This window comes from Arachis stenosperma, chromosome 7 (genome assembly GCF_014773155.1).
Source record: "Arachis stenosperma cultivar V10309 chromosome 7, arast.V10309.gnm1.PFL2, whole genome shotgun sequence".
NCBI lineage: Eukaryota > Viridiplantae > Streptophyta > Magnoliopsida > Fabales > Fabaceae > Arachis > Arachis stenosperma.
The window spans coordinates 15,096,798-15,168,886 of record NC_080383.1 but is presented as its reverse complement, the minus strand read 5'-3'; the positions used below and the strand labels follow the sequence as shown (position 1 = coordinate 15,168,886).

Below are 72,089 nucleotides of genomic sequence, written 5' to 3'. Positions count from 1 at the left end.
ATCTAAAGTTCCTTAGACTCAAGAAAGTTGAAGGCACTGCATAATTATTTGGTAAATCTTTTGGGGATATGGCTCCATGTATCATACCAACTGCACCAGATAGTAACTCTATATCTGTTGGAACAAGAATGCTCTCACACAAAACGATCTTGCCTTTCACCAAATGTTTATTCAATGAGTCCTTATGACAATACCTAATAAGCACATGGATGCATTTCAAAATAATGAATATTCTAATAAAAAAGAAGATGACAATCCATTAAAGAAAAGTAGTAAAATTTCATTTGTTCATGTACCTGGATATGGAACTGTTATACCCACCAGCAGTGTTTGGTGCATCTCCACCGTAAATTAAAGGGAACATTTTGTTTTTGAGATCAAATGTATTTATTGAAACCCCCTGTCCATATGACATAGTTATTTGTTTTCCAATTTTTTTTTAGAAAATCAATAGAATTATTTTTTCTAATAAAAACTATACAATACAAGGCAATAACATGCAAGATATGTGGCCAACGAATTATAATTCAAATCGCATAGGCGTTCTATCAATCCAAGTCATGTGTCTTAAAACTAATTAGAAAGTGAATAGGTACCTCAAAAGTGATACCATTGGCCAACTGAACCTTTGTAAGAAACTTTCTATCAATAGTGGCGGCAGCCACAGAGAGCAACCAAGGTGAATAATTAGTCATAGAAGAAAGATCAGGACCGAGATTATTGGCAGAGTTAGAAGTCAATATCCCTTTCTTCATTGCATGGAAACTCCCAATGTTAATTGCATCTTCAAAATACGAAAAGGGAAAAGCCACATCTGCACCGACTGAAATAGAGATGACGTCAACGCCGTCATGGATTGCGTCATCAAATGCCGCAAGAACGTTGGCGTCATCACAGCCGTTCGATGACCAACAGACCTTGTAGATGGCGATGCGTGCTGAGGGTGCTCCTCCACGTGCTCTCCCTGATCCTGAAGCGTAGCCTAAGAGGCTTGCAGAGTCAACTAAGTTGCCAGCAATTGTTGATGAAACGTGTGATCCATGGCCGTTTGAATCTCTAGCAGATCTAATGTCATCTTTGGCATAGCTACCTTCGATGTTGTAGGATTTTGCTCCAATGATTTTCCTATTGTGTCAATCAACTCTTTATTTAACCGGTATTTATTCAAAGAAAATACGTGCATTTAGAAAATTAGTAGTTAAATCGGATACTATATTAGTGTTTGTTTTTACTTTTTAGAGACTGAACAAGAGAGATTAAGATTTATTATTGGATTCGCGGGTAGAGATTAAAACTAAAATTTTAGTTTTGAAACGTAAAATTTTAGTCACTTCAGCATTTTCAGAAAGTAAAAATAAAAGAGATTGAATTCTTTTTATTGAAAATTAAAATTTTAATAATATTTTTTTAAATATTTTTATTTTTTTAATCTTAAATTTACTTCTCAATCTTCATATTTATTTTAAACCAAATATGATACTTAGATATAACTTAATCTAGTATATTTTAAACTAAATACAATATAGAGACTTAATTTAATCTTAATCTTTCAGTCTCTATGTATTTATATATAAATACATGTATATAATATATGTACTGTTTAATTTATTTTTAACATGCATTCTAGATGAGTAGTTAATTTAATGATATTTTTTATAGAGTTTAATTTTCATGCACTGACAGTGTAAAATATTTTACACAGTCGTAAAATCATAATCGTTCTCTTCTTAGATGATCATTTACGTGATCAATATAAAATGGAGTTATTTTTACTAATGTGGTGTTATATGATTGAATACACATGTAAACAATTTTACACTAAAAATATATCAAAATTAATTTTTTCTTATAGACACATATATAACATAATCGTTATTCAAAATTGTGTGAATACGGTTATTCTTAAATGGTAATCAATAAAAGAATTTGTTTTGTTCAATCAATTTGTAAGTCATATACTAAAATAATTTTGATATAAATATTCATTAGTGTAAGAGTTATAATTTATGTTTGGCACACTTAAGAATTTTTTTTTATGAATATAATAGTTGAGATGTTTTAATTTGACATATTTAATTGAACACTTAATATAATGCATATTTATAATTTTATATTATCATTATTAATTTTATATAAAGATATATGAATAATAAATCTAAGTAAAAAATAATAAACTACTGGCTACTTTAATTTCTGATCTTTTGTTTATTAGTAATTAGCTTTTGAACTTTATTGAATTATTATCTTAGAAAAAGTAGGCCAATGAAGCTTTGTTTAGATGCAGGACGAAGCTTCTTCATATGACTTAAGAGTGGCTCCCAAAATTATTATAATTTATCTTAGAAAAACAAAAACTTTACTGGTGTGACCCTCAATATGTTAGTTAATAGTTATGTCCTCTTTAAATTATATTATTTAGTTATGGCCCTTCTAAAAAATTAGTCTAGCTTTTAGGTGGCAAGTGAAGGTGAAAAAGAAACTTTAATATGGCATTGTTTTTCGTTAATTGAATTAACTGGCTGCAAAATTAGAGTTTCTAATCCAAAGAATTTGGAGTGGAATTTAGAAATTTGAATGCAAAGATGATTACCTATTACAAGTGAAATTATGACATGATCTCTTCCATTTGTTGGGTGGGAGACCAAATCCTTTGTCACTAAAACTCTCAGACTCTGGCCATATTCCAGAGTCTAATACTCCAACAATAATCTCACTTTCTTTATTTGTTCTTTTCACTTGCTGGGGAAACCCTATAAAATCCCATGATCTTGTTGTGTGAAGCCCATTTTTCTTGTTTGGAAAAACTGACACAACATCCTCCATTTCTATCATTGCAATATCAAAGTAAAACATTAAAATGCTATTTGTAATAATTTGTATGATCAATGGAAATTAATTATCATACCTGCCATCCTTTTTGCCTCCTCTTTTGTTAACTTCATTACAAATCCATTAAAGCTCTTTTTGTAACTATGGAGTATAGCTTCTGATTTAAAATCACTGGATAAATAATGCATATTTGGATGGTCAATTTAATTATAATATGCTTTAAGGATAATGAACAAAAGAATATAGATTGAGTTTTACAGTATTATTCTTACCTAAGATATTATCAATTAAGACTCCTTAATCCAAAACATCTTAGTCAGAGTATAAATTACTCGTTATCTTAACTAATCTCATATTTGTTATTATTAAGTATGGTGAAAACTCATGTGCAGTCGATTTCACGTGAAATAAAGTCGACTTCACGTGAAGTTGATAGCTGAGAGTTATTTGATAAAAATTTAATCAAATAAGTCAAATCATCTAACGGCTCTCAACTATCAACTTCATGTGAAGTCGACTGTACCTGAGTTTCTACTTTAGTATATAGTCCAAGATATTAAAACTTGTGTACTCTAAAGTAGTGAAGTTATTACCCACTGAAATGTATTGCTAGTTGTTGATTCATATAAACATGGCCACTTAATTATCAGGGTATTATCTTGAAAAATGAATTGATGAACAAATAAAAACAAATATAATATCTATCAAACCTGCCGAGAATTTTTTGAGCCATGCTTGTATGAAGAGAAGGTAATGACGTTGGGTCCATACCCTTAGGATGATCACCCATGTAAATAATGTAAGTCTGTAATTAAAATATGATATTAGGGAGGAAATTCTGCACCATAATTATTGTATTACTTTATCTATCTATAAGCTCCATGAACATGTACACTACTAGTATAATAGTTAACAGGAGATAAAAATATGAATATATTTGTTACCTTTCGATCATCTTTGGAATAGGCTTGACCACTAATCATCATAACCCATATAAAGCTGAAAATAACATATGGCCTAAAAAAAGAGATAATCATAGTTGCCATGGCAGAGAAAAAGCTTAAGAGGAGGACTTAGATATATGTGTACATGCCTACAGCTGCTTTACCAAAAGGGTATTTATATATGCTGAAGAAATTAAAGGGGATATTAATTACTCTTTGCCATTCAATTCACGTTGATGTTTAATTATAAAATAATTTGTTGTTAAGAACTACAAACTGTATATTGATTTTGATCTTTTTAGTTGTTGATGATAATGACAGAGATGATTATAAATTAATTTTTTTGTTTAACTAGTAATTCTTTGCTTTCTAATTGCTTCACTTTATTGTGTTGAATTTTTTATTTTTTATTTTTAAAATTTGTCATTAAAATTTAATTAGTATTATAAAATAATATTAGTAATTATCTTTTTAGTTTTGTTTTTATAAAAATTTTATCATTATAAATAAAATAAATAATTAATTTTCTTATGATATACATTAAATATTTATTGACGAAAAAGTGGAAATTATTGGTTAAACTTTTTCATTTAATCATTGTGTTCAAGTATCCCCACCACTAACGAATTAAGCCAATGGCGTTTATCTCTTTTGTATGGTGTCAACATAATTGCAAATTAAATGATAGTCAATTAGAATTTAGAAATCCTTTCTTGTAAAAGTTTGGAGGTATTGCTCTAACTTTAACTTTTCATTTTGTTTTGTTTAAACGAGTTTGTTAGATAAATAATAATTTTTGTAAATAATGTAAATAATGAATTTTAAAATTGATTCAATAAAAAAATATCTTATCTCAAATTATTTTTTAAATTTTAATATCAGGATAATCATTTACACACCTAGTGAATTGAATATTCAGCAATTATATATAAGTAAATCAAATAAAAAGAATAATAATCTAATTAAGAATAATTAACATACTCATTTACATACTTATTGAATTGAATATCTAATATATTTATTATTCATATTATTTAATATTTTCGTTATCTACATATACTTTTCTTTATTTAAATGATATTTGAACTCATCATCTCGTAAGCAAGAATATATTATATTATTATTGATAAAGTCTTTTGAAGTTTTAACGATATTTTGTTATTCATATACCGAAATTTGGGACAGAAATAACAATATTTTCTTATTCATACAGTTAGTTGTTGAAGTGATAAATATTTACGTTAGTTTTATGGTGTCTATAATTTAGTGTTTAAATTTTGTCTATTTTTTTATAATAAGTTTTAAATTTTTAAAAATTATTTATTTTTATATATTTTAAATTAAATATTAATTTTTAACTCTTTTTAGTAAATAGACCCTATATTTTAAGCACTATAATATTTACCAAATATCTAATACTACTTTACTTTAATCATGGTAATATATATATTATAAAAAATAAGATAAAATAAATTTTGTGGAACCCCAATAGTTTCTAAAGTCATTATTTGGTAGAGAATTTTTTTGGTGACTTAAATAAACTAAATAAATAAAATAAAATAAAATAAAAGAACGGCTTAAATAAAGGGACAGTCCTGTTTAAAATTACTTTTAAACTTCTTTTAAGGTGAAGGAAGTTTCACATGAAAAAGTTGTAACTTCATTGCCATCTTTGTCATAGTGTTTGCTACCGTGTTTACATCTTTCATAATCAAATAAAAGTCAACACGCTAATTCTAATGCATGATATCTCTTATTTTGAGCACTAATTGATCAATAAACCCAAAACCATCTTGGTGATTAGTAACAAAATTAAACGCTTCCACACAATTCGTCTCACAAACAATATCTCGTTGACCCACATCACCAAACAATTTCTCTTAAAGAATACTATTACTCTCAATCATTCTCAAACACCTATTTGCCAACTCTCATTACAATCTCTAATAACACAAGCAAAACCAACACTTTCATCCGAACCAGGATAACTAGCATTACAATTAATCTTGAAAGTACCAATGGATGGGGATTCCAAAAACTATTTAGAGTAGAGGAAGAGACATACGTTGTAATTCAAAAATATTCCTAAACTCCTTTTCTAAAGTTAATGCCAGACAAATTACTTTTTTCGGAGGACAAGTTTTATGAAGATTAAATATGTCATTATTTTTTAATCGTCAGATCCACTAAAGTCCCGAAAAGAACTTGAACGGATGCTCTTTACTATGATACAAGAATCTGTTCTTCAAACTCAAAGGATGATTTGAAATATCCAACTTATGTCATACAAACTGAACTTTTGAACAATTCTAAATATATTGTAAAATCGATTTCTGACTAAAAAAAATTTTAAACACATATTCAATGACAACATTCCTCTTCTGAAACGAAAATTAAATTTGCAGAAGGATTAAGCTATCATTTTATCTTCTAAATAAGTTTTATTAACGTAAATATATATTGTGATCGCCACAAAATATTAACGTCTTACGTTAATAAGTGCAATAAATTAAATAACAGAAGACTTAACAAAAATAATTAAGAATAAGTAGTTTCTTTATATGTATATTGACATATTTATTTCTCTTATGATTTGTAAGTTTAGAAATTAATTCACTAATAAATCAATAAAGTCATAAATAAATAACGGAAGTGGGCACTTAAAAATATTTGGAGATTAATTATTTAAAATTTTACTCTGATTTGAAGTAGCACCTTTTAAATCGTTCGCTCTCGCTCCCCAAGACCCCACTCCACTTTGAAGCTAAGGTATTGTTGTTTGGTCTTCCCACTTAATCCTTACGCCCTATTTATTAAGAGGGATGTTCATGGTTGAGACCCTGCTCTAAATAAAGTAATAAACGATAAGTCTATTTTAATTCGATTTGAAAGTAATTTAAGTTGAATTGGATTTACTCGATATAAAATTAGCATATATAAATATGTAAATTTTATAAATAAAAGTTTATTTTTAAAAAATAAATTATATTTTAATATAAAAATAAATTTATATAATATAAAAAATATTAATTAAAATATAAAAATATAATATAATATTACTAATTTTATTTTAAATTAAAATATATATTTTTACTATAAAAAATAACTTTAAACTGAATCGAATGATTCAAAATAATCCGAATTAAACTAAAAAATAAATCGGACAAAAATAATAAATTTAAACTGATAAAATATGTCTTGAATTCATATCGGATAGAATCTTAAACACCTCTAGAAATAATATATTCATATCTTTGTATTTTTTATATTTTTTATTTTTAATATCAATAATGATTGATAAGATAAAAAATAAAAAATAAAATTTTTTATCTTTTATATTCATGTCATAAAAAATAGTATAAATATTATAATTATTTCTCATTTATTTGGGTCCTCACTATGTTTTGTGGCAACTTCTTCTTTTCTTTTGAAGTATTGTCCAATTTGTTTATCTTTTATTTTAGGTTTAATTATTCTGTTAATCTCTATGATTTTGCGAAATTTTTAATTAGGTTTCTATATTTTTTTTTAAATTTGGTCCCTACACCAAATTTTTTTTAATTAGATCCCGTTTGACAGTAATTAATTGATTAAATTAAATAGAGACTCAACTAAAATAAAAAAAATTGGTACAAAAGTTCAAATAAAAAAAAAAAAAACATAGGGACTTAATTAAAAAATTTGGTACAAGAATTCAATTAAAAAAAAGTATAAGAACTTAATTAAAAATGTTATAAAATTATAAGGATGAATAGAGTAATTAAATATTTATTTTATTGGTGGGTGACACTATTGTAAATGCCCATTTTTATTTTTTGTTCAATAGTAGAGGCAAGTATCTTCGTTCATGTTCTGTTTACCCCCTATAATTATGCTCCTTAATCAACAGCTAGCCCTCTCTACCTTGATGTTATAAATGCATGACAAATGATTTTTAAACAAAATTATCAACATGTTTCATATATGTATTTCATATTTTGTAAGAAAGTTAATTAATATATTATATTGAGACATACTTATATGCATTTTTTATATCGTGAAATATAATCTTCATTCAAAATTTAAAATAACATTATCGATATTTAAATACTGCCACTTTTAATCTATATTATTAATTATATAGTAACATACAAAATTAATTTTTGAGTTTAAAATTCATCTATTATAGATTAAGGGATAATTTACTTAAATAAATTAGTTGAATATTAATATTATCAGATTATCCTAAAATTGAATGCACTCTAATTTTATCCTCTCAATATTTATATAAATCGTGACTTTTATACAAATTAAAAGAAAAAACCTGTAAAATCAACACGATTTATAAAATAAAAATACATGCATGAATTGTTGGTTAAAACTTAAAATCAAGTTTTATGCTTTTAGTAAACGAAAGGAAAAATCATGCTTCTATACTATAATTTATGCCAAAATCGCATGGAGACCTAAGCATGGGTTAATTCAACGATTTATGAGCACAGGACATTAAATATGTGTGACCGTGAATAAATATATATATTTAGCTAGTGTTTGTTTCAATGAATATTAAACCAAGCAAGGGATATTAAATATCCAAACACTTAACTAGTGTTTGTTTTAATGAAGTACTATTTTTATATTTTTTAATAATAAAATGATAGATGAAGTATTCTTTTAAATTGATCGAAATTTGTTTTTAAATAAATAAATATATATTTTTTTCATTAGCAAAATTACACCACTATTGACCTGAATTTTCTTATTTCATTGGAGAGTCTCTTTTAAAATTGGTAGATGAGGGGCTCTTTACAGGTGGATGGGATCAGATTTGGGCAGGTCATAACTTAATCAAATTATAATAAAGTGGATGCTATGATGCCTATAATGTGGTGTTTATTTATTAAAACGGGTTAAAAGTTATTATTTTATTTAAAAGATATAAAAATAAATAATTTTTAAAAAATCAAAACTTACTACAAAAAGTAAGTTAAGCAACATTTAAGTAAAAGCTCATAGACACCATAGAATTGGCCTTATAACAAACCAAAAAATTTTTTGTCACGTTAATTAGGCGTTACAGTGTCAACATTGAAGAAATCAGTCCAACTCATTGAGTATAATTTTGTGAACAAATTTAAATAATTATTAATTTTAAGAACTATTTAAAATTGGAGTGCAATTTGAAAGACCAACTTAACTTGAATAATATACTCTTTGAGAATCTAATTTTGTTGAATAAGACTAATAATATTAGATTAAAAAAATAGTTGGACTACACATCAAGCAATTTTTTATTCAAATTCATTCAAGCAGACCCAAAATTAAAAAAAATTCGATCTCATTAAATAAAACGTGTATATACATGCGAAACCCTCTTCCCTCCAAATGTTCCTGTTCGCGATTGAATATGAAACAACGTTCATTGTTTACTGTCGAAATCGCTACTGGAAAATTTTAAATCTCTTTCAAAATCTCTCAAACTTCGTTCGTGTTCTCTGCGAAAACTGCCGCTACTCTAAAATAGCGTCAAGCTTTCGAAAGGAAGAAGAAAAAACAAATAAAAACAAGAATAGAGACTCCACAAGGTATGAGAAAAACTATTATTATTATTATGTTCATTTAATTTCGCGCAAAACTCGCATTTTTCGTAGTTTGACTTAAGGTTCAGTGGATTGAGTTGGTGCGTTTAGTAGATCGACTTATTCTTATTCCATTTTTTTTCCATAACTAGGGCATACGAATGGAAATGTGTTGTTATTTGCTTTCTGTGATATATAACTCGGTTCATTGTAGTTGGTGATTTACATTCACTTGATTGTTAAGTGATCACTTGAATTCATTTGCATACAGAAATATTTTAGAGTTGGTGATTTACAAATGGAATATGTTTATCACGTTTTATTCAAACATGAAAGGAGTTTGGTTCATTGGAGTTGGTGATTTAGATTTACTTAATTGTTAAGTGTTTAGTTGAGTTTTTTTGCATGCAGAAATATTTTTTTTTTGCCGATTGAATGTTTATCACGTTTTATTCAAACATGAATGGAGTTTGGTTCATTAAAGTTGGTGATTTACATTCACTTTATTATTAAGTGTTCAGTTGAGTTCTTTTGCATGCAGAAATATTTTTCTTGTTGATTGAATGTTTATCACGTTTTATTCAAACATGAAAGGAGTTCGGTTAATTGGAATTAGTGATTTAGATTCACTTGATTGTTAAGTGTTTAGTTGAGTTCTTTTGCATGCAGAAATATTTTTCTTGTTGATTGAATATTTATCACGTTTTATTCAAACATGAATGGAGTTCGGTTCATTGGAGTTGGTGATTTATATTCACCTGATTGTTAAGTGTTCACTTGAGTTTATTTGCATGCAGAAAATATTTTTCTTATTGATTGAATATTTATCACGTTTTATTCAATCACTTTTTGTGTCTAATTTTACTTTTTGTATCCTTTTCGGGTATTAATAATATCCAGATGAGGGTTTATGCTGGGGCAGAACCCTTGATGGAGGAAGGAGAGGGAGTTGAAACAGAGTATATCAGGCTCAGCGATCAACGAACAAAATTAACAAAATAAAAGACCAAGTGATTCAGGCATCTGAAGCCAAAAAACTCCTCAAACTATCTGCTGCCCTCTCAAGCCCTTTTTGTAAATTCACATCTGGCGATATAGATACTAAATAGGTTGTAGTTTTTTTGACTCGTTGTAATTAACACTAATTTGTTTAACTTGTTTAAAAAAGCAAATACTTCTTCTTTAATGTATATATGTGAATATTAATGTAAATGTTAATGGAAATCTAATGTTAATGTATATATGTGAATGTTAATAGAAAATCTAATGTTAATGTATATATGTGTTGGAACTGTCTGGGCTGCTATTTTGTTCTACGTTCATAGTGAATGGATTCAGAGTATTTATTAAACATCAAGAACCTCAAAAACACAAATGAACTTAAATTAATACACTAGATGAATTGAAAAACGTGTATATAGTACTATTTCAGAAAGCTAATTTGAAAAAAAATGTTTATATCAATATTCAGTTTCAAAAACACCCAAACATCAAGAGCCCCTCTCTACTGCATACGGTTAGTTGATTATTAATCTCGTCTCTCTTTCGAGTCGTGTTCTTTATTTCGGCAGAAAAATCGGCAAGTTTTGAATAATCTTTGTAGAACTTTCTAGCTTTTATTAGTGTCTTAAAGTCATCCCGACTTTTAGGATAAATTGTTCATCCACAACACACATAGTCTGCGGAATGAACCAAACATATCATTAAAGAGAAGCCATTATATAGTACTAAATGAACAGAACATTGTCAATTATATAAATTCAAATGCAAACAAATATATGCATAATAACTGAACATATTATTAAAGTGAAACCATAGTACTAAATGAACGGAACATTATCCATTATATAAATTCAAATTTGAACAACTGCCTGCATAATGAACTGAATAATACTCTCTTAACGAAACCAATGCAGAATACTAAATGAACCAAACATTGTATATATATAATCAAATTCGAAAGACCTGCATCTAGAATCCAGAGATTGCATTCAATTCAATTCAATTCAGTTCAATCAAAATCAGAACACACCTGCGTCTAGAATTTAGTAATTGCATTTAATTCAATTCAATTCAAAATTGAATAATTTAAACTTTGTCCACTTGATTCGATTCAGAAGAATAATTCAAATCGCTCTCATTCAAAGTTGAATCATTCATTGTTTCGATTCAGATCGAAAAAGAAAACGAAAAAGAATAGAAAGAAGATAAATGTAACTGTAGATCGAAGAAGAAAATGAAGAAAAAAGGCGCGAGCAGAGAAGAATGACAAAACTTATTACGTTGAAGATAAATACAATGTACATTAGTAAAAAAAACGAGAGTAGAGAAGAACTACGAGAGCTTTATGCTGAGCAAAAAAGGTTTACATTAATATGAGAGAGCGTGTATCACAAACAACTTTAGGGGGAGGGAGAGAGGGGAGAGAGAGAAAAAGGCACGTTAAAAAAAATGCTTGAATGACTTGGTTAGAGTTTTTTTATAAATGTAGAACATTATTATTTAAAAAAGTAAGAATCTGAACGTGGGGTGATTCTTTTTGCATAAACACTAATTCGTTTTGTTTGCTATCTGCCTATCTCTGGTCCATTGTTAGTGAATATCTTTGTATTTTTCTATGTGCGTTCTGATTTTTTTTCTTTCTTTTAATTGTGCTAAAAAGATTTTTTTTTTGAAAAAATTAAATAAATAAAAGGATTTGTTTTATCTGATTTAAGAGGAGTACTAGGGAGTTAGTAACTTTTGTGTTTTGTAACCATCAATAGTGTTTTTAATGGTGTGAGACGTGAGAGATCACTCAATTTTTTTTTGATGATTAAATAGTAGCCACAAAATACAAAAGTTGCTGCCCTCTAGACTTTCTCATTAAATTATTATTTAAAATAAATAATTGTATGATTTTTTAAAATATCAAAACCCTTCTCCCGTTATTTGAAACACATTTTCACTCCTCCATTTTTTTTCCCTCATGTAGCTTCAGTCTTTCTAAACATCACTGTCTCCCGTCGTGACAAGAAGCACCAATGTCGTCGTCATCTACTGCCCTCTCACGCAATATCTCTTTCTTCCGTACTTTACGTCGTCGAATTCCCCTCGCCCAAAGCTTAGCCGTCCTTTCCAGTATTGCCAACGACGTTATCGCTATCTCCTATCCTATCACTCGACTCCTCTTTCCGCTGTCGATCATCCCTTAACAACATAATTAATAGTTAGTTTGGTTATTAATTTTTTCTGTTAAAAAATATATCTTTATTTAATTACATTATGAAACATATATTCATATGTAAAATATAATGTAATAAAATAAATCATTTTAGAGTACTTAAAAATATAATTAAAGTTAAGAATATATAAATATAATAGTAAAATTTATACTCTAAACATATTTTTTATCATAAATAAATTATTTTAAAAAAATAATAATACAAGTTTGAAACGATAAAGCCAACCCTTTTTACAAATATTTTTTATACTATTTTTATTCTTTTAATTTTTAATTTATTAGTACTTTATTAATTAATTAATGATTAAACAAATTATTTTTATGAGAAATTATTTTTTATATTATCTAAAAGAAAAGACTAATATGATAGCTTAAAAAATAACGTGAAAATAATATTTTAAATAAAAAATATTTAATAAAATTTTTAAATATAAAAATAAATTGTATAGACATTTAAGAGATAAATATAGGAAAATGATAGGTAGACAATGAAAATACTAAACAATGTGAACAATGGATATATTGGATGTTCATTTCATTAGGTGTGCGGATAGTTATTCTAATATTAAGATTTAGGTAGGTAATTTAGAGGTGTAGTGTGTTTTGATTTGATTGCTGGTTGTTTATGTATGTTGTTCAAGAAAGTTATTGGTTACCTAGAATAACCCATAAATATAAATGAAAAAGTATAGGTAGACAATGAGAATATTAAACAATATGAACAATGTATATGTCGGATGTTCAATTCAAGAGGTATGTAGATGATTATGTTCATTATTTTTAATTAGATAGTTATTTCTTTTTATTCGATTTACTCATGCACTATTAACAATGGCTGGATGTTTCATTCACTAGGTGTGCAGATGATAATCCTAATGTTAAGGTTTAGGGAGTAATTTGAGGGGTGGAGTGTTTTTTTATTTTGTTGGGTCAATTCTAGAATCCATTGTTCACCTTGTTTACAAAGTCTATTAAACCATTCTTCTACCTTAACCCATGACAACAATAAAGAAGTTTCACCGCCCACAAATTTAGTCCAACAGAATTCATAAATTCAATTTTAATTTTAGCCTTTATCATCTTATCTTATCTTTATGTTACCATCATATCTTATTTTTACTTTTCTCTTTCGTAGACAATACTCTATATATATTTAGTTTTACTCTTATAATTCAATCAATCAAAAAATACATAACAAAGTATTCTTTATCTTTGCGTACTCTTTTTGTGAGTAAAGTACCAATCCGGTCCCTGTCCATTTACCAAAATGACAAGACGATCCTTAACCAAAAATCCCTTCCATTACGGTCCCTAACCCTATATTCCGTCTGCCAACCCGGTCCTTCTGTCAGTTTCACGGTGAAAACTCGTCGGAAATTGCTGACGTGTCAGGTGCAAAAATGGACAGGGACCTAGTTGTCTCTAAATTTAAATTGGTTAGGGGTTTATTTGTCCTTATTATTCTTTAAGCAATATTTTTTAATTATTTTTTTATTCATTGTATTAATATTCTTTTTTTAATAAATAAATATAAACTAATTAATAAATTATTCAAATTCTTTTTTTAATAAATAAATACAAACTAATTAATAAATTATTCAAATTTAAAAATATCATGTATTATGAAACCAAATAAATAATTTTTAAATATATAAATAATAAACATTAAAATTCAGTTAATACATTAATAATAATAACCCTATAATATACTATTAATATTATGATCTAGCTAATTTTCACAATAAAGTGAAAACTAATGAACACAATATTGATATATAGTAAACTTTTTTTGACTAATAACAAATTTAATTTTTTATCTCTTTAAACTAAATTAATAATTCTATTTGATATCTTTGCACTAAAATACACTATAAGTAGACTACTAATACTAAATGAAATAAAACATAATAGAATTATTAATTTAGTTTAAAGAGATAAAAAATTAAATTTATTATTAGTCAAAAAAAGTTTACTATATATCAAATATTGTGTTCATTAGTTTTCACTTTATTGTGAAAATTAGCTAGATCATAATATTAATAGTATATCATAGGTTTATTATTATTAATGTATTAACTGAATTTTAATGTTTGTTATTTATATATTTAAAAATTATTTATTTAGTTTCATAATAAATTATATTTTTAAATTTGAATAATTTATTAATTAGTTTGTATTTATTTATTAAAAAAAGAATATTAATACAATGAATAAAAAAATAATTAAAAAATATTGCTTAAAGAATAATAAAGATAAATAAACCCCTAACCAATTTAAATTTAAAGACAATTAGGTCCCTATCCATTTTTGCACCTGACACGTCAGCAATTTCCGACGAGTTTTCGCCGTGAAACTGACAGAAGGACCGGGTTGACAGACGGAGTACAGGGTTAGGGACCGTAGTGGAAGAGATTTTTGGTTAAGGATCGTCTTGTCATTTTGGTAAATGGACAGGGACCGGGTTGGTACTTTACTCCTCTTTTTGTACTCTTTTAATTTTGTTATGGCATCAGAGCTCTTCAATTTTGTTAAAATCATTGTCTACCTAATAAAATTCATATAAAATACATGCCCAAAATAAATAAAGTATTTTTAAAAATTAGAGGATTATATCGAATATCTTTGCAAATAGTCTTTTATATTGAATACAATTAAAAAAGAATCTTTAAGTCTCTTTTCCATTATCGTTGAACTCACTGTTATCATATTCACATAAAATTAAAAAATACTCTATCGCAAAAAAATTTTAGGTATCATCGTTAATAGTGGTATCATCAGAGAATATGATGAAGAATAGCGAATAACTAGCAATGGCGGACGAAACGACGCCATTTGATGCTTGAGAAGCAGAATCAATTCAGTTCCAATCTATAGCCTAGAAAAAAACATATGAGAGGGAAGCTTTGAAATAGTAAAATCGCACCATGACAAAACTCTGTTTAAACTTGCAAAATTAAATGGTAAAATACTGGAGCAAGTACAATATGAGAGGGAGGCTAAAAAAAAAAAGAGAAAAAGACCGTTGAGGGATGAAAAACTTTATTACTTTTGTTAGGGTGTTTAAATTCAAACCGATTTAAATTAAATCACTCATCCAATCCAATTCAAATCAGATCTACTTTTCACAACCGATCTAATCCAATCCAAACCGCACAATGTGTTATAATATTATTATTTTATTATTATGTTTACGATTATACTTATAACATATTCAATTTATTATACATTTTTATATTTTTCATGTATTATTATTTAATACATGTTATATCAGTTTGGAACTACTTGAAACTCATGAATATTGAATATACAAGATTACTTCTCTCTAAATGCTCTGTTCTGCTTCTCTACATTTTGGTTCAGAGCTTTCTAGCCATGGTATCGCCTAACAGTTCATCACCATGGCAATGATCCTATCCAATGCTTCCACTTCCTCCAAATACTTTCTTCTTGTCATCACTAACAAACTTGATGAAAACAATTTCATCACATGGAAACAAACAGAAATAATCACGGTAGAAAGCCATAGTCTGTAGAATCATTTCAAGAAAGACAATATTCCAACTCAATTTGCAGGTGCAACAGATTCTACAAAAGCAACACAAATAGAAACCGAAGCATATAAGGAATGAAAACTTCAAGATAAATCACTCATGACCTGGCTTCTGGCTTCTATCAATACCAGCTTCGAGCATAAGGTAGTTAAATGCAAATTTTTTTACAAAATGTGGGAAAAGATTGAAGATTTTTTTGCAGCTTCATCAAGTGCTCGAGAACAAAGCCTGAAATCTCAATTGAGATCCATTAGATTTACCTCTACTGCAAAAGATTATCTTGCAAGAATCAGACAACTTGTTGATTCTTTGCATGCTATTGAGTCATCATTTTCGGACAACGATCATATACAAACCATTCTTGATGGTCTTCCAAAAGAGTATCAAGTCTACATTGGCTTGGTTATGTCCAAAATGGGTCACATCTCTGTTGTTAAGGCAGCATTGTTTGCCACTACACATATTAAACCTTCTGTAGATATATGGCACAAAAGGCTTGGCCATCCCTCCAATAAAGTTGTAATGCAAGTTCTTAATAAATCACATATTCCTTATTCTCAATCATTTAATGCTTCGCATATCTGTGAATTATGCTCTATGGTTAAGCTTCATCAATTACCATTTTCAGATTCAAATACTACATATGCAAATCCTCTTCAATTAGTTTATGTTGATATTTGGGGTCTGGCACCCATAATTTCTAGAAATGGCTAGATATTATATAAGTTTTGTGGATGCTTACTCTAGATAACATCCATTTCTCTTCTCACTAACAAATCTGAAGCTCTTGCAGCTTTCAAACAGTATAAGTCATTTTTTGAAATTCAAACTAGTTTTAAATTGAAAGCTTTACAGTCTGATCATGGTACTGAGTTCTTATCCACTGCTTTCAAATTCTTTCTTGCCGATAACGGTATTTTCCATCGCATGGCATGTCCCTATATACTCATCAGCAGCAAGGCACGGTGGAACGAAAGTATAGACACCTCACTGAGGTAGGTCTTTCTCTCCTTGCCATTGTTGCTTTGCCATTTCAGTTCGGAGATGATGCTTTTCAAGATGCAGTTTATCTCATTAATTGTTTACCAACTTCTGTACTGCACAATTTATCACCTTATGAAAAACTATTTGCTAAGCAACTAGATTATATGTTTTTGAAAGTATTTGGTTGTCTATGTGTTATCCTATATTAAAACCATACAATAAGCAGAAATTTGATTATAAATCTCACCTGTGCATGTTCCTGGGATATGACAATAATCATAAGGGTTATTTATAAAATCCTATTTTATAATGAATTTTGGATTAAAAAGAGTGAAATTTATTAATTTATTTTGTATTTATTCATTCAAATTGCATGTTTTTGTAAATTTTTTTTAATTGTGTCTAATTGTGAAAAACATATTTTTTATGTTTTAAAATTGCTAAATTTAATTTACTTTTATCTCATTCGATATCTTAATATGTTTGTTTGAGTGATTTGAAGTCTAGAAGGCAAAGATGACTTGAAAATTTTCATGGTTGCATACGCATCTCCTTGGCCATGCGTACGCACGAGCAGCACATAATTTATTTAAGTAAATACGAGACTCGTGATTTCAAGGCCTAATTTTGGCCCAATTCAACTCATTTATAAAGCATTTGAGGAAAGAATATAAGGGAGATCAAGCAAGTAGTGCAGGAAGTAGTATAGTAGTAGGGTAGAATCATGTTCTAAGTCAATTCTTGTTTTAGTATAGTTTTATTTATAATTCCTTGTTCTAGTATCTTAATTTACTTAGTTTTACTTGTTAGCTTTTCAATTTTGCTATTTTTAGTTTATGAATAATTGTTAATTTTTTTTTCTTTAATGTAATTGATGTTTCTCATGTTTATTGTTACTTATTTGAACGGTTGTTATTACTTTCTTGAATTTGGTTAGCTATATAATTTTTACTAATTCTTATAATTTGTCATGTTTTATTTGTATGCATTTCAAGTATTTGTTAAAATGCCTTTCTAAGTTGGGTTTAGAGATAAAGTATTGGACCTGCACCACTAACACACATATTAAACCATACTTGGGCTTTTAACCCAATAAACATTTGTCATCATGATTATATACCAAAATCAATTCTAACTCAACAACAACAACAATACCTTAACATTAGGGGTGTGCATGGTCCGGCCCGATCCGAAGATCCGGCTTGGTTCCGAACACTTTAGAGGTTAATTTGGTGTGGTTTTATCGGGTCTAGGGTTGGATAAGGGTCTAGAAAATAGACTTGTCATTATTTTGGGTCGGGTCCGGGTCATAGCTCGGGTCACCCAAAATCGGTCAGATGGCCCGGTCATCATACACAATTAATATTTTGTTTTATTAGTGATGGATGATGGCTATTATTATGTGGAATTTAAGTATTGTAAACCTTAATATTTTGTGTTATTAGTCATTATATATAAGATTATAAGTTAATATTTTATATTTAAAATGCATAAGACTTTAGACTAATGCATAATCTTGTGTTATTTGTATTGATTTAAATATTTGGTGTTATTAGGTAATATTAGTATTGATTATAGTTATGCTTTAATTTTAGAGAAGAGTTGGTTCTTGTTATATTTTTCTACGTGAATTTTACTATGTCAAATAATGGTTGGAGTCTTGAAAATTTGGATATTTTTATATGCTAACTTACAAGAAGGTATCAAGGTAATATAATGTTAATGGCCCAATTTTCACATGGTTTTTACCCGGTATAATCATGGCCCGAAAGTGTATAGGTTTCATCGGGTTTAGGACCGGGTTCGGGTCTAACAAATAGGCTCGGTATATATTTCGGATCGGGTCTAGGTCACATCAAACCCGATTTCACCCGACCCATGTACACCCCTACTTAACACAATAAAATATAATATACATTATAACAAATAATATAATATAATTAATTACACTGACTATGCATAAAATAAAGAATTACTAGAATGATAGAAAATTAATTATTTAATTATACAAATAAAATTAATTTAACCAAAAATTAACCCATATAAAAGTAAGTTTAACCAATTTCACAAACATTTAACAATATATCTATTTAAAACAGAATAACTTGAATTATATGAAATATATGCATTCAATCTTGAGCATCGTCAATTTACTAAATTCAATTCCAATTCAAAATCAACAGCACAATAACAATATCACATCATCACAGTATTAGAACTCACAAAAGTCTAATAACTTAATCTAATTCTATCTTAACCACGTAAATTCACTAAACAAAAAAATTATTTCTAACTAAATCATAATACTAATTAACAGCTAAACCTAAATTAATCTTAAATTTAACAAAAACAAAAATAGAAATTTATTTACTGAAAAATGCGAAAACAGAAGTGAACGGAAGAATCTTGGTGGTGACCGGCGCTGTTGGTGGCGACTGGCAAAACTGGATGGCAGCGAGAGGGAGAGGGGCTGACGGAGCGACAGAGAAGAAAAGGATTAGAGAGAGAAAGTGAAAGAAGAAAGAGAAGAGAGAGACGGATTGAGGAGGCGGCGGCGGGGCAGACGGAGCAGTGGGGAGGGAGAGGTTTAGAAAGAGGGTGAGAAAAGAAGGGGTAGAGAGAGAGACAAATTCGAAATGAAAGGAAAAAAAATTCGTGCTTTGAATTTAGGACAAAATTACCGTCGAAAAAATTCGACAGTAAACCATTGCGGATCACTAAAACGTAGCGTTTTTATTAAATGAATTTACGGTCGACTTTATCCACCAATAAATTCAATACTAACTTATGTGCCTATTTTTTTTGTTTCCCTATTTTTTTAATCTTCAAATTTGTTAATAAATTAAAGACACTAATTTTTGTAGGTAAATCTTTAGTATTTGTGTCTATACGTACTAACAAACAAAACAAACACAGTATAAGTGAATAAGTGATAGAGAATATTGTGAGAATAAGAAAAAGTGTTTTAGCACATAAATTAAAGTTGAAGTCCACTTACCATGCATTCTTCACATTTTATTCTGCCTAAAAGGTCTAGATTAGATTTTGCAAGGTGTACACACCTATAGTTTACATTTAGATGTATGCCAAAATTTGAACCATCCATATAAGTCCATAGCTAAGAATACTATCATAGATTTAATTAGTCAATAATATTGAGTATTTGACATAAGTCCATATTCCTACCTGTGGAAGTAACATGTATTCATAGCTTGACCAGATTTTTTCTTAGTCAGTGAAATAGAGAAATGTTAATAATCTGTCCTTTGAAGGAATACAAGAGACCCAAATTATTTGTGGGCCAAATCAAAATTATTATCTTAAAGGTTATACATCTGGAAAATGACACTGCAAATTGCCATTAGATTCTAGACTTTATTAGTAGGGCTAATGAAAGATATGTAAAAAAATTCTTCTTTGTGCAAGTTGTTTGAAGTCGACAATAAGAATATAATTATTACACATAAATTTACATACCCATTTTGTTAAAAAATTAAATTTTTAATTAATATTAACCAATAAAATAATAAATAAACAAAGATTAAGGGATGAGTTACGTACTAGTATAAAGGGGAAAAATTAAAAAAAATATATTAACTAATTATTAATTAAATAAATATAATTTTTAATTTATTTTTTTAATTTAAAAAAATAAAAGTTTATCGATATTTATAAATTTGTTTAAAATAAAAAACATCAACTTGCCACGTCATCTGATTATTGCTGATAGAGTAAGAGTTGACAAACCAAGACAACCCCATATATTGGTGCATGGCCAAAATATCTCAATCTTGAATAAGAAGTTTTGTATTATCCTTTTTAAAATAATGCAATTAGTAAATATATAAAAAAATTAATTTTGTGTAAAATATTTTATATAATAGTCTAATTATATCTACCCATTTGAATAATTATGTACATTGTTAATGTAATTTTTTTATTAATGTCACATTATATCATTAAATATATGTATAAACTATTTTACATAGACACCGTATTAAAATTAAATTTATATATAAAAATTAAGGTAATAAAAATGGGGTTGATGAAATTATATAATTTAAACTAAAAATAAATTCTTAAAATAATAAAGATAGAGCAGTGTCACCACTCACCACTGTACCAGCGAACGGATCCATTGAGATTCGGGTTTTAAAAAGAACACTTGAAAATAATCTTTCCCATTATGCATCTAAATTACATTGATTTATTATCACATGAACTTATATAATTTTATTCAAACTAAATATTACTAGCTACTAGCTAGTTAAAACTTTGTGTTAATTTGGGGGTGTCAATTAATAAATATACTTATACGTGTTGTAAAATAAAGGATATATAAAATAAAGATGTATAAATAGAAGACTCTATTATTAATATAATTAGTTCAATAATTATTATATATATATAATAATATTATATGTTGTATTGTGTATATATATACAAAGATAATAAAAAGTATTAAAAATAAAGAGAGAGAGATTTGCATTTGATACTATCTCAATATAATAAAGATGGTTAATATTGCTATTAATATTATATGTAAAGAGTAATAGAAAATAGAATTTAAAATACTTATAAAATAAAAGAAGAGAAAGAATTGTAATAGTAATATAAGGAGAAGGGTATTTGATTGCAACATAAAAGAGAATCGATCTCTTATTATTTGGTTGTGTGTAGTAAGAGAAAAGAAACTAAATACTTTATAATAAGAAAGAGAGAGAGGGAATATATTAGCTTTTTATTGCTGTGTGTTAACAACGGAGGTTAACCTCCTATTTATAAGCATATGGGAGGAATGTTTTTCAACCCATATTAATTTCATTCTCTATTGGTAACATAAAACTGAGTCACTTGCATGGGCATCCATATCCTTTTATCACAACACTCCCCCTTGGATGACCATTCAGGATTATTGCCTCGTTAAAACCTTACTAAAGAAAAACCCAGTGGGAAAAAAAACTTTAGTGAAGGAAAAAGAGTACAATATCCTTTGTGACGGGGACCGCCTCATTAAAAACCTTGTCAAGAAAAACCCAATGGGAAAAAACCTGACCAAGGGAAAAAGAGTACAGTCTCCCCCTCATGCCGACATCATTTAATGTCTCGAAATTGGCACATCCCAATCTCATGTACCAATCTTTCAAAGGAGGATTTTGGGAGTGACTTTGTAAATAAATCTGCCAGATTATCACTTGAGCGGATCTGTTGGATATCAATTGTCCCTTGATTTTGAAGATCATGAGTGAAGAAGAATTTGGGAGAAATATGCTTTGTTCTATCACCTTTGATGTATCCACCTTTAAGTTGAGCAATGCATGCTGTATTATCTTCAAACAGAACAGTTGGAGCTATCTTATGATCAATCAGTCCACATGATAATAGAATATATTGAATCAGACTCCTCAGCCAAAAACACTCGCGACTAGCTTCATGAATCGCCAGTATTTCAGCATGATTAGAGGATGTTGCAGCAATCGTCTGTTTCGTGGACCTCCAAGATATAGATGTACCACCATATGTGAACATGTATCCTGTTTGAGATCTCCCTTTATGTGGATCAGACAAGTATCCGGCATCTGCATAGCCAACTAGTTGTGACTTGGATCCATAGGGATAAAACAATCCCATATCAACCGTTCCATGAAAATATCGAAAAATTTGTTTGATTCCACTCCAATGTCTTCTGGTTGGAGAGGAACTATACCTTGCTAATAAATTCACCGCGAATGATATGTCAGGTCGCGTATTATTAGCAAGATACATTAGCGCTCCAATGGCACTAAGATATGGCACTTCAGGACCAAGGATATCTTCATTTTCTTCTTTAGGACGGAATTGATCCTTTTTCACATCCAAAGATCTTACGATCATTGGTGTACTTAATGGATGTGACTTATCCATATAAAATCTCTTCAAGATCTTTTCTGTGTATGTTGTTTGATGAATAAAGATCCCGTCTTTTATATGCTCGATCTGCAGGCCGAGACAAAATTTAGTCTTTCCAAGATCTTTCATCTCAAACTCTTCTTTCAGAATTTTTATAATTGTTGGAATCTCTTCAGGAGTCCCAATGATATTTAAATCATCAACGTACACAGCAATTATAACGAATCTAGATGCAGATTTCTTTATGAAAACACATGGGCAGATATCATCATTCTTGAATCCGTTTTTGGCCAGATACTCAGTAAGACGATTATACCACATTCGTCCAGATTGCTTTAGACCATATAAAGATCTTTGCAATTTGACTGAGTATAACCCTTGCGAATATTCATTGGATGGTTTAGATATCTTTAATCCTTCAGGGACTTTCATATAGATATCCCGATCTAATGAGCCGTATAAATAGGCTGTTACCACATCCATTAAATGCATATGCAGTTTATGATATGCAGATAAACTGACCAAATAACGCAAAGTTATCGCATCTACTACAGGGGAATACGTTTCTTCATAATCTATACCGGGCCTTTGTGAAAAACCTTGTGCCACAAGTCGGGCTTTATAGCGCACAACTTCATTTTTCTCATTTCGTTTTCTCACAAATACCCACTTATATCCAACAGGTTTTACATCTTCAGGTGTACGGACTACAGGTCCAAAGACTTCACGTTTTGCAAGTGAGTCTAATTCAGCCTTCATGGCTGCTTCCCATTTTGGCCAATCATTTCTTTGTCGACATTCTTCAACTGATCTTGGCTCAAGATCCTTACTTTCATGCATGATATCTAATGCCACATTATATGCAAATATTTCATTGACAATTGTCTTATTTCGGTCCCATTTTTCTCCTGTAAAGACATAATTTGTCGAGATCTCGTCATTTTCACAATTTTCAGGTACCTGAACGTCTTCTGGCGTTATATCAAAATTTTGGACAACTGCAGGTGTCTTTACTGTGTCTTTTTCAACAGGAATATTATTTACCTCTTTTCTCTTTCGAGGATTTTTGTCTTTGGAACCGACAGGCCTGCCACGCTTCTGGCGTGTATTTGCTTTCGTGGCTATTTGTCCTGCTGGGACATCAATTCGAATTGGGGCATTTTCCGCTGGTATATAAGATTTGGTTATCCTCTTTGTATCGGAAAATGCATCAGGCAATTCATTTGCTATTCTTTGCAAATGTATAATCTTTTGAACTTCCAGTTCACATTGCCCTGATCGAGGATCTAAATGCATCAATGATGATGCATTCCAGTTAAGTTCCTTTTCAGGAAGCTTACTCTCTCCCCCTAATGTCGGAAATTTTGATTCATCAAAATGACAATCCGCAAACCGGGCTTTAAACACATCACCAGTTTGTATCTCAAGATACCTCACTATAGAGGGAGAATCATATCCAACATATATCCCCAATTTTCTTTGGGGTCCCATTTTGGTGCGATTAGGTGGTGCAATGGGAACATATATCGCACACCCAAATATTCTTAAATGGGAAACATTTGGCTGCTGGCCAAAAGCTAATTGTATAGGAGAGAATTGATGATAACTCGTTGGCCTCAAACGAATAAGTGCTGCGGCATGTAAAATAGCATGCCCCCAAATCGAGGTTGGGAGATTTGTTCTCATAAGCAAGGGTCTAACAATTAATTGGGGAATAAGTGATTCTGCTAACCCATTTTGTGTGTGAACATAAGCTACTGGATGTTCAACACTTATTCCATTAGCCATACAATAAGCATCAAAAGCTTGGGAAGTAAATTCACCAGCATTATCAAGACGAATTGCTTTAATTGGATTTTCTGGAAATTGTGCTTTTAATCGAATAATTTGAGCCAGTAATCTCGCAAACGGCAGGTTGCGTGAAGATAATAAGCACACATGTGACCATCTCGAAGATGCGTCTATGAGGACCATAAAATATCTAAAAGATCCACATGGTGGATGAATAGGTCCACATATATCACCTTGAATCCTTTCTAGGAATTCAGGGGACTCAAATCCAATCTTTACTGGTGATGGCTTTAAAATTAGCTTTCCCTGAGAACATGCAGCACAACAAAATTCACTAGTTTTAAGAATCTTCTGGTTCTTTAGTGAATGCCCATGAGAGTTTTCAATAATTCTCCTCATCATGGTTGTTCCCGGATGACCCAATCGGTCGTGCCAAGTTATAAATTCATTTGGGCTAGTAAACTGGTTTACAGTGGCATGTGATTCAATTGCACTAATCTTGGTATAATACAACCCAGATGAAAGTGAGGGTAATTTTTCTAATATAACTTTCTTATTTGAATCATGAGTTGTGATATATAAATACTCATGATTTCCCTCATTCATAGTCTCAACATGGTATCCATTTCGGCGAATATCTTTGAAACTCAACAAGTTCCTTAGAGACTTGGTAGATAATAGTGCATTATTTATTATAAATTTTGTTCCTCCAGGAAACAAAATTATAGCTCTTCCGGAGTCTTCAATCACATTGCCTGAGCCAATAATAGTATTAACATATTCCTCTTTTGGCACAAGATGGGTAAAATATATATCACTTTTGAGAATAGTGTGCGAACTTGCACTATCCGCAAGGCATACATCTTCATTACATATCCTTGCCATTTTCTTCAAAAACAAATAATAATAAAATGAGTAGTATGCACAGTTAAATTGAATGCTTGATCAGAATTATTTCTCTAAGGAACACTATACATAAAATAATGTCATATACTAAAATTTTATTTTAAAATTTGACACATTTAATAATTTCAAAATTCATAAACATTAAAATTTCATTATTTATGTACATCATATTTGAAACTTAAATACATAGAAAATAAAACTTAACAATAAGTTCTTTACATTATTTATTTACATAAATACTTCACAATCTCACATATTAAACTATTCCATCATTGATCAAATGACCAATATTTCCTTCGGGATCCTCAAAGAAATCAGATACATCATAATGAGTGGTGGAGTTTTCAGCCTCATTTGAAACAAAATTTGTTTCCTTTCCTTTGTCGTTCTTTTTCAAAGATGCCTGATAAAGATCGACTAGGTGCCTTGGGGTACGACAGGTACGAGACCAATGGCCCTTTCCACCACAACGGAAACACTTCTCCTCTGTTGATTTATTCTGCCCGATATTCTTTTCTTTATCCCACTTCTGGTGAGATCCTCTCTTTTGAACATAATTCTTTTTCCTTCCATAATTTTTCTTGTTATTAAAAGCTTACCATTTACCTCTTCTGGGGTAATGATTTGCCACATTTACTTCAGGAAATGGGGCGGCGCCAGCTGGGCGCGCTTCATGATTTTTCAATAACAACTCATTGTTGCGTTCGGCAACAAGAAGGCAAGAAATTAACTCAGAATATTTTTTAAACCCTTTCTCTCGATACTGCTGCTGCAGGAGCACATTCGAGGCATGGAAGGTTGAGAAAGTTTTCTCCAACATATCATGATCAGTTATTTTTTCCCCACACAATTTCATTCGTGAGGTGATTCGAAACATTGCAGAATTATATTCATTTATAGATTTAAAATCTTGTAAACGCAAATGCGTCCATTCATATCGGGCCTGAGGAAGTATTACCGTTTTCTGATGATTATACCTTTCTTCAAGGTCTTTCCAAAGATCTGCAGGATCTTTTAATGTGAGATATTCATTTTTCAACCCTTCATCAAGATGACGACGAAGGAAAATCATGGCTTTGGCTTTATCCTTCTGGAATGCATTATTTTCAGCCTTAATGGTATCTCCAAGATCCATTGAATCAAGATGGATTTCAGCATCTAATATCCATGATAAATAATTGTTTCCAGATATATCAAGAGCATTGAATTCAAGATGAGAGAGCTTCGACATAATGAAAATATTACCTGAGTCTTTCTAAAGATTTGATCAGAGTCTCGTGCTGATAACGTGTTGTAAAATAAAGGATATATAAAATAAAGATGTATAAATAGAAGACTCTATTATTAATATAATTAGCTCAATAATTATTATATATATATAATAATATTATATGTTGTATTGTGTATATATATACAAAGATAATAAAAAGTATTAAAAATAAAGAGAGAGAGATTTGCATTTGATACTATCTCAATATAATAAAGATGGTTAATATTGCTATTAATATTATATGTAAAGAGTAATAGAAAATAGAATTTAAAATACTTATAAAATAAAAGAAGAGAAAGAATTGTAATAGTAATATAAGGAGAATGGTATTTGATTGCAACATAAAAGAGAATCGATCTCTTATTATTTGGTTGTGTGTAGTAAGAGAAAAGAAATTAAATACTTTATAATAAGAAAGAGAGAGAGGGAATATATTAGCTTTTTATTGCTGTGTGTTAACAACGGAGGTTAACCTCCTATTTATAAGCATATGGGAGAAATGTTTTTCAACCCATATTAATTTCATTCTCTATTGGTAATATAAAACTGAGTCACTTGCATGGGCATCCATATCCTTTTATCACAACAATACGTATATACCTTTCCTTTTTCGGCTGCGTATACGTATATACTACCGTCAAGAAGGATTTCGGTGTTAATCAATTTAAGATCCATGACTACTTCTTCTCATCATTACTTGGAAAATGAAAGAGAAAAAATGAAAAAAATAAAAATTTATTGTTTAGCTATATTTTGTTTCCATATCAAGGAAGAGTTGAAGATGCTAATGCAATGAATTTATTGTTTGTTACTGATTAATTTTTTAGCAACCTTTAATTTATCTATTGGATATATAGCTCTTTTTTTTAAAAAAAAAAAAAAACACACCGAAAAAAGAAGTGTTCATATATATTTTGCTTTGAAAGATGCATAGCTGCCCTAAAATTCTCCCTTACATGTCCTTCTTATCCCTATTTATCCAAAAGGAATCTGAGAAAACGAAGGGAATCCGCATTTGATGTTCACCATAAATAAAAATTCCCCAACAGCCTCTTTTTTTTTTTTATAAATATTTGATCCTTTTTTTTCTTTTTCACTTATTATTTCATCATGTGACCTTAGTTTTTGCAAACCTATATATTTAACATTATTAAACTAAAATAATGGATTCTAGTTAACCGCAACACATTACACATCTGATCTGTTTAAGCATTGATTATATATGCAGATAAAGTTGATGTAATCATATTAGCTTCCTTCCTTATTTCCATGATTAAAAAAATCCTAGTTTGTTTCAAGATGATTAAAAACTTAGAATATATCTTGTACATGTATTCTCAACTAAGTTAGTCCCTCCATTTTAGAATATTTTATATCATATTATATTATCCTTATATTTATTATAATTTTATTTTTATGTATCTCTTGGCCTTTGAATAAAGTGACCAACAATATTAGATGATATTTTTCTTTTTTTTTTTAAATAAAAAAAGTGTCAAATTCATTTATATCTACTTATAAACATGTTGGATCATTTTTTCACAAAAAATATAATGTAAAATTTTAAAAATTATATATAGAATGAAAAAGATATATTAGCGCATGTAATAAATTTTCACGGACATAATAATTTTATTTTGATCTATATATTAAAGATATAATTATTTATTTATTTTTTGAAAAATTTTCACTCTCTTCTTTTAAAAGATGCTAAAATGATGATGGTTATCAGTGGTTAAGATAAGGGATGTTAAATCTTAATTTCTTTTTTTACTGAATATTGCTTTTGTTTTTTCAAAGAAACTTAGGAGATATTTTTATTTTTGTCTCGTGACAATTGAGAGATATTTTTATTTTGTCTCTTGAGTAACAGAAACAGAAGTGAAGTAGAGAAGAAAGAATAACACTCAGATGTAGCCTACATCCAGTCTCCATCACAACTGTGATGGAATTTCACTATCTTTAATTAGATTACAATCACCAATTCTTCCCTAAGATCTACCCAATCTTATCTGGGACAAATCTAGCTTCTAACTCAATCTGAATTTGACTAGACCTCAATTTAGCTTTCAACCGCAAAGTGCTAACCCAACTTATAAGGGAATCCCCACAAGATCAAGAAATAAAACAGAAAGATGTACAAAGAAACTTTGAGACATCTTATGATTTTTTCTCACAATTTAACTCACTACCTTTTACCTCTCATTGGCTTTTTCTTACAAATCTCACCATATTTGTCTTTTTCAATGAGACTCAGACATATTAAATTGAGAAAAAGAAAATACTAAATGAACAATATGAAGAGAAGATCTCAATCAGTTTGAGTAGCTATGAGAATTGAACTCTGTGCTTTTCACTTACTCTCTTTGCCTTCATCAACCCTTGGCCGTTCACCCTTAATATAGAAGAGTGAAGCTTCCAAGGTTGAATCACGTTCAACTCTCACACTGTCTTCTTCTCCATCATCAGAGATTTGCAGCGGCTTCATCAGAGAGGAGAGAAAAAACTGAAATGGTTGCATGTAACTCACATTTTCTTTCTCATCCTTTTTCTTTAAGTTTTTTCAATCTTGACCGTAAAGCCTTGCTTTGGCTCCAAGATTTAATTTTGAGCGTTGATGAGCTTCTGAACCAAGTTGACTTCACATTCTCCATTGTTGCTTGTTCGTGCTTGTGACCTTGTGGCTTTCTTCTTAGTTCCTCGATGTTTCACAGATAAGAGAAACTACTTCTTGATGTGCTTTGACCGAATGAGATTAGCTACTTGGCTGTAGCCCCTCTTCTTTGCTTTGATTTGGCAACAATCCTTTTGTCTTTTTTCATGATCTGATTTCTGAAGTTTCTATTTTCTTCTTTTTTTTCTTCTTTGAATGACGTGACCGAGGTGAAAAAGAGAGGAAAGAGAAGAGAGAAGCTTTGGCTTTCGGTGAAAGCTTCAAGAAAATTAATTAGAGTTGAAGTAACTTGAAGTGAGGTTTAGGTTACTTCACCGAATAGGCTTGGATCTCATCTTTGGGCCTTTTTGGGTTTCTTTCTTTCTTAACCTTCACCCGCTAGATTTAGATCACTCTGGTATAAGGGCTGAATTTGATATTAAGATGGGCTTGCTTATTTGTTTGTTGGGCCAATATGAAAATTAATTTGCTTTTCTGTACATTAAGCCAAATACATTAAACAAACAATTGATAACAATATAATAATGTTTGCTCATCACTTGGATTTAATTTTCAAACTCAACAATCTCTCCCTTGATGACAAACATTATTAAAATGAATTGAAAGAGATTAAGAGAGGAATCTTCCCTTTGATGATGCTCTCCCTTTCTTTTGATCACCAAACTCTCCCTTAATGTGTACTTTGGTTAACCTGATTAGAATAGTATATTCATAGAAATAATGCTTATATTCAAACAAGACATGTGTTCCTTTGATCAGGCAATAAGTGACCCAAGTTGAAAATTTTCAAGAATTGTGGCTCTTTTAAACTGAATAAAATTTTAACAATCAGATGATTCACAAAGCCAAACAAGATGGAAAACATGTTATCCCTAATAAACAAGACAGGACAGAAAGTTCCAAAAGATATATATCAAAAACTGATCCCAAAATCAAATTAAAATCCAAAACAGAATATAAAAATTCATGAGCCAATCAGCCCCATGTTCTTACTCAGATCCAGGTATAAATTAAGAGACATATCAGAGCAAAATATTTCATCAAAGCAAAAACTGAACAGAGACATGACTCAAAATAGAGTATAAAATTCTGTTTTCAAATAGAGCCAAAACAGAACATAAACCTCTGTAGTCAGAATAGAGCATGAACCTCTATTTTTAATTCATTTTTATCCTCCTTTCTCCCCCTTTTGACATCAAGAAGGAAATTCTGCAAGTACAAATAGCAAATAATGCAACCAAAATAGTAAAACATGCATACCAAAAAGAGTGTACCATATTAAAGTTATTAAAGTCATCCAAGATAAAGCAAAGTTTAAAGAGAAGTATCAAAGTTCTAGTTTCAGAAGCATCAAAATATGAGACATTCATAGGAAGCAGATGGCAAAACTAGGCATCAGAATCATCTTCTTCAGATTCTAGGGGGTCATCCTCTTTTTCGGAAGGTGCCAGATCCTCATCAAATGAGTCCAGATGCTTTAGAAGCACAACAACCCTATCATGAGATTTCATCCAAGATTTTTCATTTTGTATTGCAAGCTTTCGAGTTTCCTTACTTGATTTGACCATTTGCTTGGTCATTGAAGCAAATTCTTGAAAGACAACCTTAACAACTTCAGAGAATTAATACTTGTAGGAATTCGAGGTACCAGCAATTGAGGGAGATGGGAGGCTTTCATCCTCACTCTCATACAAACCCGAAGCCTTAGTGCCCTTGAAACTTTTGTCTTTAGCCTATTTGGGTACACCATCGCCTTTGATAATAGACACCTTGTTCTCTACAGAATCATTGCTCAAATTAATATTAAAATATTCAAACAGACAAGTTAAAAATATCCAATAGAAAAGATAACTCTTTTTATCACTTTTGACACAATCCCACATGTGACGAATCATAAGATATGCAAAAGAAATAGGGATGGAGTTCAAAATAGCATAGAGCACAAGAGTGTCATAAACTGTTACCCTCTGATATGATCCACTTTGAGGCATAATAATATGAGTGATGATGCGATGTAACAGAACCCTAACAGGACCTTGGACCTTGTGTGTGGGAGTTGTACCATCCATGGAAGAGAAATTTTTACATATTCGAGCCAGGGCTTCTTGGTGAGAGATGCCAACTTGGTTATCCCATTTACTAGACATATACATACTTATCCCTGTGTCTTGATAACCAAGGGCTTCACCAATTGTGACAGCATTCAAAACAAACTGAGTATTCTTAACAAAAGAATGAAGTTTTCCTTCATAAAAAAGCAGATTTGCATAAAACTCACACACAAGGTTTGGATAGACAGACTTCCTAATGCTGAAGAGGTTGGTCCATTTCAGATCATTAAAATTAGTTTTAAAATCAATCTCTTTTTTAGATAAAGCATCAAGATCAACAACATAAGAGGAACAGAGAGTTTGATTTGCAAGAACTTCTTTATGAAACTTATAATCAGTGCAACTAGCAAAACGATGAGGATCATAATGAGAGTGTGTTTTACCAAACTTTTGCTTGAACTTAAGAGAGTCAAGATTAGGAGGCTCCCTGGTGTTTTGAAGTATGGTTCTTTTCGGACCCCTAGAAGGACGATTGCTTGGAGCAGAACGACCGGAGGGATGCAGAGTGGAACGGTGAGGAGGTGATGATGGTTGGTCCTCTTTAACATGCATGGACCATTTTTCCTTTCCTCCTTTACCATGAGAGGATTCAACTTTCTTTCGCGCTGAAGGTGCTTTTGGATGAATGACTTTTCTAGCCATAAACTCGGATGGTTGGAAAGAATGAGAAGAAGATGAATGGGAGTGAATGTGAATGTGTGTGTGTGACTGGAGTTGTTTGGAGTGTGGAGCATTTTTAGAGGGAATGAAAGCTCCGGTACTTCTTCTTGTTGCAATCTTCTTTCTCATATTGAAAATAAAAGAGATGGCGGAAAGGAGATAGAGAGCGACAAAGATGGGAAGTGGAAGAGAGAGGTTAGGATTGATAAACTGTCATTAATACTGAATGGAAACCTTCTCTTTTAAAGCAAAAACTTTTAATAAAATGATTTTCAAGAAAAAATATTTGAATTTTAAATTAATGCATTTTGAAATGACAAGTCAAGAGGAATGAGGAGAGTCTCTGATTGGCATGACTTGATATGAAATGGAATAAGAGAGAAAAAATAATTAAAAGAATTTTATGATTTTAGAGATAAGCCCATATTATATGAATCAAGGTTTGTCTTACATAGGCCCAAAGGTGGTAACAACAGGCTGGGCTGTAATGCACAGATTCCAAGTTTTCCAATCCAAAAATTTTCTGGGTTTTATTAAAGCCTTTTAGAAGAGTTCATCACATGTCCAATTTTGTCTCCCTACTTCCTGCGAAACAAAACAACACAGAGATTAGAAAAGCATCATTAAACAGCAGAATTAATGTAAATCATTCCTAGAGCAGTTCTCAGTTTGCAAAATCTTTCTTCACATAATGGCTTAGTGAAGATATCAGCCAATTGCTCTTCGGATTTTACAAATTGAATATCAATAGTTTTCTTTTGCACATGTTCTCTAATGAAGTGATATCTTACTTTAATGTTCTTGGTTCTTGAGTGTAACACAGGATTTTTTGAAATATTTATTGCATTCATGTTATTACAAAGTAAGGAATACTACTAATTTTTATTTTGTAATCCTCAAGTTGAGTTTTAAGCCAAATTAGTTGTGAACAACAAGCAGATGTGGAGATGTATTCAGCTTCGACTGTGGATAACGCAAGAGTAACTTGCTTTTTACTTGACCAAATATTTAAGAACTTTCCAAGAAAGCAACACATTCCCAAATTGCTTCTTTTATCCACACAATCCCCCACGTAATCTGCATCACAATAACCAACTGCACAAAATTCATTAGTTCTAGGATACCATAAGCTAAGGTCAGATGTGCCTTTTATATATCTAATAATTCTTTTAACGGCTGAAAGATGTGATTCCTTTAGGTGTCATTGAAATCTAGAGCATACACCCATACTTTAAACTATGTCCGGCCTAGAGGATGTAAGATACATGAGTGATCCTATCATTCCTCTATACCTAGTTTCATCAACATCTTTGCCATTCTCATCCTTGTCAAGATTTGTATTTGGATGCATAGGAGTCCCCATTGGTTTGGAGTTTTCCAAACCAAATTTCTTTATTAATTCTTTGGTATATTTTTCTTGGTGACCAAAAATACCATTAGGAGTTTGTTTGATTTGAAGTCCAAGAAAGAATGTTAGTTCTCCCATCAAACTCATTTTAAACTTGCTAGTCATTAGGTTTCCAAACTCTTCACACAAGGATAGATTAGCCAATCCAAACACAATATCATCCACATAAACTTGAACAAGCAAAAAATCATTATTAGATTCTTTAATAAATAAAGTAGTATCCGTAGTTCCCCTTGAAAAATTATTTTATAACAAGAAGGCATTAAGCCTTTCATACCAAGCTCTTGGAGCTTGTTTAAGGCCATAAAGAGCCTTTGATAGTTTAAAAATATGATTAGAAAAATCCTTGTTTCAAAACTGGGAGATTGAGTCACAAATACTTCTCTATCAATAAATCCATTCAAAAAGGTACATTTGACATCCATTTAAAATATTTTAAAACCTTTGTAGGCAGCATAAACAAGTAGCAATCGTATAGCTTCCATTCTTGCTACCGGTACAAAGGAATCATCAAAATCAATGTCCTCTTCTTGATCGTAACTTTGGGCCACTAATCTAACCTTGTTACGAACAACACTACCATCCTCACCCAATTTATTTCTGAAAATTCACTTGGTACCAGTTACCTTCTTACCATTTGGATAAGGAACACGAGTCCAAACCTCATTCTTTTTGAATTGGCTTAACTCTTCTTTCACGGTCTTTATCGAAGAGGGATCTTCAAGAGCTTGTTTTTCTTTTTGAGGTTCTAATTGGAATAAGAAAGCAACATTATTTGTTTCGACTTTCTTGCTTGAGGATCTAATTGTGACTCCTTGGGATGGATCTTCAATTATAAACTCATGTGGGTAGTTCTTCAAGAACTTCCACTCCCTAGGCTTTTGAGAAGAGGTTTTAGCTTGGCTTTGACTTGGTTCTGCTTCATTCATCATTTTGAATTCTCTGGCTTCATCAGGAGACAAAACAAAAATGTCTCCTTCATTTTATGGAGCAAATTTAGAACAGACATTTTCCATAGAAGGACCTAATTTGACATTGTCTTAATTCACTTGATGACTTCCTTCAACTTCGTTTCCTGCATCATCATCTAGGACAACACCTGGTATGAAGTTAGTATCGCAAAAAGATACATGTATGGATTCCTCAATAGTTTCATATTCTTGAATGTAAACTCTATAAGCTTTGCTATTGGTTGAGTAACCAACAAATAATCCTTTATATGATTTTGGATTAAATTTTCTTAGATTGTCTTTGTTATTTAATACAAAGAATTTGCATCCAAATATATGAAAGTACTTAAAATTTGGAGGAGTTCCTTTCCAAAGCTCATAAAGGATTTTCTTTAATCCTTTTCTAATGATGGTTCTATTTAGGATATAACAGACTGTGTTCACTACTTCGGTCCATAAGAATTTTGGAACTTCTTTCTCACAAAGCATTGCTCTAGTCATTTCTTTGAGACTTCTATGTCTCCTTTTAACAACTCCATTTTGTTGAGGTGTTCTAGGGCATGAGAAGTTATGATAAATTCCAAAATTGTCACAAAAGTTTTCAAAATCTTGATTTTCAAATTCTTTGCCATGATCACTTCTTACATGGACAGTTTTTAAATCTTTTCCATTTTAAATTCTTACAAAGAGAAGAAAAAGCATTGAACGCATCATTTTTGTGAGCTAGAAAAAGAACCCATCCAAATCTAGAGTAGTTATCAACCACCACCAAGCCATAATGCTTACCTCCTAAACTTTGAGTTCTAGTGGGACCAGAAATATCAATGTGTAACATTTCTAATGGCCTTTTGGTAGAGATTCCATCCTTGGGCTTAAAAGAAGATTTTGTTTGTTTGCCCAATTGACAAGCATCACAAGTGATGTCCTTGTCAAACTTTATGTTAGGGATGTCTGTAACCAAATTCTTCTTTACAAGCTTAGAAATTTGGTACATGCTTGCATGTCCCAATTTTTTTGTATCAAAGCCATTTTTCGGAATTTATTGAGGTAAAACAAGTTACATTTTGATCTTTTAAATCCTCTAGATTGAGTTCATACACATTGTTACATCTTTTTGCTTCAAACAAAGCAACGCCAGATTTTTCACGAATAACTAAACAATCCAATTTTCTAAATATAACCAAATTTTCAAGATCACATAATTGACTAATGCTTAGTAAGTTGTGTTTCAAACCATCAACAAGAAAAACATCATTTGTGAAAGATGAAAAGTTTTTACCCACTTTACCTATGGTTACTATCTTTTTCTTGCCATTGTCACCGAAGGTTACAAACATTCCATCATACTCATCTAGTTTGATGAAGAATGTAGACCTTTCTGTCATATGCCTAGAGCATCCGCTGTCCAAGTACCACATGTTGTCCTTTCTTTTGGATGCTAGGCATACCTACACAAAAATCTCAAGTGACTTTAAGTATCCAAATCTTTTTGGATCCTTGTATGTTAAATCACCTCTTTTTGCCGAGACCATTGTAGTTGCCAACTACTTTGTACACTCTGTCTCCAATCATTTTTTCATTATGAAAACATTGAATAGGAAAATGTCTATTTCGATTGCATAAATGACGAAACTTTTTTAGCTGCTATTTTTTCAGATTGGTTGGGTTTTGAAATTTTATGTCATCCGAAGTGGATGCCATATTTGAAAAAGGAGATTTTTCATAAACAGTTTCAGATTTCTTATAAAAATCCAAACTAGCCTTATCATAGATAGGTTTTTTACTAGCCAAAAGTTTATTCAGATTTTCAGAATTTTAAGCAAAGTTGGCCAGATCCTCTTTAAGGCTTTTTATCTCTTTGTGTAACCTTTCATTTTCTTCAAAACAATTTAAATATGCAATTACAGAATCTTGTTTCTCACAGCCCTTAAGTTTAGCCTTTAGCTGCTTATTTTTTTCAACAAGATCAACAGTGGTTTTACCTTTCCTTAATTTATCTTTGAGAAACCATTTTCTGCCTTTAAGATGTCATTTTGATATTCAAGTTCATTACTTTCATTTAAGAAATATCTTAGTTTCTCAGTGAGATGATCGATCATAAGATGAAAGTCTTCAGTAATAGGTTCAATGAAAATTACCTCATCAGTTTGATCGCCATGAGGCAGGTTTGGGATTTAACCTCTGATTCATCCTCTTCATCGAATCATTTTTCAGGTCTTTCCAAGAGGCCATCAGCCCCTTCTTCTTTTCTTTCTTGGTCTTTTCTTCTTTCTTCAACTTCGAATAGTCAAACTTGTAATGTCCAACCTCTTTGCAGTTGTGACATACGATCTTGCTTAAATCTCTTTTTGGTTTTTTCGAACTACCTCCTTTGCTTCGTTCTTTCAACTTCATCATTTCCTGAATTTCTTAGCAAAAAGAACAAACTCGTCATCAGATAAATTGTCACTAGATTCATCATCCAAGGACTTAGTGAATGATTTGAGAGTAATTTCTTTCGTTTTTGTGTCATTTTTCAAATAAGTGGTTTCAAAAGCAAGTAAATTTTCTCTCAGATCATCATATGTCATTTGATCAATGTCACTGCTCTCAGCTATAACTATAGCTTTAGTTTCTCACTTTTTAGTGAGACTTCTCAGAACTTTTCTCACTAGTACAGGTTCAGGGTGAGTGATCCCCATAGCATCCAAGCCATTGATGATGACATTAAATCGTTCAAATACTTCATCAATCGTCTCCCCTTCTTTCATGGAGAATATTTCGTACTCTTTGCTCAGCATGTCTATTCTAGTCCGCTTGACTTGGGTAGGACCTTCATGGGTGACTTGAAGCTTGTCCCAGATTTTCTTCGCTATTTTGCATCTTGATACCCTTCGGTACTCCTCGAAACTGATAGCACAGTTGAGCAAGTTAATAGCTTTGGTGTTGAGCTCTATTTTTTTTTATCTTCATCATTCTATTCAGCCTCAGTCTTAGGAGTGATTATACCATCTGCTCCTATTTTGGTTAGGACATGGGGACCATTTAGAATGATCTTTCAGATATTGTAATCTATAGATTGAATGAAGATCTTCATTCTCTCCTTCCAATAGCTGTAAATCTTTCCATTGAAAAAAAGAGGTCTATTGCTAGATTGCCCTTCTGTCAGAGTGTAGGCCACCACATTGGAACCATTATTGTTTTTCATTAGGACCTTTTCTCTAAACTGCAAAGTTTGATCTCTTTGAGACCAAGCTCTGATACTAATTGATGGTTATTAGTGGCTAAGAAAAGGGGGATTGAATGTTAGCTTTTTTTCTGCTGAATATTAATTTTGCTTTCAAAGAAACTTAGGAGATATTTTTACTTTTGTCTCGTGACGAGTTGAGAGACATTTTCATTTTGTCTTCTGAGTAACAGAAAGAGAAGTGAAGTAGAGAAGAAGGAATAATACCCAGATGTATCCTGGTTCAGCTACTTAGTGCGATGTAGCCTACATCCAGTCTCCATCACAACTGTAATGGAATTTCACTATCTTTAATCATATTACAATCACCAATTCTTCCCTAGGATCTACCCAATCTTATTTGGGACAAATCCAGATTCTAACGCAATTTGAATTTGACTAGACCTCAATCTAGATTTCAACCGCAAAGTGCTAACCCAACTTGAAAGAAATTAATCACAGGATCAAGAAACAAAACAGAAAGATATACAAAGAAACTCTGAGACATCTTATGACTTTTTCTCACAATTTAACTCACTATTTTTTACCTCTCATTGGCTTTTTCTTGCAAACTTCACCATATTTGCCTTTTTTTAATGAGACTCAAACAGACTAAACTGGAAAAAAATACACTAAATGAACAATATGAAGGAGAATATCTCAATCAGCTTGAGTAGCTATCAGAATTGAACTCTGTGCTTTTCACTTACTCTCCTTGCCTTCAACCCTTGACCGTTCACCCTTAATATAGAAGAGTGAAGCTTCCAAGGTTGAATTACGTTTAACCCTCACACTGTCTTCTTCTCCATCATCAGAGATTTGCAACGACTTCATTAGAGAGGAGAGAAAAAACCAAAACTGTTGCATGCAACTCACCTTTTCTCTCTCATCCTTTTTCTTCAAGCTTTTTCGATCTTGACTGTAGAGCCTTGTTTTGGCTCCAAATTTTAATTTTGAGCGTTGATGAGCTTCTAAACCAAGTTGACTTCACATTCTCCGTTGTTGCTTGTTCTGTGCTTGTGACTTTGTCGCTTTCTTCTTGGTTTCTTGGTGCAGATAAGGGAAAATACTTCTTGATGTGCTTTGACCGAATGAGACTAGCTACTTGGTTGTAGCCCCTCTTTTTTGCTTTGATTTGACAACAATCCTTTTATCTTTCTCTATGGTTTGAGTTCTAAAATTTTTATTTTCTTCTTTCTTCTTCTTTGAATGATGTGACCTAGGTGAAAGAGAAAGGAGAGAGAAGAGTGAAGTTTTGGCTTTTGGTAGAAGTTTCAAAGAAATTAATTGGAGTTGAAATAGCTTGAAGTGAGGCTTAGGTTACTTCACCGAATAGGCTTGGATCTCATCTTTGGGCCTTTTCGGGTTTCTTTCTTTCTTAACCTTCAGCCGCTAGATTTGGATCACTCTGGTATAAGGGCTAAATTTGATATTAAGATGGGCTTGCTTATTTGTTTATTGGGCCAATATGAAAATTAATTTTCTTTCCTGCACATTAAACCAAATACATTAAACAAACAAATTGGTAACAATATAATAATATTTGTTTATCACTTGGATTTGATTTCCAAACTCAACAAATGATAATCCTCTCATCTCTATTTGTAAAATATACATTCTCCTCTCTTATCACTTTAAAAAATCTCCTATTTAATCTATTTTAATTTGTTTGTGTTAACTAATGTTAACTTTATCCATTTTTTAAGAAAAAATAAATTATTTTTTACAAAAATATCCTTTAGCAAATATTTTATTTTTTTGTCATTAAATTTTGCTTACTAAAATACTCTTTAATAAATTATTTTTTATTAATTAAATTACTTTTTTTTCTAAGATACCTTTCAATAATTTTTAATTATTAGATTGTGATTTTACCAAAATTTTTATTAACAATTATTTTTATATTTTACTATTAATTTTCCGATATTAATATATATTATTTTAACATTAAATAAAAAATCTTAGTAAGATTATTTTTCGATATCAATATATATTAATTATTGTACATATTAACAGTAGTAAGATTTTCTTTATTTAATGTTAAAATAATATATATTGATATCGAAAAATTAATAGTAAAATATAAAAATAATTGTTAACAAAAATTTTGGTAAAATCAAAATTTAATAATTAAAAAATTATTGAATTATCTTAGAAAAAATAATTTAATTATTATTTTTTTATAAAAAATATTTTGATAAAAATATAATTTAATCAATAAAAAATAATTTATTAAAGGGTATTTTAGTAAGCAAAATTTAATGACAAAAAAATAAAATTTTTACTAAAAGGTATTTTTGTAAAAAATAATTTTTTTTTTGAAAAATAGATAAAGTTAATATTAGTTAATACAAAAAATTTAAAATAGATGAAAGAAGAGGTTTTTTAAAAGTTATAAGGGAAGAAAATGTACATTTTAGGTTTAAGTAATATTTTCGTCCTTAAGGTCTGGGGTGAAAATCAAATTCATCCCCGACCTTTTTTTGTTATTAAAATCATCCCCAACGTTACAAAACATTATAAAATCGTCCTTTTGTCCATAAATAAAATTTTTCGGACAATTTTACCCTTAAACAAAAATAAAAAAATCCTCCCCCATTATCACCGCTATTCCCTGCATCATCAGTCATCACTACTACCACCACCACACCATTCTTCATCCATCTATTAATCCTAAACCCATCACAACACCAACAATAGCAACAACAACTCAATTTTAAAATGAAAAAAGAAAAAAAACTTGACAGCAACAACTCAATTAAACTAAAAATTAAGTTAAAAAAACTTGACAAAATAATATCATATAATCATTAAGCTAAAAGTTAGATCAAGACAAGTAATTAGATCCAAGACAGTAATGGAGAAATAATAATGTTGATGAACAAACAAACAATAATAATGTTGATGAATACAAAGGAAAAATTAAACAAAACTAACACATAATCAACAACAACAATATACTCAGATTAAAAAATTCATCAATAATAACAGCAATCCTTTCAAATTCAAGACAGAAAATTTCAAAATCCAATTCTTCAAATTCAAGAGAGAAAACGCAGAAAAGAGAGAAGACAGAAGAGAGAAAAAAGAGAGAAGAGAAAAAGTCAGAGAAGAGGTGCGGTGTTGCTGTCGTCCGTCGCCGTCGCGGTCGAAGGAAAGAGGAGGAAGAAGCGACAGCACAGAAGCTACTGCCGTTGCCGTCGCCGTCGCAGCTGTGGCTGAGGAGAGGACAGATCGAGCGAGGGGGAAGAGCAGAGCCCCTCACGACGGTGATGGAGCATGACGCCGACAGAGCAGCTCTCCGCCGTCACTCTTCCCTGTCGTCACCTCCTCCTTCTTTCTTTCCTTTCTTCTCCCTCTGTTCATCTCTTCTCTCGTTCTCTCTCTCATCTCCTCGTTTAGACGACAGCGACGGCGGCGGCCGCACTCTTCCCCGCCGTCACCTCCCTTTTCTTCCTTTCCTTTTCTTTCTTCTTCCCCTTTGTTTCTCTCTTCTTTCGTTTGTCTTTTGCTTTCTTTTTTTTTTCTGTTTTAGGTAGTGATAAAGGGTGGGGTAGGGGTAAGGGGTGGTGGGATGGGGTGGGGTGGGATGATTTTTTAATATTTTTTATTTTTATTTAAAGGGTAAAATTGTCCAAAAAATTTTGTTTATGAACAAAAGTATGATTTTATAATATTTTGTAATGTTAAAGATGATTTTAATAAAAAAAAAAGATTGGAGACGAATTTGATTTTTACCCTAGACCTTAGGGACGAAAACATTAATTAACCTTACATTTTACAAATAAAAAAAAGAAAGTGTCATTTTAGTATTTTTTAAGAGAGAAAAATAATAAATTTTTCTCTTATCTTTTTTATTAACTTAAATTAAAAAAAATAGTTTTATCCTCAATAATAATACAAAGCCTTTAAGTATTGCTATTATTGAGCCATGTGCTTGTTTTCCTAATGTTTATACTCAATTCATTAGCACTAATTTTTACTTTAACCAACCTAATACTCGATATTATTCGATTGGAATCCTCTAGGGTTTGATAAGGTTCCACAAAAATCTAATTAATATATATTCATTCCAATAACCACTATCAGAGGCAAAGCATATATATACACACACCACTTTCGGTCCCTAGTACAATGCTATCCTCTTGGAATATTCTTTTTGACAAGAAGAATGTTACATATTTTAATTTAAAGTTTAGTGAAGAAGTAGAGAATAAAATGTAATTTTGTACAGGATGAAGATTAGTACACTAACTTTCTTTCATAATTTTCATTTATACAGAGGGAAGGATGAATGTAATGATCTTCAATCTATTGAAGTGAAAGTTAGTATTTTTCTTTATATATACTTTATAATGAATAATGAAATATTTAATCAATAAGAGAATTATAAAATAGTAATAACGTATTTGTTATGAAACCACTCATTTTAAATAGTTAAACGGATAGGAAAAAGTAATACGAAGGGTTAATTGGTTATATTTCTAATATTTTTTTTCAAACAAGAATTTTTTGAATTTATTTGATTTTTTGTATAGATTTTTTTTTATCTTATGCTATTTTTTCTACTTTTAAGATTTAATAAGAATCGAATTTTAAATTTTTTGAATATAGAGTTTTAATACAACGTCATACAATTACTCATCTCAAAAATTTAAATAAATAAAAAAATAATATAAATAATTATATCACTAATCATATGATGATTGAATAAATTTAATCATTTTCTTAAAAATAGGATATTAATTGAAACCATATAAGAAAAGATTGTTAACTTTTTATTATATATATTCTTAATAAACCAACTTTAAATATAATGGACCTTTTTGACTAACCAAATATATATCCTCTAATGATTTAAAGTTTTTCTATTTTTAAATAAAAAAGCCCTAATGGAAAGGATAATAAAATGATTATTTTTGGCAATTAAAGTGATGAAAATGAGAGCACATGCCACATGGGGGGAAGCATATACATTTTTGGGCTTATAAATAGCACAAATTATTTGCCCATTCTTACACATAAGCTAACTTCTCTGCTTATCTCCTATCTTCTCTCTTCTTTATTTTTTATTTCTTTTTCTGTTTTTGGGGTGTCTTATATATGATTTGGTCGTTAAGGAGTTATTAGTTATATATATTGTTTGGTTAAGAAACAAGTCCATCCAAATTCAAAACCTTAAATAACAAGTATATAGTTCCTATAAAGATATATGGACAATAACCAAAAACAAGGTTCTTCTTCATCAACCATGAATAACTTTGATCAATTTTTTGGTCCCAAGGACTCATCCTCTACTTCATCTTCCTCCATCGCTCTCTTTGGTTCCATTTTTCCGCCTTCATCATCTGTATGCATCATTCTTTAAGTTTTTCTCTTCTTTTTTCCTTTTTTTTTTTTGAGTGGGTTAACTTTTTTTTCTATTTAAACAAATAAAAAAATAAAACCTTTTATTATTAGAATAAATAATGTTAAGTAATCACTTTCAGTCAATATTATTAGCTATTTTTTAATTATTTTGTTTATTTTAAATTATAGATATTAAATTATAAAATCTTTATTCTACACCTTAAATTATAAATTCTAAACTCTAAAATTAATTAGTATTGGTTAACTAAAAGTTAGTCCTTTATGCTTTTTCTGTTAGAAATCGTAATTTGGGTTGTGAAATTTTTAATTGACATATCAACAATCAATAATCCAGTTAATTTTTTATTTTTAAGGTTGGAGGGAGAGATTATTCAAGAACACAAGATGTGGCAGGCAAACATTTTGCAATATCAGGTTCGTTCAAAACTAAGTACGTAGAAAGATACTAAAAGGCATACAGTTTTTTTTTTCAAAGAAAAACACAAATAAAATATATAATTTTTTTAAAAATAAAATTTACTTAATTTTTTATTTACTAGAACTTAATGAATAAAATAAAATTTAATGTGATTTATATTCCAGGTAAAAGTAAGAGTAGTGGCATGTCAAACAAGAATGAGAGTGTGGTGGAGCCTAACTACTACAGCTCTTCAATCTACTATGGTGGTCAAGAAATTTATTCCCCAAGAAATAGGACCACCACCACCGCCACTACTACTCCTCCTCCTCAACCCCACCATCATGCTGTGAGTCATAAATAATTCTCACATCGTCTTTTTTTATTTAGTATATGCGATTCTTTTTTAAATACTGTATTTATACTTTATAGACACATTTTAATAATTTTCATTCTTATTGTAGTTCAAAAAAGATAAGGAGGATGATGATCCCAATGGTAGCGATCCAAACAGTGCTTCAAGAGGGAATTGGTGGCAAGGTAGGAGCCTCTGCACCCAATAGCTAAGGCTGTGTTTGCCAAATTAAATTTCAGAGAAGAAATAAAATAAAGAATAAAATTTTTGAACAGTGAAATGAAGTAACAGTTAAACCTCAATTAGTTTGGATTTCTTTTAAAATGAATCTTTCTTTTTAAATCTCAACTCATGGTATAGATATTATATATACATCCTTAAAAACTTTAATTAAGAAGTCTCAATAAGGAGGAATTCTTAGGTGTTTGCAAGCAAATCTCAGTTTTATTTGCTGTATTTTATTCATGACATATCAATTGAGATTCTGATATTTATAGAGACAATTCTAAAAACTTTTTTTTTTTTGAAAAAAAAATCATTATAGTTAAAATTTTAGATTACATTTTTTTTAACGATGCTAGATATACACAAAAAAAATTAATTACTAAATTATCGATATAAAATATATATTCAAAATAAAATAAACAACACATATTTTATAAAAAAAATATATGATGACTTTTATGTCTATTTTTTTTATTGGAGATTTTATTTTGATAAATATGTGGGTCTAATTATCTATATATACTTACTATATATAATGAGTATATTAAAAAGATTAGTGTTCAACTTTTTTTTAAATATCTTCTATTATAATAATTCATAAAAAATATTGTTTTCATTATTTAAACTCAAGACCTTTTAGTTAAATTATAAATCACTTACCGTTTTCATTATTTAAACTAATTTAACCTTTTAGTCACGGCCTATTGATACACTAATATATATATATATAAATCAGAATAAAACTAGAATTTTGTGTACACTAGTGGACACTTAATAACAATATTAAAATTGGAAAAACATAATTAACTCACATTGAGTTCTCCTCCATTATTTCCGGTTTTTGCAGGTTCTCTTTATTATTAACATAGCTTTAGGGGGGAAAATAGACCATTCCTATTCAGTATGTAGTGTTGCAGGAGATGCTGATTAACCACGTACGATGTGTGCTCTAATAAGCTTTATTTGTTTTAGTTTCTTAGTGATATGTTGTCATGTTCCATATCAATGTACTCAACTTTTTGGGTTTTTTCTTTTAATCTCCATTTACTCTCGTGCTTAATAATAATAATAGATAACAGTTCTTATATTTTAGTCTATTATTGGATTTACTATGGGAAGCAAAATCTTAGGATATAAAACGTTTTGTTAGGATACAAAAGCATTTGATCAGGAATAAAACATTTTTTTTAGAGAACCAAAATACAAAAAAACTTATACAAATTAGTACAATCACTTACTCTCGTTAGATAGATCATTGATCACAAAAAATACACCTGAATAAAGTGCTTGTTTTTACCAATTTGTCCACCACCATATTAGCCGTTCGAATTTCGAAACACATGTCAAAGAAACGACCCAAGAACGCATTAAAACCAAAATTCCAGAGACAACTTCATTTAGCTCGTGTGATTTTGAAAAAATAACTACTAACTACTTGAGAGGTCTGAATTGGATCAATCTCAATAACAATAGACTTAATTTTGGAAAATATTATGGTGAAAACTCAGGTGAAGTCGACTTTACGTGAAGTTGATACCTGATAGCTGTTAGATGAAAATTTAGTCAAATCAGTTAAATCATCTAACGACTCTTAGAAATCAACTTCACGTAAAGTAGACTGCACTTGAGTTTTCACCAAATATTATTTAATTTTGAGTAAACTACGACGTAAAACGGCCAACACACTAGAAATAAAGAGCGCAAAATTGGAAAAATGATACAATCTCGAACATAGCGCTATTGTTTATTTTTTATTTTGTTGAATTTGTTTGTACCACCATAATACCTACTATCTACACCTTTTCATTTCTAGTTTAGGCACTAAACTTTTTAATTAGTTTGTTTCAGTGATAATTAATCATTTCAACAGTAGAAAAGTTAATTCCTTCGAGTAGAATCAAGTTGAATGTAACTTTAGTATTTTATATATAAAAATAGATCAACAACGATCACAAAATAGACGGTTTAAAAAGAGTACTAAAATCTGTTTGGAAGTTGATTAACGGGACTTGCAGATATATAAATATTTTACTCACGTAAGCTGATTATCGGATGATGAAACGGCCAATGAAGAGGCTTCATGTGGACTCCACTCAATGGATGTGATTGGGTGCTTATGGTATTCAAAATGTGCTACCACAGAATCTCCTTCCTATACACAAATTAGTGCACTTTTCACATGAGCTGACAACACCACCAAAAAATATCAGCAGAAAGATTAGACATTGGGCCAACGGTAGAGAGCTTTTTTCCACCAGGAAAACTTCGAGAAGGAATCAAGCGAGAAAACATAAGATGAGAAGACACCACATCCAACTAAAAATATTAAAGTGTCCAGTTAATGGGTCTCTCATCTTATAAATTCCTCACTCTTCCTTCCTTTCTTTAATGTGGAACTAATTTCAACACTCCTCACACTTGCAACACTAACAGAAAGATAATGAATCAAGGGTAAAAAAATTATCTAAGTAACGTGATCCAAACCCTTTTTATAAGAACTAAGAAAGAAAGCGTTCTTTATACCAGTCTATGTACTTCAGGTTCGTAAGCTTAGGAGGATTTAGTGTTTTAAAGAAAAATAGTATTAACGTGTTTGCAATAAAGGGACTCGGTTTCGGAAGATTGAGAGGTGACCCAGTGTACTAATGAACTGGGTTACCATCAACATACTATAAGGACATAAAAATTGAAGCCAAATATGTAAAGTTATAATTTGAAAGTTGTAACACTTGAAAACCTACGGGCACGAGTTAACAAGGAAAAAGTGTACGATGCATGAGCATTTTTCCTATCTTTTCTTAATAATTTCAATGTGGCTTTGTTGAGTTTTTATGAGATTTTGTTGTTTTACACCATCATAAATGCTACTTTGAGTCGTACTGCTATTTTGTTAATTACAGAAAAAATTCAGACGAGAAAAAAAGTGAGAAAAATACTTGCTGTCAAGATGGCGATAAATGCCACCCCTCGGCATTTAGCTCTAGGTGTCTCGTAATTTGTGCAAGGACTCTGTGAAAGTGACGCTTCTGCTCAATGTTTAGCGCTAAGACTGTGTCAAGCAATTCTACGGAAGACATTTTTTTGTTTTTAATTTAAAAATTAAATTAAAAAAGATATTAGTAGGTTTTAGAATTTTAATTTTATATCAATTAGGATTAGATATAAAAGGAAAAAAGATTAAGCCCTTCGAACTCCCTTTTTCTTCCTCTTCCTCATTCCGCATTTTTACACGTTTTTACTCGAGGTTCCATGAGCAACTAAACATCCATTGTTAAAGTTAAGAGCTCTGTTTATTTTAATAGATTAATACTATTGTCATTCTACTCTTAATCAATGCACTGATTTACTCATAAACTAGAATTGGACTTAATTTTCTAATTCAAATTAAATGACCAAGAAATTAGCAGTTGATTGAGTTAGAGGAGATTAAATTACTAAGGAATTAGGGTTTGATCACTTAAGATTTGCTATGAATTGAATCTTTGCATAATTAAAGAAGTTGATAAGAATTATTAATCCGAAAATTTAAACATCTTCAAAGCCCTAACTATTTTCTCATATTATTTTCATCAACCATTCACTGTTTGCTTCCTTGCAATCTCTGATTTACTGTGTTAGGCTATTTGAACTTGAAATCACTCATTTTAGCTTGTCTAACTAGCCTAATCACTCAACTACTCAACTATTGATGCTTAATCCATTAATCCTCGTAGGATCGACACTCACTCACCTCAGTTATTACTTGATACAACTCGATGCACTTGTCGGTTAGTTTGTGGTATTCATAAATCCACATCAAATTTTTGGCGCCGTTGCCGGGAATTAACTGTGATTGATAATTACCCGTTGTTTGATTATGTAGATTAGACTTTTTCTTGATTTAATTTCTCATTTTTTTTCTTTTCTCCTTTAGTTCGAAATTTTCTTAGCTATTTTTATTTACTTTGTTCATTTTATTTTCTAAATTTTCTTCTATTTAATTTTGAAAATCTTTTAGTATTTTCTTTAATTTTATTTTAAAAATGTTCGCATCTTTCTATGCTTTATTTAGTTTGTTTTATTTTATTTCTTTTATCTGATTTACTTCATTGAAAATTCTCTTCATTCTGACGTAGAGATTTTCGCTTTTTCTTATTTTCTGTTTATTCATGAGTAGGAACAGCGACAAGGAACCTCTTCTTAATTTCGATCCTAAGATTAAAAAGACTGTTAGAAGACGCCAATAGCAGGCTAGAGCTTATAGAGCTGCTGAAAGTCTCAAAGAGATTTCTGAAAAGAAAATTAAAGAAATCACTATGGAGCCAAACAACAACAAAGTTGTTATTCTTAATACTCCTAATGCTCCTGAGCAACCTAGGAGAACTCTTGGTTCTTACACTACTCCAAATCCTACTTTCTATGACAGTAGCATTGTTGTGCCTCCTGTAACTGCTAATAACTTTGAGTTGAAACCTCAATTCATCACTTTGGTGCGATAAAACTATCAGTTTTATGCACTCCCGCAGGAAGACCCACACTGATTCATCTCTAATTTCTTGCAGATTTGTGAACCAACAACAACAAAGCCTTGTCCCACTAAGTGGGGTCAGATACATGAATCAAACGACGCCATTGTGCTCTGTCGTGTATCATGTCTACAGAGAGACCGTTTACATGTAGATCTCGTTTGACCACCTCACGGATAGTCTTCTTAGGTCTTCCTCTGCCTTTCGCTCTTTGTCCATCTTCCATCTCATCCACCCTCCTGACTGGATGTTCTATCGGTCTTCTTCCCACATGTCCAAACCACCTGAGACGCGATTCAACCATCTTTTCCACAATGGGTGCTACTCCAACTCTCTCCCTTATATCTTCATTCCTTATTTTATCCAATCGCGTATGACCACTCATCCATCTCAACATCTTCATCTCTGCCACACTCAGCTTATGTTCGTGCTCCCCTTTAGCCGCCCAACACTCCGTACCATACAGCATAGCCGGTCTTATAGCGGTGCGATAGAATTTACCTTTAAGTTTTAAAGGCATTTTTTTGTCGCATATAAAACCAGATGCACTCCGCCATTTTGACCAACCTGCTTGGATCCTATGATTTACATCCTATTCAATCTCTCCATTATCCTGTATGATGCACCCAAGATACTTAAAACTTTTAACTTTTCGTAGGATGTTTTCTCCAATCTTCACCTCTATATTGGAGTTTTCCCTTCTCAGACTGAACTTACATTCCATATATTCCGTCTTGTTACGGCTTATGCACAGACCATACACTTCTAGAGCTTCTCTCCATAACTCCAACTTCTTATTTAGGTCTTCCCTTGACTCTCCCATAAGGACGATATCATCGGCAAAAAGCATGCACCATGGCACAGGCTCTTGGATGTGCTCTGTGAGTACATCCAGGACTAATATGAAAAGGTATGGGCTTAAGGATGATCCCTGGTGTAATCCTATACCAATAGGGAATTCTTCCGTCACACCACCTTGAGTCTTCACACTAGTTGTGGCCCCATCATACATGTCTTTAATTGCCCGAATATATGCGATCCTTACTCTCCTCTTTTCTAAAACCTTCCATAAGACCTCCCTTGGTACCCTATCATATGCTTTTTCCAAATCAATAAACACCATGTGCAGATCCCTTTTATTACTACGATATCTCTCCATCATCCTTCTTAATAGGTATATCGCTTCAGTGGTAGATCTGCCTGGCATAAATCCAAATTGGTTCTCTGTTACTTGTGTCTCTTTTCTCAACCTCCGTTCTATCACCATTTCCCATAACTTCATAGTATGACTCATAAGCTTAATCCCTCTATAGTTTCCGCAACTTTGTATATCCCCCTTATTCTTGTAGATAGGTACCAAAGTGCTCTTTCTCCACTCATCAGGCATCTTCTTTGACCTTAAAATCTCATTAAAAAGCTTGGTTAACCAGTTGATGCCTTTTCCTCCAAGACCCTTCCAAACCTCAATCGGGATATTATCAGGTCCTACTGCCCTGCCATTTTTCATCTGCTTTAGAGCCTCTTTTACCTCGAAGTCTCGAATCCTTCGATAGTAGTCAAAGTTTTGATCTTCTTCCCTTGTGCATAGTCGACCAAGGCTCGGAAGAGTCTTCTGTCCCTCATTAAATAACTCGTAGAAGTAGCTCTTCCACCTTTCATTAATCTTCTCCTCTTGAGCCAACACCTTTCCATCCTTATCCTTTATGCACTTAACCTGATCCAAATCTCTCGTTCTTCTTTCCCGACTCTTTGCGATTCTATATATACATTTTTCTCCTTCTTTCGTGCCCAAAGACTGGTAGAAACCCTCATATGCTCTTGTCCTTGCTTCACTTACAGCCACTTTTGTCTCTTTCTTAGCCGCCTTATATTTTTTCCAGTTATCTGCATTGCGGCATAAAGACCACTCTTTAAAGCATTCCCTTTTTATCTTTATCTTTTCTTGTATACTCGCATTCCACCACCAGGACTCCTTGTCTCTTGGTCCTATTCCTTTAGATTCACCAAAACTTTCTTTTGCTGTTCTTCTAATAACTTCTGCCATCTCCCTCCACATCTCTTCCGCGCTTCCATTCCCATCCCACTTTGCCTCTTCTCCTACCCGTCTTAGGAAGCTTCTTTGTTCCTCACCTTTCATCCGCCACCACATCGTCCTTGGGTTCTTCGTATGATGTCTTTTCCTCAACTTTTGCTCAACGCGAAAATCCATGACGAGCACCCTATGTTGTGTTGTCAAACTCTCTCCCGGGATAATTTTACAGTTAATGCAAAATTTCCGGTCGACTCTCCTCAACAAGAAGAAGTCGATTTGAGAGCTTGTCATGCCACTCTTATAGGTTATAAGATGTTCGTCTCTCTTTTTAAAACATGTATTTGCGATGAGAAGATCAAAAGTTGAGGAAAAGTCCAAAATAGTTTTACCCTCGGCATTGATCACCCCAAAACCATGGCCTCCGTGAATACTCCCATATCCAGTCACTTCTCTCCCAACATGGCCATTTAAATCTCCTCCTAAGAAAATCTTATCTCCCAAAGGTATGCCTTGAACCAAACTCTCTAGATCCTCCCAAAACCTTATCTTGTGTTGTTCGTCCGAACCCACTTGCGGTGCATAGGCGCTAATCACATGGAAAGCACCTCCCTCCACCACAAGTTTGATAGAGATGATCCGATCTCCCACCCTCTTGACATCCACTACGTCCTTCTTCCACTGCTTATCCACAATTATTCCAACCCCATTCCTATTCTTCACCTTTCCTGTATACCAAAGTTTGAAACCAGAAGTATCCAACTCCCTAGCCTTTGCACCAACCCATTTCGTTTCTTGTAGGCACATAATGTTAATCTTCCTCCTTGTCATGGTGTCCACCACCTCCATGGACTTTCCTGTTAGAGTGCCTATGTTCCATGTCCCAAATCTCAACCTTCTGTCGCTTCGACCTTTACCTTTTCCTTTGTGAACTAGCTTATTTACCCTCGTCTGTTCACGAAAACGCGAGAACCCTTGCTCATTTAACACTACATCCGGGCACCGATGCAGCGGCTCTTGCTTCGACACCGTACTCGAGCCATACGGCGCGTTGCTTCCAGGCAACGACCTAGCTTTAGCGCAATAATGTCTTTGATTCATGTCATGGGGGTTCGGCTATAATTTTATGTTGGTTGCCGAAGACCTAACACAACCCTCCTCCTTTATCCGGGCTTGGGACCGGCTATGTACCGCAAGTGTAACATAGGCGGATTTGTGATACAATGAAGACTAATGGAGTCCTTCCTGATGTTTATCAGTTGTTGCTCTTTCCAATTGTTGTACGGGACCGAGTCAAGCGATGGTTTGATACACAACTCAAGAAGAGCCTGGATATATGAGACAATGTGATAAGCAGATTCTTGACTGAATTCTTTCCACCTTAGAGGCTGACCAAGTTAAGGACCGATGTTCAGACCTTCAGACAACAAGAGGGTGAATCTCTTTATGAAGCTTGAAAGAGGTACAAGGTTATGCTCAAAAAGTGCCCTCCCGATATGTTTCCAGAATGGATACAATTGCAAATCTTTTATGATGAGATTATTTAGACCGCCAAGACTTCTTTGGATAATTATGTGGGGTGATCTCTTCATATGAAGAAAACCATTGAAAAAGCTCTAGATTTGATTGAGATGGTTACTAACAACCAGTATTTATACTCTTCTGAGAGAACCGCCATGAGAAAGGGAGTCATGGAACTAGATGCTTTGGATATTATTATTACTCAGAATAAAGTCATGTCTCAACAAATAAATGCCATTACTCAACACTTGGGTGGATTACAAGTTTCAGCTATTAATACCCAAGATGCTCTTTATGACATGAGTGGTAGATTTCCTCAAGGTGAAAATTATTATTATGGTGAATTTGCCTCTGAACAGGTTAATTACATGGGTAATTCCTCCAAACTCCCAATAATGACCTTTTTCCAAGATTTAAAATCTAGGTTGGAGGAATCACCCAAATTTTGGATGAAAAAATCAACCACATAGGCAACTAAATTTCAACAACTCCTCTCCTCAGGGTAATTTTCATCAAAGCAATTTCAATAACAACAACAACCGTTAGTTCCAATCCATGCGCCCTCTCCTTCTCGAAAACCTTCTAATTTGGAATCTCTAGTTGCATAACTCTTCAAGAACACTAATAATTTCATGCAGGAAACCAAAACTTCAATTAAAAAATTGGAGGTTCAAATGGGTCAGTTAAGCAAGCAAGTAACTGAGAGGCCTCCACACACCTTCCCCATTAATACAGTGTCCAACCCAAGAAAAGTGTAGAAGGCCATACATCTGAGAAGTGGTAAGGTAGCAGGTACAGAGGCACAGGTTAGTAAGGAGTCGGTTGAAAAAGAAGCTTCGGAGGAGACTCAGAACAAAGTAGAGCACGTCTCTAAGAGGCATCCAAACAACCTTTTTCCGATTGATGTTGAGCAATACAAAGTGAAGTCTCCAGTGCCTGAGTACAAGCTAAAAATTCTATATCCTAAAAGGCTTCAGAAGGCATCCAAAGACAACCAATTTTCAAGATTCCTAGAAGTCTTCAAGAAGCTTCAGATCAGCATCCTCTTTGCAGAGGCTCTGGAGCAAATGCCTCTCTATACTGAATTTATGAAGAAATTGTTGATCAATAAGAGAAATTGGAAAGAGAGTAAAACCATGGTGCTCACCAAGGAATGCTGTGCAATTATCCAGCAGGATCTCTGTGAGAAGATGCAAGATCCGGAAAACTTCTTAATTCCTTGCACCATTGGAGATATTACTATTTAGAGGACATTATGTGATCTTAGAGCAAGTATCAATCTCATGCCACTTTTTTTTATGAGAAAGCTCCAAATTGATGAGGTAAAATCCACTAGAATCTCTCTTTAACTTGTTGACCATTCAATTAAATTTTCTCTTAGAGTTGTTGAGAATTTATTAGTGAAAGTAAAACCCTTTATTTTTTCTGCTAACTTTGTAATACTGGATATGAAAAAAGATGTGAATGCTTCCATTATTTTGGGAAGACCTTTTCTAGCTACAGGAAGATCTCTTATTGATGTGCAAAAGGGTGAATTGACTCTGAAAGTCAATGATGAAGAGGTTGTCCTTAATATGCTTGAGACCATGCAACATCCTAGTGATTCTGAGGAATGTATGAGAGTTGATTTAATTGAGCCATTGATTCAAGAAGTCTTTGAAGTGGAAGAGCTTGATAGTGTTTTGAAACTCCCTTCAGATGATGGTTTGCTAGAGAATGATGATTCACCACCACAAAAGGGGAAAACATACACACATGCTAAGGAGGAAGGCCCACCCAAGCCTGAGTCGAAGCCTTGCCTCCCTCTCTTAAGTACGTTTTTCTAGGCGAGTAGGATTCCTATCTAGTGATTATTAGCTCCTCTCTGAGTCATGATGAAGAGGAGGCGTTAATACAGGTGCTTAAAAGCCACAAAACAGCTCTTGGGTGTACCATTAGTGACTTGAAAGGAATAAGTCCGACTATGTGTATGCACAAGATTCTACTTGAGGAAGATGTTAAACCCGTAGTGCAACCACAAAGGCGGCTAAATCCATAAACAAGTTATTCCCAAGAAAAGAGGTGTGACAATGGTCAAGAATGAGAAGAATGAGCTAATTCTCACACGAATCATCACCGGGTGGCGTATGTCCATTGACTACAGGAGGTTCAACACTGCAACTAGGAAGGACCACTTCCCCTTGCCTTTTATTGATTAGATGCTTGAGAGTTTAGTTGGACATGCATTTTATGATTTTTTATATGGTTATTCTGGATATAATCATATTGCAATGGACTCTCAAGATCAGGAGAAGACGACATTCATTTGTCCTTTTGGTGTATTTGCTTACCGAAGGATGCCGTTTGAATTGTGCAATGTCAAAGCAACTTTTCAAAGGTGTATGCTTTCAATATTTTCTGACATGGTTAAAAAGTTTATTGAGGTATTTATGGATGATTTTTCTGTATTCGGTAATTCTTTTTATTCTTGCCTAAGACATCTTTCCTTAGTCTTGAAGCAGTGCCAAGAAACAAACCTTGTTTTGAACTGAGAAAAATATCATTTTATGGTGACTGAAGGTATTATTCTTAGGCATCGAATTTCACGTAAAGGAATACAGGCTGATAAAGCTAAGGTGGAGGTAATTGAAAAATTACCACCACCACTAATATAAAGGCAATCCGGAGTTTCTTAGGACGTGTAGGTTTTTATAGAAGGTTCAAAAAGAACTTTTTTAAAATTGCTAAATCTCTAAACAACCTCTTGGTTGCAGACATTCCTTTTTGCTTCAATGATGATTGTTTGCATGCTTTTGAAACTCTGAAAGCCCAGCTTGTCTCTGCACCCATCATAACTCCTCCTAATTGGGATTTACTGTTTGAATTGATGTGTGATGCCAGTGACCATGCTATAGGGGGCTATCTTAGGGCAGAGACAAGACAAGCTTGTGCACGTCATTTATCATGCTAACCATATGCTAAATGATGCACAAAATAATTATACAACTACAGAAAAAGAACTACTAGCTATAGTTTATGTTTTTGATAAGTTTAGGTCCCATTTGATTGGTTCTAAAGTTATTATTTATACTGATCATGCTGCTCTTAAGTACCTTATTACCAAACAGGATGCTAAACCAAGATTGATCAAGTGGATTCTCCTTCTTCAGGAGTTTGATATTGAAATTAAAGACAGGAAAGGGTCAAAGAATCAAGTGGTTAACCACCTTTCCAAGATTGAGCCTAAAGATGTCGTGCAACAACCCACTTCTGTGAATAAGACTTTTCCTGATAAGCAACTCTTTGCTACACAAAGATCCCCATGATTTGCAGATATTGCAAATTACAAGGTTATGAGGTTCATCCCAAAAGAGTATACTAAATAGCAAGTGAAGAAGCTGCTCATTGATGTCAAGTATTTCTTATGGGAGGAACCCTATCTTTTCAAGAAATGCTCAGACGGTATCATCCGACAATGTATTCCGAATGAAAAGGCACATCAGATTCTTTAGCATTGTCATGGTTTCGAGTACAGTGGCCACTTTGATGGTGAGATGATAACAACAAAGGTCCTCCAGAGAGGTTTTTATTGGCCAACTCTCTTTAAAATGCTTGGGAATGTGAGAAAATGTGACAAATACCAGACAGCTGAAAATATTCCCAACCATAATAAGATACCACAATAGGGACTATTAGAGATTGAGTTGTTTGATGTGTGGGGTATTGACTTCATGGAACATTTTTCTCCCTCATATTCAAACAAATACATTTTAGTGGCAGTGCATTATGTGACCAAGTGGATAAAAGCAGTATACCCACTAATGATGCTAAGGTGGTGATGAGCTTTCTTCAGAGATATATTTTCAGCTGGTTTGATGTCCCAATGACACTAATCAGTGATAGTGAAAACCACTTCTGCAACAAACAGCTTGACTCTCTTCTTCAGAAATATAAAGTCCGTTATAAGGTAGCTACCGTCTATCATCCTCAAACAAGTGGACAGGTTGAGGTCCCTAATAGAGAACTCAAGATGATTCTGGAGAAGACCATTAGTGCTTCAAGGAAGGACTGGGCTAGAAAGCTTGATGATGCTCTCTAGGCATACCGAACGGCTTTCAAGACTCCTATTGGCATGTCCCCATATCATTTGATCTATGACAAAGCCTATCACTTGCTAGTGGAGTTGGAGCACAGAGCTTACTGGGCAACAAAGTTCCTGAACTTTGATGCCAAAGCTACAGGAGAAAAGCGACTCCTCCAACTCAACAAGTTTGATAAATTCGAAAACTCAACATATGAAAATGCTAAGCTCTATAAGAAGAAGACAAAGGTGTAGCATGATAAAAGGATAGCCACCAGAACATTTGAGCCAAGCCAGAAAGTCTTACTGTTTAATTCAAGGCTTAAGATTTTTCTTGGCAAGCTGAAATCTCGGTGGTCATGACCGTTTGTAATAACTAGAGTGTCTCCTTATGGTCATGTGGAATTCCAAGAAAAAAACTTTGACAGGAGGTTCACTGTCAATGGCCAGAGTCTACAGCACTATTTTGGAGGTGAAGTTGATCGCCAGAGGTCTGGTCATCTACTAACCTAGCAGAGCTGATCGTCAAGCCAGTGACGTTAAAGAAGCGCTTTTGAAAGCCAACCCAATCTTTAGTATCATTTGATTTTATATTTATTTTGATTTTATTTAGTTTATTCTAGTTATTTATAGTTTTCCTTTTTATATTTATTTTAGTCATGCAAAGTGTTTATAACAGGAATAGGTGCAATCAGAAGGGAGTTCAGAATACTCTAGAGGAGTTTCTATTCGGGTGCCTCGGTGCTAAACGTTGCGACCTGGCGTTTGGCACCAGAAGGCACGCATTTTGAGGCAGTCACTATGATGGTGGCACTAAACATCGAGACTTGACATTTTGTGCCAAGACACACGCATTTCAAGGAGAAGCTACAGTCTTAGTGGCGCTAAACATCGAGACCTAGCGTTTAGCGCCAAAATGCATATATTTCAAGGAGAGGGCACTGTCTTAGTGGCGCTAAACGTCGAGACCTGGCGCCAAGGCTGCTCCAATTGATGATTTAGTCACTGTTTTGGTGGCGCTAAACGCCACTATCTGGGTGTTAGGCGCCAGGGTATATATATATATATATATATATATATATATATATATATATATATATATATATATATAAAGAACAAAGCAGAGGCAGCTCTAACCGCCGAGACTTAGCGTTTAGCGCCGAGTGCGTCTCGAATACCCCTTTATGGGGATTCAAATTTTGAATTTGGGAAAGGGTATGGGCCCCACTTTTACACCACCTCCCTCCTTGCCCAATCATCTCCCCCCAACCCCCAAATCTCTCTTCCTCAACGTACACCCCACCAATCCCCTTCAATTCCATACAATTCTTTTTCTCCCCGTTCATTCCCATTCCATTCCCCAACCCGTAACCCCTTCCCCTTTTCTTTATATAAACCCTCTTTTACCCCACTCCATCACCACTTATCACTACCTTCTTATATACTTTTTCTTTCTTTTTCATTAGCACCCCTTTTTACTTTCTCTTCTCTTTTACTCTCTTTACTCTAACCAAAATTATTTTTTCTTGTCCCTTTACTATACAAATATTCCCTCCTCTATTTTCTGATTTTGCTTGCTCGGGGACGAACAAAATTTTTAAATTTGGTGTTGTCGCACCACTTGTTCTTTGACTGTTATACATGGCACCAAAGGAAGGAGAGTCCTCTTCAAGGATGAGGAAGGAAAAGGCCCCTCAGACCGGTCCGTTTGACACCAACCGGTTCAGCTCTAAAGTACACGAAGAGCACTTCTTTGAGATCACCAGTAAGAAGAAAGTGATTTGAAAAGTTCATATTAATCTCAAGTCGGATAGATATCCAGAGATTCAGGAGCATATACAGAGAAGAGTCTGCGGAATGTTCTTTAACCCGCAGACTGAAATGGGCCAGCTGAAAGTCCAGAAATTTTATGAAAATGCATGGGTTACATATAAGCATGTGCGGGATGTGAATCCTAGTACCAAGAACTACCGCACTATGGGAAGAGGGAGGATTCTGGACTTCGTCCCAAAGAGTGTAAGGGAGGCAATCCAACTGCCACCTTTAAGGAACGATGATCACTCTTACAGTGAGAGATTGAGTGGCGATCGGAGGCATGATCAGATTCTTGCAGACATATGCCTCTCGGGAGCCCAATGGAGGCTGAATTCAGAAGGGCAAGCAAATCAGCTCAGGCAACAGCATCTGAAACTGGTGGCTTGAGGATGGTTGGAGTTTATCCAACACTCCATCATTCCGACTAGTACTGCTCTGAGATTACCGTAGATCGGGCTTTTATAATCCACTGCATCATGCTAGGGAATGGGGTGGAGGTGAAGATCACAATTCCATAGCAGATATACAGCATTGCCTCCAACACTTCCACACACCCCCAAGCTGGCCTTCCTACATCTCGTCCACCGCCTTTGTGATGCCTCAAGAGTGCGCCTAGAGAATGACATTCTCAATCCCACAGAAAGGCCGATCTCTAGGAGGACTATGGAGTATGCAGAGAGTATGCATGAGCCGCGAGAAATAGGCCCGCAGTTGAGGGAGAGCAGGCTCCCCATCTTCAGCAAGAGTAGCCCATGATGCCTCAGGGACACTACTTCCTACCGCAAAAGTAGTGGCATCAGCTAACCTCTTCCATTGAACAGCTGAGGATTGGCCAGGAAGGTCATGGTGCCCTCTTTCAGTAGGTTTTGACTGAGCAGCAAAGTCAGTGCTAGAAGCTCTCACAGATGAAACTTGACATAGGATGACTGAGAGGATACCATGGAGCTCAGCCTGATGGAGTCGACGACCACCAGGATTGACGACCACCAGGATATTTGAGGTGGTTGAGTCTTTCGTCTACTTCTCCTTTCCGTTCTTATTTTGTTATTTCCTGTTTTCTATTGATTTACTTTATTTCCTTTGATTGATCTTTAGTGTTTTCGGTCTATTTAGTTTATTTTAGTTGTTTTTATTTTTATATTTATTTTAAAAAAAGATGCCTCATGTATAGTTTACTGAGCTTAAATTCAAAAAAAAAGAAAAAAAAATGGTGTAATGCATGAGTAGTTGAGTTTATATTTAGAATTTTCTTATTTAATTAGATGGTGTAGTATTTAACTGTGATTTTGAATACATGAAAAAGAACAGTGCATATTTAATCTTGGAACAAAGGATGTCAATTCATTAGGAACAAGAATTTAGAGAAGTATTATGAATTCTCTAAAATTAAACAAGAAGTTGATCCTTGAAACAAAAAAACAAGAAAAAAAAATAAAAATAAGGCCCAAGACTCTGAGCATTAATGAATAGGAAGGTTAAATATAATCAAAGCTCAAAGAGTTGTTTTCCTAACTATATGCTTGTAGTATGATTGTGTCAAGGAACTCTTGAGACAAAATACTTATAGTCAAAGCCAATTGCAAATAAAGAGAAGCCAAATGCTCTGAGCACCATTGACTGGGAAGAATCAATAGAAAAATCAGAACTCAAAGAGTTCCCAAATTAAGTGTTTGTGGTATTTCTGTGTCGAGCAAAGCATGAGACAAAACATTTAGAGATACGACTAGGTTCAAGGTGCAAAGCATCAAAGAAAAGAAAAGAAAATGTTATGTTCAACGATTAATTATAAGTTAAAAGAGAGAAGATTCGTAATATTATTCGGATTCTAGTTCTGAATGATATTGGCATTCCTAAGCTCCCAAGGGAAAGTGAAATGTCAAAACTATTCATGATTACAGTGTTATCAACCCCACTCATAAGATAGAGTGGAGCTTAATTGAAAAGTCAACTCTTAGGCAAACCCACATCTCAGGTTCATATTGTTTTCAATTGCTTGAGGACAAACAACAATTTAAATTTGGTATTGTGATGCGTGAGCATCTTTTCTATCTTGTCTTAGTAATTTAGATGTGGATTTGTTGAATTTTTATGAGATTTTGGTGTTTTATACCATCACGAATGCTACTTTGAGTCGTACTGCTATTTTGTTAATTACAAAAAAAATTCGGACAAGTTTGACAGATTTTGTTCAAAAGAAAAGTGAGAAAAATAGTTGCTTCCAAACTAGCAATAAACGCCACAAGCCTCAGCATTCGTGCAAGCATTATGGGAAGCTGGCGATAAACGCCACGAGTCGACATTTAGCGCCAGGTACCTCGTAATTTGTGCAAGGACTCTGTGAAGGTGGCTATAAACGCCACAACTCGGCGTTTAGCGCCAAGTGATCCGAAAAGTTGAAATTGCAAGGACCACACGGGCAACAACAATCCACAGAAGATTTATTTTAGATTTTAGTTTAATTTTTGAATGAAGAAAAGATATTAGTTGGTTTTAGAATTTTAATTTTGTATCAATTAAGATTAGATATAAAAGGAGAAAAGATTCAGTCCTTCGGACTTTCTTCTTCCTCTTCCTCATTTCGCACTTTTACACTTTTTTACTCGAGGTTTTTCTCTAAGCCATGAGCAACTAAACATCCATTCTTAAGTTTAGGAGCTTTGTTTATTTTAATAGATTAATACTATTGTCATCCTACTCTTAATCAATGCACTAATTTAAATTTAAAGATTGATTTCGTTCTCATTCTAGGAATTAGAGTACATTGCAAGATAACTCTTTTTCTATTTGAATTCTTGTTGAATCTTGGAAAAATTATGTTACTAGAATTACTGCTTGAAATCAATTACTCACAACTCTCTAATTATCTGGATTTTCATATAATCGCCTCATTTTTTGATACTTAGGATTTGTGTAGCTCATAAACTAGAATTGAACTTAATCGTCTAATTTAAATTAAGTGACCAAGGAATTGGCGGTTGATTGAGTTAGAAGATATTAAATTACTAAGAAATTAAGGTTTAATCACTTAAACTTTGCTGTGAATTGAATCTTTGCATGACTAAAGTAATGATAAGAATTGTTAATTCAAAAATTTAAACATCTCCAAAGCTTTAACTATTTTTTCATACTATTTTCACCAACCATTCACTGTTTACTCTCTTGCATTCTCTTATTTACTGTTTTATGCTATTTGAACTTGAAACCACTCATTTTAGCTTGTCTAACTAGCCTAATCACTCAACTATTGTTACTTAATTCATTAATCTTCGTAGGATTGACACTCACTCACCTGAATTATTACTTGGTATGACCCGATGCAATTGCTAGTTAGTTGGTGGTATTCATAAATCCGCATCAAGTTTTTGAAATTGAGATCCTTGTTCTGAATGAAAGCATGTTTACTATTTTATTGTTTTTCTTTAAGGGGATAGCAGGGTGATCTTGACCGCTATAATATTAGAGCTCATACCTTGAGCAATCTCAGATCACGAATGGAAATTGTCCCATCACCACTCCCTGAGGCAAACATACAACTAGCCAACCTACTCGGTACAATCAAGTACAAAGTAAGAAAGACATAGAAGGACATTGAAATAGAAGCATCATAAAGTGAATGCATTAATACCTGTTCCATGACATTACATTCACATCAGCATTATGAGCTTTAAAAGATGTCGCTGGCAACTTCCCCCATCGGGTATCCCATATAGCAATGCTTCCATCCACGGAACAAGAAGCAAAAACATGAGGCTCTGTAGGGCTCCACTGCAGGGATTAATTGCACATACATCTCATTTTACATAAGAAAAACTACTTTTACATTGCAGATAGGACTGCAAGAATATTTGAACTATAAGAGCAGCTAATGCTTTTTGCATTAGTACATACTTAAAGATCTTCAACACTAGCAGTATGCCCAACAAATGGAGTTTTGTCAATATTCCATGTTGCAGTAGCCAGCAGACATAGGTTCCCAGAGATAAATTCAATTATTGCAATCCCCTAAAAAGCGTGACTATTGTCAAGCCTCATATTTCACACAAGACGACAGACGTGCTAGAGTAAAATGTAGCTAAACAGAGAAAAAGAAATAACCAAATATTACCAGATACGAGCCTTCCGGCTCCGGGAACAAGAAGACTCCAGTCTATAGCATAGCCTTCATATTTGTATTTATGTTTATAAAGGGGGGCCTGATTAAAAACTGCAGCAGCTCCTTGGACACCCTCTGTTTCTGACTCTGCTAGAGCATTCAGATGAGAGCTTAAGTCCCAAACCTACAAATCAACAAGTTAACTACCAGACTGTATACTAAACCGAAGAAGATATGACAGAGAGTAAGAATGAAGTGGAAGTAAACTTCTATGATTGAAAAATATTTTTATTATAACATAAAAATGCATCTTTCATGTTAGTTGCAGCTAATAATTAAGGAGTTTTCAGAAGTTTTAGTATTTTTTGTGCAATTAGTACTAATCAACCACATTTGCCTGGAGCTAGAATTTATCATATCTAATTATACTATTTACTAGCTTTGAAATTTGTCAGAAATGTTGTATCGCTAATTGTTGTAGAACAAATGATAGAAGCATGTAGTCCTATTTGGTGCAAACAAACTTATTGCTTGGGGTCCCATTTGGTTTCTCTATAAAGGACTAAACAGAGTGCCATAATAGAAAGATTTATATGAAGTTGAGCCAAAGTTTTATGATTCCATATTTTTCAAAATTAAGCCTGCAAGTTATGTAAGCACATGATAGTAACTAAATGAGCAAAGTCCTACCCACAATAGAATTCCAATAGAATTCCAAGAAGCTTTCTCCGCCTTGAGTGCATCCAACATCACAACAATATGAAATTGTCAAACAATAGAAGTAAAAATGAAAACAGATAGAAGACCCAAAACAATTAGATATACAAAGCTTGATATCAACTTCTACGTGAAAGTGGAAAATGATAATTAATAGCAAAAACATCAAAGTTGATTAAATCTTTAAATTCACCTAAGTCCCTGCCATGAAATATACAATGTGGGGGAATTATGTTCGAACTAAGCCCAGAGTGTCACGAACAATATCAAAGCTGTTAAAATATATTCAGCTTTAGATTATGCAAATTCTACTCAACAATGCTTTGATCGTGAAGAGTGTTGTAAGCAGAAGGATCACACTGAAGCTCCTCGCCTTCCTCCAACTTGTCCACACCAGGATGTTGCGGCACCGAAGAACACGAAGAAGAACCTTCCCCTTTCTTCGAAACCTGTATTCACTTTTGTTCCACAAAAATCCAAGACAAAAAAAAGAGCAGCAGAGATTAAATTGAGGTTGAAGAAGAGGAACCTTGTTCATTCTCTTGGCTTTCGTACGGTGTTGAATCCCGCGAGTCATCTTCAAATTAGTTCAAGTTCTTCGTAACGAAAATGGGGGTTTACCTGTTTCAAGGGTTTTTGCCAATTTTATTTTACGGTGATTTGGACTTTACGAGTTGGTATTTACATTTTTTTTAACTTATCTAGTAAGTTTTAATTTTTTAAAAATTATTTATTTTTATAATTTTTTAAATTAAATATTAATTTTTTTTTTAAGTATACATCACTTTTTAAATATCATAGCATTTACCAAAACGGGCCTGCTACACATACAAGCCTACAAGCAAATAAGTTGGCCCAGCCCAAACAGAAATCACGCGCATGAAGAGAGATAAGATGGCGCGTCAAAATCACGCGCTCAACATTCGAACGGTTACGTATGGCAGACTCTTCCACTTCTTCCACTTCTTCCATTTCTCAAGGCGCTTTCAAAACAACGAAACCCTCTCATTTTCGAGCGAAAATCAAGTTTCAAAATATAGAAATCGTAGTTCGAAAACTGCATCAAAACACCATCAACCTCTCTGTGAAGAATCTGAAGAAAAAACAAACCAAGAATACTCAACGTAAGTCCATTAAAATACTGTATATTTTAATTTTCTTCTACGTCGTTCTTCTAGGGTTTACTATTACTCTTGCTTCTTTGTTACACTATTCTAAGTTATACGTCGTTCTTCTAAGTTCTACGTCGTTCTACATTGTTATTCTAAGTTCTCCTGCTATTTTTGTTGATTTTTGGGGGTTTATTCCGTAGATTCGGGGATGTAAACTGCTTAACCTTGTAATGTGGCTCGATATTGAAGCATGGTTGAGTGATATCTGACTGATATCTATATGGATGTATCTGAATAATATCTATGGGTGTATCTCACTGTAATCAATGGGTGTATCTTGTTTGACATCTTTGGGTGTATCTGAATAATATCTATGGGTTTATCTCACTGTTATCAATGGGTGTATCTTGCGAATATCTTTGGGTGTATCTGACTCATATATATGGGTGTATCTTACTGTTATCAATGGATGTATCTTTTTGTTATCAATGGGTGTATCTGAGTCATATATATATGGATGTATATTACTGATATCTTTGGGTGTATTTTTAGTTTCAGAGAAAATGGCAGGAAGAAACCAAACTAAAGACCTTAAATGTGCCACACATCTCCTGAATGATAAGTTCAGAAACATGACTGAGGAGAAGAAGGCGATTGTGAGGGATCTTGGATTCGGTGGGTTGATGCACATCCCACCACTGAGGGTGGATCACCAACTCTTAAGGGAGCTGGCAAACAACTTCAAACTTGGGGAGAACAAACTGAAGACAGGATATGGTTCTTTCCAAATAACCCCAAAAAAAAATAGGTGATGCGCTTGGCATCAATGCAACAGGTAATTAGCTCAAAATTATAGATGAATATTAAGTTGTTGCTTGGGTGTATATTAACCTGATGCTTGGGTGTATTTGAACCGACTTGGATACTTTGTTGTCTTCCTTTTTGTAGGAGATCTATTTCCTGAGAAAGTTGACTATAAGAAACTTTCTGATGATGACAAAATAATTTATAGAAGATTCTAGGGTAAGACCCTCAAAAGTCTTACCGATGAAATGATGGAAATCGGCGTTGGCAACGAAGAGGAACGCCTGATGTTCAAGAGGATATTCATCCTCTACATACAGATGGCGTTCCTTTTGCCAACGACGATAAACAAAATATCGCCCGTGCACCTGGTCCCAATTTTTAAGATGGACGGCATAGAGGAGAGAAACTAGGGGGGCATGTTTTGACCTTCATGATCAAGGGCATAACAGACTATCAAGAGAAGAAGAAGAAGGCAATCAATGGCTGCCTCTTCGCCCTGATGATAATCTACTTTCATCTTTCAAAAAACAAAGGCAAGAACAGGGTTGAAAGACCACCAAAGCCATGGATTGCCAACAGTTGGTGGAAAGAATGAATGCAGAGAGAGAGGAAATTTTGGTGAGTAATCATAATAAGTTGGTGTATTTTATTTACCCGAATGGTGCTAACTAAAATATCTCATGTTTCAGGGGATTGTGAAGTTGGCAGAGACAAGAGAAAAAATGAGAAAAAAAGAAAAAAAAGAAAAAAAACAAGAAATAAAAAAAATAAAAAAAAGGAAGGCGAGCCCAACATCGTCTTCGGACACAGAAACTACTGACAGTGACACTTCTACCTCTGAGTCTGAGGCTCAAGAAGACTCAGAGGATTCGGGAAGAAAACACCCCGGCAAAAAGGGAAAAAGTAAGTACCATACTTGGGTGTAATTTCTTTTTCGGTTTGGGTGTATTTTGTTTGTCCACGTTGGGTGTATGTAGCTTATTAAGCAGGGTGTGTTTCGTTTGCTGCGTTGGGTGTATATTGTATATTTAGTTGGGTGTATCTCGTGAATTCATTTGGGTGTATTTTTAGTATGTTCTAAATGACAATTGTTTGCCTTCCAGAATGGACTCAAGAAAAAGAAAGCAGAGGCAAGAGGAGTCAGATTCTGACTCAGAATCTGAATCTGAACCAAGTGATGAGTAATGTCCTGAAATTATTACTCCTTTCTTTTGGCTTCTTTATAAAGATTTTGTGTATTAACTGAAGTGTCTTTTATTGACTTATAGGAGCGAAGAATCATCACCTGGGAAGAAGGAGAAGAAAAAGAAAAAAACAAAAACAACTCCAAAAAAGTAAGCAATTCTTTGGATAAAATTCTATGATAAAATTAATTTTTTATTTCTGATTGGTACTGTTTTTTTTTTTCCACCCAGAACACCACAAAAAAAGAAAAAAGTTGTTGTGGAGGATTCACTTCCTGAAGAAGATCAATACTTTGACGGGTACAGTACCTCGTAAGCTATACTACGGTCTATCATCGTAATTATTTTTGTTAACGTCTTATTTTATGAATGTAGTGAGAGATATGAAATATCGAGTGACGAACTTGATGAATGGCTAGGGGAAAACGTTCATAAATCTGCTGCAGAGGGGTATGTCTTGCTGGGCTGTGTATTTGAGATTTTGGTGTCTTTTGTTTGCTAATAACTGTATCTTGTTTCGCAGGGACAACCAAGCTGACCTGCGATCGACAGAAGGTCGCTATGTGTGCTCTGAAACGTAAGAAGCTTTATTATTTAATAAAATCTTGTTATCATGATTTGGATGTATTCTGTGAAACAATTTGGGTGTATTTTGTGGATCAAGTTGGGTGTATCTTGTTTACTAAGTTGGATGTATATTTCGTTTGAATAACATGAAATCTGTTTAGACTACCGGCTGTGAACTTGGAAGTGATGATCCTTCCTCTCAAGCACGCACAGAACAGAGTAGTGTAAACCAGCCGTCTCAGAGCATGTAATTTCTCTTTCAAATAACCGTTACTTTTGTTCTTCTAATAACTTCTACTTCTAATTCTGTATATATTTTTTTTAGAAAAAAAAGCCCTTTATTATTTTATTCAAGAAAAAAAAGGCAGCAAAAAAAAGCAAAAACTGCAATTATGTAAGTTCTCAAAAAACAAAGCCCGTCTTCTTTTTGAATTATTCGGGTGTATTTTTTGACCTTCTTTGGGTGTATTTTAGGTTGACTCCGAATGATTCCAATATAATGGTTGTTAGGGAACAAACGCCGTCGGAAGCGCTTGCAATGTGAGTTTTCCAAGAATATTTCAACCTTATAACCTTATTATTTTCAAATACGTTGTTAACCTTTCATTTTTATTCTTGTTTAGAGTCCCGATCCAGTTTTTTGTGCCGGCATCCCAGCAAACAACCACTGACGCAGATTCCGAACCAACCCCTATGCTACAGATTGAAGGGGCTAGAGAAACGTAAGAAAATAATATTGGGTGTATATTTATTTAGAGTTTGGGTGTATATTTGATAACAGTTTGGGTGTATATTCTTCCTGATTAATTTTGTGTAACTGTGCAGCACTCCTGAAACCCCCAAACAACTTCAAGAAACAACACCCAAGCTTCCCCCAGCTCCAACAAAAATGTAAGTTCATTAGACTAGAATCAATCTTTGCTTATCATCCGTATATTCTTATTCTTACTCTTATTCTTATACATAATGATGCAGTCATCCAGACGCAGAGGACGCTGCTGCCCTGTTGATGATGGCACGGACAGCAACCTATGTTCCTAAAACAGATCCGGGGATGCCATCATTCAGCCTCGGATTGACATATTCAAGCCAGGAGGGGGCGTCGACGCAGGAGACAGAAAGGGAAAAATCTCCAGAAACTGCAACTATGCTAGAACAATTGGACAGTTTGGTCCAAAAGTTAGCAAGCAGTGCGTCAAAGGGAAAAGACGAAAGTCCACAAATTCAGAGGGAGACTGGGGGAGAAAGTTCTGCAAAGTTTGAAACTCCTGGGGGAATAAATCAAATTCCGGATGATATGAAACAAAAGTGCTACATCTGGGGGACGAGACTGAAGGAAGACGCAGATGGCAATACTAACAAGTATGAGGAGATGTGCACTCTAATTGGCCAAGGAGAATACATTTTGATCAGAATGCACCTTGCATCCCTCCAGGCAAAAAGTGATATAGAATCTCAGGTAATTTTAGACTAACATTAATGTTTTTACACCAAAATCAACTGCGACGTTTATTAATGTAAAATTGATTTCGGCATATATTTCTAGATTGTATCTTCCATCTGCCTCATCCTAAACCAGAAAAATGAAAAGAGGTTTCAGGAACAAATATACTGTCTCCCCCCTGATATTGTGGTAAGTGTTACTTCTACGAACTTTGGGTGTATTTTATGCTTTGATTTGGGTGTATTTTGTGCTTTGATTTGGGTGTATGTTGTGTATTTTCGGTTTTTCATTTCTTGTATCGCAATTCTTGCAGAGCATGGCACTTTCGGATCACCCAAGGGGGGAATTCATATCCCCAAAAACGAACAAAGAATTCAGGGTGGAAGCCTACCCGAGTTTCATTGAATTCATAGATAGAAAAAAATTAAGTTCGCATCCATATGTAAGTTTTCGTTTCGTAAATTTCTTAGTACGCTTATTCACTTATATGCCAAATAAAATAACAGACTGTTGAAATGTGGCAATCCTTCAGATTTTTGCTCCTGTTTGCCACTCGGGACATTGGTGGTTATGGCTGATAAATACAACAAAGCGGAAATGTCAAATACTTGACCCGCTACACAAAAAAGCTTCAAGCGATGAGAGAAAGGACATTAATAAATTCACTGTAAGTTGCCTCTGTCTTCTTTACTTTAATAGATAGGTCTATTTTGAAGGTTGAGTTGGGTGTATATTCCATATTCAGTTGGGTGTATCTTGTCCATTCATTCGGGTGTATTACTGATTTGTTTTGGTATTTAAGGGATATGTATTTTCAAGATTGATAACATATGCCGGCGGGAAACCTCTCGAGAAAGGCGAGAAGGAGAAGGAAATTAAAGCCTCATATGTTAAAATTTCAGGCCAAAAACAAGGTATAAATTTGTGACTCTGAACATTAAACTTTCCTAAATGAGATTTGTAATTTATTTTCTTCGTTTTCAGCTATGACTGCGCTATCTACGTAATGAAGTGGCTTGAGTTAATAGACCCGGAAAACATTAAAAAGGGGAAGTATGAATGGGATAATTGGACACAGGTAACTGTCTTTAGAACTATATAACTCTGTATTACTTTACTGAATTAATATTTCTGTTTAAACATAACATACTTTTTAATTGTAGGAGGAGGTGGACCACTATAGAGTGGAGTATGCTTCCCGGATACTATTCAGTGAGATGAATACACAGAGAGATCGGGCAATTAGAGAGAGTAGTGCTATAAGGCTGTCGGAGCCATCCTCTGTATTATTGAGTCCGTTTTGTCAGATTAATTCTGCTGATATAGAAACTGGGTAGTTTGTAAATTGAACAAATGATGTAAATATTTGCCATTTATCAACAACTTCTATTCCATGTATATTTTTTCCCATAGTTAAACTATCTGTGCTGGTAAACTGTCTGTGATGTATTCAAAAACTGTATTACAGGTGGTAAAACATAAAGCAAAAAAATCAAGGCATACGCATATTATAAACTGTTACACCCAACGCAAGTCTAATAATACACCCGAGGTTGAATAAAATATACACCCAATTGTCTGTGCTGTATTCAAAATGAATGAATTACATGTACTAAAATATGAAAAAAAACATCAACTGAAATATACGCCCATAAACCTGTGAATTTTTACAGCTTTTGTTCTATATGTATCTATATATGTGTCTATATGTAAATTGTCAATTAACAAAAATACACCCAAAAGTAACAGTGATTTTACACCCATACTCTTTATAACTATACACCCAAAGAGTTATTCCCTGCTGCTGGTACCCTGAACTGATAATTTATAACTTGTCCCTGATATTGGCTGCAACTTGAATGCGCCACTGATGCAGCATCAAACAGGTTTATCTGAATATAACACTCACGCATTAGCTAAACTATTAACTAGAAAAATAAACTCAATCGCCACAAATTTAAAGAACATTACATTTACCTCGCTTAAAACTTTCGTCTTCTTCTTTGTGGCATTTGCAATCTGTTTCTCCAGCTTTGAACCTAGCCTGTTTTTGGACGTCCTCTTGTTCGAATCCTTGGCGGGCTTTGAAGCTCGTTAACGGATTCCAAGTTAGCGTCTTCGTGGGATAAAGAAGATGTCCCCTTCCTTTGCCTTTTAGTGCTTCCATCTCGGCCATGACGTTATCGTACGCACGGTGCAGAATTGCAGTCAGCTCCTCCGATTCGGAGGCAAATTCGCAAATATTTTGCGAACGAAAAACCAATTGGTCGAACCTCTTGCTTCTTGGCTCCATTAGTGGCTCGTCGTGGCTGCTCTTGATGTGTGTGTTGCCTCTTTACCTTCTTGCTCCATCGTTCCAGTATGTATCTAGGGGACACTTGGCTTACTTGTTCGAAGCTTAACACGCTTAGTGCGTGACGGCACAGTATCCCTCTCGACTCGAATAATAAGCATTGGCATTTTACCTCGGCTGCAACTGAGTCGTAGGTAACCGCGAACTTGTCGAATATTGAGCTGGAAACTTGTTCTACGACTTCGTATACTGAATAGCCTAGAGCGGAATTCTTTAATCTGGTGATGCAATTCGCCTTTCCTCTGAAATGGGCTTGGACTTCCCTAAACTTTGCGTGAGTGTACGCATCTTGAAACTGAGCTTCGATGGAGGATTTGGTTGCACACGGTATGACCGTATGAAAATCTGCAGCATCTGATTCTCTCTCTGCTTGCTCCCTACTTCCGAGGCAATTATCGTACTGTTTGACGAACTGAATGAGCGAGCTGTTCCGGGTGATGTACTTGTTAAAAAATGAATGCATGCTCTCGCTCCTTTGTGTGCTTCTCATCCCTGCCCAGAAGTGGTGGTCCAGATAGATAGGAACCCATATGTGACGGTCTTCGTACAGATCTGCATAATACACCCAAACACACACAGTAAAATACACCCGAGAGATCGTACAATTTACACCTCTGCTGCAGATTTTAAAAACACATTACCTGAAAGCCACTTGTTGTCCGCAAGACCAAAATTCACCAGAAAATCGTTCTAATTCCTATCGAATGAGTCTTTGCTGTGAGAGTTCCAAACAACATGGCTCATTTGTTGTTCGATATCGGCATGTCCCTTGTACCCGTTTAATTTGCTTGGAATCTTCTTCATGATGTGCCAAATACACCAGCGGTGAACTATTGTTGGCATACAGGCCTCTAGAGCCCTTTTCATTGATGCGCACTGATCGGTGAGAAAACCTTTCGGAGCATTTCCTCCCATGCAACGAAGCCAGCATTGAAATAACCATTTGAATGAATCAATTTCTTCGTTCTTCATCAAAGAGCATCCGAGAAGTGTTGACTGACCGTGGTGATTCACCCCGACAAAAGAACCACAGACCAAATTATACCTGAAACGAATTACCATGGTCCAGAATGCAAAATAATTAGGTAAACCTCAACAAATGCTTCGAATACACCCAATGAAACGGCCAATATACACCTCTGCCGCGGATTCGTAAAAATAAATTAATTTAGCAACATAAACAGTGACAGTTTGTTACCTGTTTGTATTGTAGGTGGTGTCAAATGAAATGACGTCTCCGAAATACTCAAAGGCGGCTCTGCTTCTTGCGTCGACCCAAAAAGCCAGCTTAATCGATTGATCCTCCTCGAGTTCGATCTCAAAAAAGAAATTCGGATTTTTCTCTTTCATTCTTAAGAAATATTTCCCGAATTCCTTTGCATCTTCTTATTCAGAAACATTCCGCACTTCCCTGGTAATGTAATTCCTCACGTCCTTTTCGATAAAACTTAACTCGCGGTGACCCCCGGCAGCCGCAACAAATGATTGGTAGGTTTTGCTTGGTCTGATACCGGCCTCGTCGTTATTCTCTATCGTACGACGAATGGACATGCTTAGTTCCCTGTGCTGTTTGAGCATCTCT

At 33.1% G+C, this 72,089-nt stretch overlaps 3 protein-coding genes, 1 long non-coding RNA gene and 1 pseudogene across 5 annotated transcripts in view; 2 read left to right on the top strand and 3 right to left on the bottom strand.

Annotated features, from left to right (window-relative positions):
• The window catches only part of LOC130939202 (cucumisin-like), a 6,261-nt gene extending 2,348 nt beyond the window's left edge, over window positions 1-3,913 (bottom strand). Inside the window, exons 1-7 of the mRNA XM_057867324.1 lie at window positions 3,774-3,913; window positions 3,540-3,634; window positions 2,906-3,000; window positions 2,591-2,825; window positions 597-1,125; window positions 297-400; window positions 1-194 (exon numbers count right to left, since the gene is read on the bottom strand). The exon at window positions 1-194 is cut by the window's left edge and continues 28 nt beyond it. Coding sequence (XP_057723307.1) covers window positions 1-194; window positions 297-400; window positions 597-1,125; window positions 2,591-2,825; window positions 2,906-3,000; window positions 3,540-3,634; window positions 3,774-3,875 — 1,354 coding nt within the window. The 5' untranslated portion in view covers window positions 3,876-3,913. The remainder of the gene's footprint in view (window positions 195-296; window positions 401-596; window positions 1,126-2,590; window positions 2,826-2,905; window positions 3,001-3,539; window positions 3,635-3,773) is intronic.
• A 39,074-nt stretch (window positions 3,914-42,987) lies between these two features.
• Window positions 42,988-45,409, top strand: LOC130940192 (uncharacterized). Its single transcript, XM_057868262.1, has 5 exons — window positions 42,988-43,303; window positions 43,677-43,737; window positions 43,906-44,069; window positions 44,185-44,260; window positions 45,148-45,409. Exons 1-5 carry the CDS (start codon window positions 43,166-43,168, stop codon window positions 45,162-45,164), a joined length of 456 nt encoding a protein of 151 aa, XP_057724245.1. The 5' UTR covers window positions 42,988-43,165; the 3' UTR covers window positions 45,165-45,409.
• Window positions 45,410-48,959: 3,550 nt separating this feature from the next.
• Window positions 48,960-51,944, bottom strand: LOC130940191 (uncharacterized; annotated as a pseudogene).
• Window positions 51,945-52,510: 566 nt separating this feature from the next.
• Window positions 52,511-53,602, top strand: LOC130939460 (uncharacterized). Its single transcript, XM_057867564.1, has 2 exons — window positions 52,511-52,676; window positions 53,148-53,602. Exons 1-2 carry the CDS (start codon window positions 52,511-52,513, stop codon window positions 53,600-53,602), a joined length of 621 nt encoding a protein of 206 aa, XP_057723547.1.
• A 7,739-nt stretch (window positions 53,603-61,341) lies between these two features.
• Window positions 61,342-63,662, bottom strand: LOC130940193 (uncharacterized). Of its 2 annotated transcripts, XR_009070238.1 has the most exons (7): window positions 63,570-63,648; window positions 63,234-63,489; window positions 63,014-63,055; window positions 62,336-62,507; window positions 62,119-62,232; window positions 61,856-61,995; window positions 61,342-61,772 (listed from the first exon to the last, which is right to left on the bottom strand). It is a non-coding gene; the product is annotated as an uncharacterized LOC130940193 (long non-coding RNA). The 2 variants fall into 2 exon arrangements; XR_009070237.1 differs by having other exon boundaries at window positions 63,234-63,662.
• Between the last annotated feature and the right edge of the window lie 8,427 nt (window positions 63,663-72,089).

Bases quoted from the DNA above. Each gene is read 5' to 3' on its own strand.
- LOC130940192 (XM_057868262.1), top strand. From the start codon at position 43,166: ATGGACAATAACCAAAAACAAGGTTCTTCTTCATCAACCATGAATAAC. The intron at 43,304-43,676 runs GTATGCATCATT...TTTATTTTTAAG, and splicing joins TTTTTCCGCCTTCATCATCT to GTTGGAGGGAGAGATTATTC. The intron at 43,738-43,905 runs GTTCGTTCAAAA...TTTATATTCCAG, and splicing joins CAAACATTTTGCAATATCAG to GTAAAAGTAAGAGTAGTGGC.
- LOC130939460 (XM_057867564.1), top strand. From the start codon at position 52,511: ATGAGAAAGGGAGTCATGGAACTAGATGCTTTGGATATTATTATTACT. The intron at 52,677-53,147 runs GTGAAAATTATT...GTAAGGTAGCAG, and splicing joins GAGTGGTAGATTTCCTCAAG to GTACAGAGGCACAGGTTAGT.